Below are 72,089 nucleotides of genomic sequence, written 5' to 3' on the forward strand. Positions count from 1 at the left end.
TTAAATTTATGATGTAAATAATCAGTAATTTAGATTAATAACGTTATCCATATAAATTATTTTGAATGATTTTATATGATGCTTTTAACACTGTATTCATTATTTCATTTTTTTTATTTTGATAGAAAGGTTATTTCTTTAATTGACAAAAAAATGTGTAATCGTTCCTCTTGCACCAGTCATTATGCCAAAAACTGATATAGAATTTAGATTATATTTTTTTATTAATTAATTTTTACATTTACTATACATTTTTCTCTTTTCTTCATCTATTTCTAACGGTTGATTTTTTTACATTTCAAACATTATAGTTGGATCAATTATAATACCACTTTTAGATTTTGTGCAATCAATTGTCCAATCTTCTGTTTGATCCACCATCTTCAATGCAATGTATTTCTTCTACAACTACTTGCCAGCTTTTTTCATAGTTCTGCAATCATTGATCGTACAGCAAGTCTTGCACTACGCAGTAAGGCACCAAAGGGACAAGAGCCAACAACATGCGGAAGGGGCTCCTTTCAGTGTCTCTGCGTACTGGTACAACACCAGATATAATTTTTAATGAATTAATCCATTCTCCTGTAATAAGACAATTTTTTAAATATATCCATGTGTTGCTACTAGGCACTTCTTTGAATAATTATGTTTTATACCTTTACATGGTAATTTAGACCAAAGTTCAAATTCTTTCAACTGTAATTTTGATCTCAAATTTAAACCAATTCTTTCTTCTCTTTAAATTCTAATAATCATTTGTAAAAATATCATTAATTTATTTTGGAAGTTTTTTAAGTGACACGGTAATTCTTTGTGGGATGTTTATTAGTTCGTTTACATGGATGTTTTTTAAGTTTTTTTTTTTTTTTTTTTTTTTTTTTTTTTTAGAATTACACACATGTTTAAATATGATGTTCGGAACTTTCCCATTTTGCTCGAATTATTCCCAGACCTTTGAATATTTTAGGGGAATGTAAGAAATAATTGGGTGTGTCACTTGGTAGAGTGAGAATTTCTTTTACTGTACTTTATCTATGTCCTCAAGAAATGTAATACTTATTAATTCGTTTGGTGTTACTTGCAAAATAGTTTTTTAATCTAGTTGTCTAGTTAGTCTAGGCCAGAGATACTGATTAATGATATTAAACTTCTGATTTGGACCAAAAAAAATTGTTCCAACTAATCTTTCTAGATCTTTTCGAAAGTTTTGTATAACTTCACAACTATCAAACACTATTTAATTTTCAAAATTTACACCAAGATATTAAATTTTTCACCAAGCTTTAGAGTATTGAATTTAATTTCATTTTGTTAATTTTTAATGTAGATCTTCAACAAGTTATCCTTTTAAGTGGATTTCCCATATAGGGAGTAAGCTTTTTTAAATATTAGTTTAATATAAATGTTTCAACGTGAACGCATGTTTTGCTGTTTGGCGCTAGGACAACCACTGTTTAGCCTGGCGTCTGACGGTCAACAACAATGCAAAATTATTGACTCCTGCCGATTCTTAATACACATGTTTTGGTTGATTCACAATTCGACTGATATCATTCGTTTAACAAAAACGGCTTTTTATGGATAAAATTTCATACTATTTGAATACTCTATACTTTTCTTCTAGGTACAGATACCTTGGCATTCTTTATGATTAAAATGTAGCATTCTTTATGAACCAAGCTTACAGAACCTGGATAGGTCCTTCGTGGCCGAAAAATATCCACACAATTCTTGCACGTGGCTTGGTTATTGTCACAGTGGAAAAGGTAAGGAAAAGATACTGAAATGTTGAAATAGGTTTTATTTTGAAACATACATGGGTTCGACGTATATTATTAGTATTACTTAAAATTAACAAAGTCTTGATAAAAATTGCCAAAGAAAGATATAAATACTACTGTATATAAGATTGCATTAGCTAAATCTAATGAAGAAATTACTACTAAGAATATGTTCATATATACTCAACTAGAATATTCAACTACTAAGATCCCGCTTTGATTCCTTGTGTTTGTTAAAGGTTCGATAAAAATGAATCAAGATGTAAGTAAACTGAAGTGAAAGTTAAACTAGAACTTATGAAACGAACGAGTTGGGTGTCCAAATACTATAGAGGTGTTAAAAGACTTGGTAGAGGATTAAGGATTGCAGTCGGTTAATGAAGATGGCAAGAGAGTTTTACTTTTAAAGAGAAGACATTCTACCTCACATTAACTTAACTAGTTGTCTTAAGTATCATTGTCTTAACGGGATCAAGTCGCCTTGGTAAAGCTAGAAAACTTTGTGTGCCTCATCACTGTGAACTTCAAACCATTTTGCCTTTCATACAAACGATTCCAAGTTTTATTCATTGCCAGACGGATATATTATACCGTATTTGTATTTTTGTGGTTGTGTGCTTGGTAAAATTGTTATTTTTCACTCGCAAGAACCATTATAAAGTTACACGGGGACAGAAAACTTTCTACTGCATAAGATGAGCTTTACCAAAGCCTAGGAATAGGCCACAAAATATCACTGAAAAATGGCTTTAATAGCTTATTTTGTACAACGTAATATAATTTACTAGTTGAAACCCGTCGAAATCGACATCCACTTTCAAGGCTTAACTTAATTAAGGAATTAGTCAAACTTAATTGATTAATTCATCAAACTGCGATAAATAGGATGAAATTATACAAATTTTGATCATTTAGCATTATTTAATTAGTAATAAGTGTAAAAACAATAATGAATATTGGCATTATTGCTTTAGTTACAAAATATGGTTGATCATTAAATGAATAAAATATTTCCATTACCGTACGTCGTCGGAGATATTATTACTACGTTAACTGGTTTCCCGCCTTTTGTAGGAACCCTTAAATAGTATTAGGCCCTAAACCCATATTGTTGGATCTTTTGTGGTAAACACTTCTGCAATCTCATCATTGTAATACAGATTAAATCTATAGTTTAAATTATGGTCCATCCTTAATGACTTTCTAAATCATGCACATATTATTTCTACATCTATATACTGATAGGCAAGCATGTTTCTTTAAAACCTTTTTTCTCAGCTCATGTGCATTGTAGGGAAAATCTACGCATACTGTTAGAAAGATATTTCCCTAAAGGTGTGTAGAATCCATTTATAAATTAAAATAGGCTCAAAAATAAGTGGAAAAAATGAATTTAAAAATTTAAAAAATAAACATGGGTCTTATGGGTTGCCCTGGTGACGAAATAACAACGAAATATAAACATAAAATCAATACAACGGGAAGAAATTTCAATCACATGTTTTATTTACAGTGTGAGGTGAAAAAAGAGAATTCTGTACGTTAGATATTTTTGGTTGAGTTTTCGACCGTTGGACGACCTCTAGTACAAATTATTACAAACTTAATCCAGTTGTTGTAAACAACTATTAATTTAACAAAATATGGACACGGCTCATAAGGGCATCGTGCACTTCTGCGCTTGTATATTTTGTATTGTATTGAAAAAAAAACTAAAATTTTCCCAATTATTGAAAACATGTATGACAGTATTCTCATAAACATATGATAATCTGTATTGAATAATATGATAAAATATAGGCAAAAGTGGTAAAAAAAGGCAGACACCAACCTGTATATAGATATAGATAATAAAGATAATAATATATAGATATAAAGTAATTCAATAAGAAATAATTTCTTTTTTCATGTACTGTGATTCTTATAAAGATGTGCTGTGATATTAAGTTTTTTTACTGATTTGCTAATGGAATGTTATATTGCAAAATATGACATGATGCAGAAGAAAACCAGTTTTAAAATCTGAAAATAACATTGCAAACACTTCTTTTTGACTAAATCAGTAATTCCCTAGTAATGTGTTGTTTAATACACAGCTATTTCACAAAAGTAGTGAAAATTATCCATATGTCTATAATTAAACAAAATCTGAGGAGAGAACTTTAAAGGCCACTGGGGCAGAGCTCCAAGGGAATTTACTTAGGTTTTCTTTTGATGGCTCATCTAGAGACCTATACCTTTCTTTAGACACCTCTACCAAATTACTACCCCCTGCTGTTCTCTCAAATTAGTGGAGACAAAGTTGCTAATTAAATAAATAGATTCCTCTATGTTAACCTTAAGGGGAAACCCCTAACTTTAATGAAAGATCCTTCCCACACTAATAAAGATTTCAAAAAATGATAACCACTTTGCAAAACTACAGATCAGGGCCTTTTTTTACAAAAACGCGCTTTTTTTTTGTGCGCTTGAAACGGCTGAAACACTATTTGATGAAGCTAAGGCATGGTTCTCAGCCAACAGATTTAAGCTGAACGAGGAAGAGACCCAAAAAATCGTATGCACCCTAACTCGATATCCCCAAATCGAAACCAAAGTCCATCTGCTAGGTTTCACCATCGACCCCAAACTGACGTGGGCAGATCATATCGAAGTTGTTTGTAGAAGGCTGTCTAGAGTCGTGTGCCTGTTACGCAAGCTTACCAAGCTAGTAACTCCACAATATTTAAAGGTGGTCTACCACGCTCTTTTCCATAGCGTGCTGAGTTACGGCCTACTGCTCTGGGGGCATGCGCCTAATTGTAAAGATGTACTCTTGCAGCAGAAGAAGGCTGTTAGGACTATAACTTCCAGCAAAAGACTGGACCACTGCCAGCCTCTTTTTATAGAAACAAACATATTAACAGTCTTTAGCCACTTTATTCTACTAAGTGCAACATATGTTAAAAGCAATATCCATAAGTTTCCAGCCAGAGATACCGTTCACAAACACCAGACAAGACGAAACCATGAAATTGACATCCCCTTCTGTAGACTTGCTAAGACGAAGAATGCCTTCCCGACCATAGCAATTAGGATCTACAACAACTTGCCCCAAGATATAAAAAACCTGGAAATAAAGAAATTTAGCACTGCCCTTAGGTCCTGGCTAGTAACCAAACCTTTTTATAGCCTTGACGAATACTTTGAAACAGTGAATAAATAGGGTTGATCCACCGCCATAAGTGATTGAATGTATATAATGTAAATAGATTTTATTAAATAGTATGGTAATTCTGAGCAATTACTTGGTCAACCCCAATTTTTTTCATACTTTACTACGGTCATCGGGAGGTTCTCAGAAAGCAAGAAACATATAATTCAAGGCCCGCAAGGCCATATTACAGGTTGCCGAGCGATAAGAAGGTTCAAAGTTTAAGCGATAACAGTGGCTTGCGGGAGACGCGCGGAAGGCCAGTTGTGACAGTACCGTTATGGCTATGGCTAGTGGTTCCTCCGACAATCCTCCCGGCGATTACTGAGTTAATTAATAACCTAACTTAACCTAACCTAACTTATTATGTTTTTTTTAGTCTCAAATACATCTCTAAGGCCAATTGTAACAGTACCGTTACGTTACGTTAGGTTACGTTAGGTTAGGTTAATTAATAACCTAACTTAACCTAACCTAACTTAACCTTGCGGGGCTTAAATTATATGTTTCTTGCTTTCTGAGAACCTCCTGATGACCGTAGTAAAATATGAAAAAAATTGGGGTTGACCAAGTAATTGCTCAGAATTACCAATAGTATTTTACTTTTATTTTATCATGACACAACCTATCCGGCAAAGCTGGTCTTGGTGAAGAGGAAGGTAATCAGGTAATCAGGTACACCAGAATCATCAAAATCGGTCTAAAAATGAGGGAGAAGTTCTGTTCACAAAAGCTTGGCTTAGCGTATTATATATATATATACTAGTAGTACGCTTATTATGCGCGTAACAGGATGAGTGAACATGAGCGCAATAATGAAAGAGTCCAACCACACCTAGCCTACTTACCACTTACCGGTGTCACTGGTGAACACAATAATGTTATTTGTATGGGCAAATCAACCAAATCTCAGTCAACAACAGTCCTAACTTCTCGTCCATTAATTAACCAAAGTCATTAGTAATATACGGAAAGTAAATAAAAGAAACGTCTTATAACACTTAAAACATATATTGACGCTTATACTGTTACTCACAAGACGGTAAATATACAAAAACGATGGTAAGTGGTGATCGATTTCGATTGGACACTCCAATCATCATCAGACCCAATAGGCGAATGACAAGAATCTTGAATGGCGTCCCTACTTATACCCTATTGGCTACCGGAAGCACCGGCCAATACATTTTTATAAGTACAACTGGAATCAAAATGTATTTGTTCATTAATCAACTTATTTCTATCTTTACATTTTTCCTTATAAATATACAATTCCTCCCAAGCATTCATTACATATCCTTTCTTACAATTCTTTAAAATATCTAGACTATCCTCCATTTTTCCTAGTGAGTACCCATTTTGTAACAGGTGTTGTGCGACATTTGATCTTTCCGGTTTGTTGTTCCTCCACGCAGATATGTGGTTTTTGAAGCGGTTTACGAAGTTCACAGTCTGTCCAATGTAGAAGCTATCACAATCGTTACAATTGATTTTATAGATGCCCGAAGTGTCAAATTTGTTACAATCTTCTATTTTTGGATGCAGTATTTTACTCATGGTGTTCTAAGTCCTGTAGGCTATTGAAACTCCGTATTTCTTGAATCTGTTAGCAGTCCTTTGTGTTGTAGTCCCCGTGTAGCTAAATGTGATATATCTGGTGCTTTCCTCTTTTATCTCTTCTAATGTTGTTCTGCTGTTTAGTGTATTCTGTCTATCGATTTTTCTCCTCGTCTTCCTTGCGATGTCCTCTATCGTCTTAGTTCGAAATCCATTCACTTGGGCGATCTTCTTAATGGTGTCCAGTTCTTTTTTCCTATTGGCTTGGCTAAGTGGGATCTTATAGGCTCGGTACAGCATAGATCTAAAGGCTGCGGTCTTGTGGATTGTCGGATGGATAGACTTGTTGTTGATTGTAGTGTCCGTTTGCGTAGGTTTCCTGTAGATGTCAAACTCTATCTTGCTGTCTTTTCTCTCTAATGTGAGGTCCAGGAAGTTGATCTTTTTGTTTTCTTCAAACTCGTTGGTAAAGGTGAGGTTTGGGTGGTGGCTGTTTAGTGTCTGCATCATCGTTTCATGCTCCTGCTCCTGGGCTTGTCTGAAGATAACAAGAATGTCGTCTACATATCTAACATACAGTTTTACATCATGATTCTTTCTTAAATTCATTAACATTTCTTTTTCCTGGTGCTGTAAAAATATTTCTGACAAAATTGCCGAAAGTGGACTTCCCATAGCTAAACCATCTGTTTGTTCGTAAAATCTATTGTTAAATCTAAAATAATTTTGCTTCAAAACAGTCACAAGCAATTTTACAATCTGATTGACATATTCATCGTCTAAACTATTCTGCAAAAGCCTACATTTAACAAGATCTACAGTTTCTGATACAGGTATGTTTGTGTACAGATTAGATTTAACAATAGATTTTACGAACAAACAGATGGTTTAGCTATGGGAAGTCCACTTTCGGCAATTTTGTCAGAAATATTTTTACAGCACCAGGAAAAAGAAATGTTAATGAATTTAAGAAAGAATCATGATGTAAAACTGTATGTTAGATATGTAGACGACATTCGTGTTATCTTCAGACAAGCCCAGGAGCAGGAGCATGAAACGATGATGCAGACACTAAAAAGCCACCACCCAAACCTCACCTTTACCAACGAGTTTGAAGAAAACAAAAAGATCAACTTCCTGGACCTCAAATTAGAGAGAAAAGACAGCAAGATAGAGTTATGAATGAATGAATGAATGAATGAATTATGAATTTATTCCACCATATATATAAAAATTACACAACCAAATGTACAAAAGAAAAAAGTTCTTTATGCAAAACTAAACTAACTAACTATAACTAATTAACTATATACATGCGTAAAAGGTTGTTCCTATCTAATTAGTTCTGGAATTAGCAGACATAGGCTGTGCCTGTGCGTCTGCTAAGTTGCTATAAAGATTATGAAGTTAAAGTGGCGCAATTTAGTTTTATTATTTTGTATGAGTGAAAAATAAAATTGAATGAAAAGTAAAATTAAATGAAAAATTAAATGAATTTCAGCAGTTAAGTAATACTGACTGAGTTATGTAATAAGTGACAGTACTCTACACGAAAAGAACATGCAATAGTAAAGAACATGCAATAAATATCAATATAAGCGTCGGAGAGAGAGCGGCTAGGGTGTGCTGTCAATGTCGAGGTCAAAGTCAAGTCAATGGTCAAGTCAAGTCAATGGTCAAAAGCAAACTGGACGAGTCTTTCTCCGAAATCGACATTTCCCGTGACAGAACTCCAAAGGAAAGAGAACATCTGAAGTACCTCATAAGTGGACTGGAACGTAGGAAGAACGCTGGGGAGTCTGACTTAACTATTAAAAATATCGCAATGGCGTACCCAAGATCGTTAATAATTCCAAACCAAAAAACTAATCAAGCTACGTAATGGCCTTCATATATACTACCAGAACGCAAATGGATTACGTACAAAAATTCAATCACTCAGAAAGGCCATTGCAGCATGCGTTTATGACGTTATAGTAATTACAGAAACTAATCTTGTACCTGAAATAACAAATGCTGAACTGGGATTTACTAATTTCAATGTATTCCGTAAGGATAGATCGACAAAAACAAGTAGCAAAACCAGCGGAGGGGGCGTGCTGATTGCAACCGCTTCTGAACTGTGCCCAGCTGAGATCTTCCCATCGAACCAAGAAACCGAAAGTCTTTTTGTTTCACTAAAGATCTCACGTGATACACAACTGTTTATTGGTGGCACATATATCCCTCCTCTGCTGATCTATTCTCTAAGTTTACAGATGTGGTGGATGAGGTCTTGTCTTCGGGCTCAGGATTCAGTGATATTCTTATACTAGGTGACTTCAACTTGCCTGGTACAGATTGGAAGGATTGCGCACAAATTGCTCGTCCTAGAGCCGCACAACATATATGTGATATGGCGGCGACTCACCAACTAAAACAAATAAACTCAGTTTTGAATGCTCGAGGAGTCCTCCTTGACCTCGTTTTCAGCAATAAAACCCACACCGTACTTCAAGCCGTTGATCAGCTCCTTCCCTTGGAGGATGCCCATCCTGCAATATCTATCGATGTTTCGCTCACCGCTGCACCCACGGAAAGATCCTTCACTACAATACCAGACTTTAGAAGATGTAACTTAGACAACATTTATGAAAATCTTCGCCATACTTTGGATACAGTCTATTTTGATGTGCCTGATACGTTGTTGTTTTTCAATGACATTATTGAAAAAATTCAAGGTGTGGTTCTTACCAACACTCCGATCAAGAAAGTAAAGGCTTCCAAATTTCCCATCTGGTTCTCACCTAGGCTGAAAAGGTTAGTCATTGAGAAAAAGCGGCTCCATAAAGTTTATAAATCAACTTTACGACAGGAGAGTTATGATGAATTCCGTCGAGCTCGCACCTTGTGCAGTACCACGGCTTCACAATGCTATCAGACATACCTCAACCGTGTGAATGCTACTATTCCTAACAACTTGAAATCCTTTTGGAGCTTTGTCAATGAGCGTAAACAAGCCTTGCATACTAACGAAACTTTTCAACTTGGTGACCAGAAGAAATCCCTGCCTGTAGACGTGTGCAACCTTTTTGCTGACTTCTTTGCCTCGGTTTTTACGGATCAAAGCATCGACTTGGAACAGCTAGTCACCTATAATAGCAATGGAAGTCATGGCATATCAGCCTGTAAGTTGAGGTGTGAAGATGTGGAGCGCAAGATGGCCACCTTGGATCCTTATAAGGGAGCAGGACCCGACGGAATCCCTCCAAATGTACTAAAATATTGTCACTCTATTCTCGCTCCTCAGTTCACGGTTCTCTTTAACAAACTTTTAGAAAAGGGAATTTTCCCTGACGTTCTTAAGACTAGCTATGTCATACCTGTTTATAAATCTGACAGCAAGTCCAATGTTCAGAACTACAGGCCAATTGTGATTCAACCAACTTTGAGTAAAGTGTTTGAGAGTCTTGTTCTTGATCAGCTCGCATTTCCCTTCAAAAATGTATTCACAAAGGAACAGCATGGCTTTCTCGCCGGAAAATCCACGGTCACCAATCTTGTGTTATACGAAAACTTTATCACGAAGTCTTTTGCCCAAAAATATCAGGTTGACAGCATTTATATTGACTTCAAAAAAGCCTTCGACAGTGTTAATCACGAGCTCCTATTGCATAAACTCAACAATTGTGGTATACATGGCAATCTTCTCAACTGGTTTAATTCCTACATCTCCGATCGTACTCTCGTAGTGAAATTCAGAGGATCACTCTCTAGACCCTTTTTAGCAAGTTCAGGTGTACCGCAAGGATCCCATCTGGGACCTTTTTTATTCAACATCTTTATCAATGACCTTGTTAAATTAATAGATGTTGAATGCCTACTATTTGCTGACGACATTAAGGTCTATTCTGTGATACGAGATGAACACGATTGTGAAAACCTTCAACGCAGTTTACACAATATTGAGATGTGGTGCAAACATAATGCAATGACTATGAATGAAAGAAAATGTGCTACTATTACTTTCTCAAGGGGCATAAAACCAATCCTCTGGAATTACATGCTACATGACACTATCCTAGAGAGAAAAGTAACAATAAAGGATCTTGGAGTGATTTTGACATCCAACCTCAGTCCAGATCTGCACATAGACTCAGTTTGCACTAGATCATCAAAGCTTTTGGGTTTCATCATCCGTGCGTCCAGAGATGGTATCAACACCGAAGCTCTCAGGATTTTGTACACCTCACTTGTACGACCTGTGTTGGAATATGCTAGCGTAGTATGGTCCCCATATCAAACTGGACACAAAGATAGACTCGAAAAAATACAAAGAAGGTTCATTAAAATAATTGGTGTTAAATTGGGATTCAACTATTCTACCGTCCCTATCGATGATGTAGCAAACTACCTGAAGCTGACACCTCTAGAAAGATGATCGATGCCCTCTTCCTGAAAAGACTTCTCACCAATATGATCGACTGCCCTGAGTTACTTGATCTTATCACGTTTCGAATCCCCACGGCTACTCGGACCCAGGAGTTGTTCCACCGACATCAGTGTTCAACCAGCTACGGATTTCACAGTCCTGTTCCAAGACTTCATCGTCAGGGGAATACGCTAACTCAGCATCACGATTATGACTTCTTTAATGACAGTGATTCTGCACTGAAGAGGATCTTCTCCAATTGAAGATAGCTCCCTTTTCCCCATCTTGTTTCTGCGCTGTGTTGTGTGTGAGGGGGGTGAAAGCAGAGTATTGGGGTTAGTGTCGTGCTCTTCAACCACTTGTTTTCCTCCATTACCGCATGTTCTCCTAGTTTCATTATATAAGCCATCTTTTTATTGTAGTCCAATCTTTGTCAATCGATCACCTTTTTTTGCCTTCTTGTTATTGTTAAGTTTTCTTTAATAATTTATATTTGCACTGTTAAATTTTCAATTCATTTTTGATAACCTTTTATCTCGGTTCATGTTCCTACCAATGTTGTTACTTTCACCATTAGCACTTAAGTCACAATCAATCATTGTCACACTCTCATTGTTCACACTTGTTATTGTTAAGTTTTTGTATTTTATTGCACTGTCAAATATTCAAATTTTTATATTTTCCTTTTCGATCCTGTATTTAGTGTAGCAGGCTGTTAATGTTAGTTCAATTTTAAGACCATTGCATGTTTTTTTTTCTCTCTCTTGTTTGCCGATGTTGTATGTTCATAGAATATATATATTTGTTTTTCATTTTTCATTACTCAGTTGCGAATCATTAGTGTTAATGGTGTTAGCATGTACTCATAAAGCACAACCAAATAGCAAGATGTAAATCTTATAGCATGTTAATAGTATTTATTGATCCACAAATTGTTATTGCATGTAATTGATTGTACAAATGGCGATTTTGCCGTAAATAAATAAATAAACAAATAAATAAATAAATGGTCAAGTCAAAGGTCGCGGGCCGATCCCGTCGCGCCGGTAAGATGAAGTAATAATAAGATCAGCTTCGTCCGTATTTAAATTAAGTAGCCATTCTTTAACAAGACGTTTAAAAGAGACAATAGATGTGGCGTCAAATAAATTTAATTCAGAATAGTATTTACAAAAATTTCGAAACACTATGTGAGATATATAAAAAGAATTTGTTGTTGAAAAAGTGTTGTATACCTGAAGTGTAGTAATGTGGACTTGAGATGAGTATCTTGTGTTATGAGAATGTGAGGTTTCATTAAATATTCTAGTGCAATTCTTGAAAATGTTAATTAGTAAACATTTGATATATAGTTTGCGAACTGTAAGAATTGATGTTTCCTTAAATAGGGCGTCAGACGGAAATCGTTTAGATTTACCAAAACCAATCTTTAAAAGTGACCTATGAGCAATATTTAGAGGTTCCAGCAAACTTTTAAAACATCCTCCCCAGGCTATAATCCCAAATGAGAGCAAAGATTGGACGTAAGCAAAGTAGGCAATTTTAATTTCTTTTAAGGTTAGAATTCCATTCATTTGTCTAAAGGCAAACATGTATTTCCTGACCTTACTCCTTACACTTTGAATATGTTCAGCCCACTTCAGCCGACGGTCGAAAATTACACCCAAGTATTTATATGAAGCTACCTCTTCAATAGCTTCGCAATTACAAGACAAGTTAAGGAAATCACTACAAGAATGAATTGTTAGGTTTTGTAAATTATAATCTGTGGTTTTACTAATAGAAATAGGCATAAATTTTGTTTTTGATATGTTTAGGGAAAGAATATTTTGGTCTAACCATTTTTTTATAACCATTAGATCATGTTGCGCTTTTTCTCGCACCTCAGGCCACGACTTCCCCTCCAGGAAAATTAGTGTATCGTCAGCAAACAAAAATAACTTTCCAAAAATATTGATTCTCGATATATTATTAATATATATTAAGAAAAGAATAGGCCCTAAATTACTACCCTGGACCACCCCATAATCGACAGGCATAGGATCACTGTCTGTACCACAAATTGTAACAAATTGAGCTCTGTTTGAAAGATAACTCTTGAACCATTCCAAAGCACTGCCGCAAACTCCAATTGTTTTTAACTTGTTGAGAAGTTTTAAACGATCTACAGAATCAAATGCTTTTTTAAGGTCAAGAAATGTTAATATAGAACGTTTTTTGTTGGAAATGGTATCGTACAACTCTTTGTTTACATCAAAAAGAATATCTGAAATATTTTTGTCGTGACGGAAACCGTACTGATGCTCACTGAGAATGTTATTAGAATGAAGGTAAGCAACCAACTGATCTTTGACAGCCTTTTCAATTATCTTAGTAAAAATACTCAACAATGAGATTGGGCGAAAATTGTTTTTATTAGTGATTTCGTTGGATTTATATAATGGAAAGACTTTAGCCAATTTGTAACAATCCGGAAAAGTTCCTGAAGTTATGCTTAAATTAACAGCAGTTTGACATCTACAGGAAACCTACGCAAACGGACACTACAATCAACAACAAGTCTATCCATCCGACAATCCACAAGACCGCAGCCTTTAGATCTATGCTGTACCGAGCCTATAAGATCCCACTTAGCCAAGCCAATAGGAAAAAAGAACTGGACACCATTAAGAAGATCGCCCAAGTGAATGGATTTCGAACCAAGACGATAGAGGACATCGCAAGGAAGACGAGGAGAAAAATCGATAGACAGAATACACTAAACAGCAGAACAACATTAGAAGAGATAAAAGAGGAAAGCACCAGATATATCACATTTAGCTACACGGGGACTACAACACAAAGGACTGCTAACAGATTCAAGAAATACGGAGTTTCAATAGCCTACAGGACTCAGAACACCATGAGTAAAATACTGCATCCAAAAATAGAAGATTGTAACAAATTTGACACTTCGGGCATCTATAAAATCAATTGTAACGATTGTGATAGCTTCTACATTGGACAGACTGTGAACTTCGTAAACCGCTTCAAAAACCACATATCTGCGTGGAGGAACAACAAACCGGAAAGATCAAATGTCGCACAACACCTGTTACAAAATGGGCACTCACTAGGAAAAATGGAGGATAGTCTAGATATTTTAAAGAATTGTAAGAAAGGATATGTAATGAATGCTTGGGAGGAATTGTATATTTATAAGGAAAAATGTAAAGATAGAAATAAGTTGATTAATGAACAAATACATTTTGATTCCAGTTTTACTTATAAAAATGTATTGGCCGGTGCTTCCGGTAGCCAATAGGGTATAAGTAGGGACGCCATTCAAGATTCTTGTCATTCGCCTATTGGGTCTGATGATGATTGGAGTGTCCAATCGAAATCGATCACCACTTACCATCGTTTTTGTATATTTACCGTCTTGTGAGTAACAGTATAAGCGTAAATATATGTTTTAAGTGTTATAAGACGTTTCTTTTATTTACTTTCCGTAAATTTAATAACACGTACAATGCTGATCAAGAAGTTATTTAGTAATATACGTAATGGATTTCAAACAGTTATCGATAGACGGTAAATCCATCGTTCCTGTAAAAAAACGTCTTTTGATTAAATAACACCTATTTCCATATTTGTTATGAAGCCTATCATAAACAAAATTAAGCCAAACTGAACGAATCTAACTTAAATAAATTGCCAAAGCACAGTGTAAGGAATCTCCAAAAAATATCGTATGGCTTACAATGATGATTTATATCAACGATAGCGCTATTATATCATCTAAAAATGATTAAAAATCCAATAAATGTTCATCTAACTAATGAATCTAAATGCCATAAACGGTCCCCACACTCCGCACTGCTCGAATTTACCACTTCCATCGCCACTACCTACGTCGTGGACCTATTTCCCTCCCTTCCTATAGTATTTTAGTATTGCAGGTACATTAACCTAACTGTCACAAAGGGTTTCTACACTCCGGACGGCTCGCCTCGACTATTTCCTTCACCACTTCCTACGTCGTGGACCTGTTTCCCTCCCATCCTATAGCATTTTAGTATTGCAGGTACATTAATCTAACTGTCACAAAGGGTCTCTACACACCGGACGGCTCGCCTCGACTACTTCCTTCACCACTTCCTACATCGTAGGCCTGTTTCCCTCCCTTCCTATGGCATTTTAGAATTTCAAATAGATTAATTTAACTTTCACAAAAGGTTCCCACACTCCGGACTGCTCGCCTTGACTACATCCTTTACCGTTTCCTACGTCGTGGACCTGTTTCCCTCCCTTCCTATAGTATTTTAGTATTGCAGGTATATTAATCTAACTGTCACAAAGGGTTTCTACACTCCGGACGGCTCGCCTTGACTACTTCCTTCACCACTTCCTACGTCGTGGATCTGTTTCCCTCCCTTCCTATAGTATTTTAGTATTGCAGGTACATTAATCTAACTGTCACAAAGGGTTTCTACACTCCGGACGGCTCGCCTTGATTACTTCCTTCACCACTTCCTACGTGTCGTGGACCTGTTTCCCTCCCTTCCCATAGAATTTTTAGAATGGCAGATTCATTATTCTAATTGTCACAAAGGCTTCCCAAACTCCGCAGCGCTCGCCTTGACTACTTCCTTCACTACTTCACTACTTTCTACATCGTAGACCTATATTTACCTATATTTCCATAGCATTTAAGTATTACAGATAGATTAATTTAACAGTCATAAAGGGTTTCCGTACTCCTTTCTTTTCACTGCTCACCTTTCCGCTTCCTTTTGGCAGAGTTCTCGTGCCAAAACATTGTCTCATGGTGTACCGCAGGGCTCAATCCTGGGGCCTCTGCTTTTTTAATCATGGTCAATGATCTAAGTCATAACACTGACGCAACTGTCATTAGCTACGCAGATGACAATACTCTTGTGTGTACAGGTAAAGATGAAGCCATGCTAACAGGGGATATGTCACGTTCCTTGGAACAATCAGCTATCTGGTTCCGTGCAAACTATCTCTTTTTAAATAATGCCAAAACTCAAAGTCTGATTTTTTTCTCTAAGGCGGATAGGCGATAGGCCTATCAATGATTCCAATAATGTTAAATTACTTGGCTTAACCCTAGATAATAAGTTGTTATGGGGTGATCAAGTTGCAGTGACATGCAGCAAATTATCAAGAGTTGTACATTTATTAAGAAATTTGAAGGTAAATGTTCCCAAACAATACTTAAAAGTAGCCTATGTTGCATTTTTTCAAAGTATAATTTTATACGGCCTAAGCCTATGGGGCAGTGCAACTGATGTTAAAGGTATCTTAACTGTTCAAAAGAAGGCAATTAGGTTAATGGCTGATGCTTCTTATGACGCACACTACAAACCCTTATTTGTATCTGAGAAACTGATGACTGTTTACAGCTTGTATATTTTTGATATTTTAGTTAAGTTTAAGGAAAATAGTATTGGAAATGTAGTAACTAGAGCCGAGGTGCATGAGCATGACACAAGAAATAAACATCTAATAGATATACCTTATGTTAGACTTAGAAAAACTCAACTCAACTGTGATATCTTAGCAATAAATCTATTTAATGCATTGCCTTATTCAGCACGAAACCTGGAGATCCGCCAGTTTAAGCGGAAACTACAAGAGATGCTATTGGCGCATCCTTTGTATGCTTTAAAAGAATTTTTTGAAATTCCTACAGCTGTTGTAAGTAGATGCTTTTGATTGCTTTTGCTGTGCCTGAAGTTTGAAGTAGTTTGTGCATGGTGTGTTTTTTTTTGAAAGTAGATATGAGTAGTTTGTGCACTATTTATTCACTATTGTAGTTGCCATTATTTAACTATTTATTTATTTGCCTGTTTTTGTGCATGGTGTGATTTAAGCTTTAAGTCAACCCAGTTTACTAACTGGGACTGTTAGCCTAACTGATTGTTGCCAGATGATTATTATATGACTTGTCTGATTGCATGTAACTGCATGTTTAAAAGACCAAATAAAATTCTCATTCTCATTCTCATTCTCATTCTCATTTACCACCCTCTACGTCGTGGACCTGTCCCACCCCCCTCGCATAGCTTTTTAGTATAAAGATATACCAACATCTTTGACTATTTAATACTCAATGCCAACATTAAATTGAATAATGTAAAAAGCTGCTTTGTTTTAAATACATGCATATATATTTTTATTTGGCGAATTTTAATAATGAACATAAACGGTATATAACTGCCGACTAATATTGTTAAGTTCAATTTATTAATCTGAAAGTTGTGAAATTTAATTAGCTTAAATAACATTATTCTGAAAGCTGTGAAATTATAATGATATATATTCATAGACGCCAAACTGTTTACTCCATGAATGAAAGAGCTTAGAGTAAAAGTCGTTCTCTCTGTCTTAAGTAGACAACAAAATTGTTGGTCGCAAAACGTAAACAAATAAAAAGAAGAAGAAGGTAGCTCCTAATGTTATTCTTATGGGACAAATTTAAAAATGTTTTTTAAGTATTTTATAATTAATACTGAGCGGAATAGTCTAGAATTTTAATGGTGTCTTCCCACTGGTGTCATGATTATTTGTGCAAAATTTGAACGCTATAAGTGCGACGGTTCTTGAGTTTTTGGTGCGAACGAACACACACACACACACACACACACACACACACGCACGGACAAGCGGACAACTTTTCTCCGACTCCGCTATACACGATACATAGATTCGTTCACTTCGTTCACTCATCTACTAGAGGTCGTCCAGTGGTCGAAAACTCGACCAAAAATATGTAAATGGAATGAAATGAAATAAAATAAATAAAATGATAAATTCTTTATTTATTCAGGCAAAGTTAGGGTCACATGGTCGTTTCTTACACTATGTAATGTACAGTATTAACCCCACACTGTAAATAAAACATGTGAAATGAATTTGTTTTGATTTTCTGTTAATATTTTGTTGTTACTTCGTCACCATCATGGCAACCTATAACTCCCATATTATTTTTTTAAGTTTAAAAATTCATTTTTTGTGCTTATTTTTTTGCCTATTTTAATTTATAAAGGTATTCTGCACATCTACAGGAAAATATCTTTCCAACAGTATGCGTAGATTTTCCCTGCGATGCACACGAGCTGAGATAAAGGTTTTAAAGAAACATGCTTGCCTATTATAATATATAGATTCTATAAAACGTAAACTTTCTTTTTATTCTTTGTTTGGTTTTAAATTATATTCTTTTATATCAGATACAGGAAAATACTAGAGATAGCATTATTAAACAGGAAAATGTCAATATCAATGTTTGATTTATATGAGTGTTTAGTTCAAATTAACTTTTTGAACACGAATGAGCTTTCACAGATTGCAAATGAGATAAGCTGAGAGACAATAAAAAACACCGATGCCAACCGTCACAGTAAATATGAAAACCTTTCAAATTACCGAAGCAAAACAGAAGTAGGTTCACTATGTCAGTGATGACATTTTATAAGTTGTTAAGATTTAAGTAGGTAACGGGCATTAATTTACAACACATGTAGACTGATTACATATGTCAATTACATAATTAGGTAATGTAGTACACAGCCCAAACAACTTAATTGGATGTTAAAATACTTTGTACTCACTCTAAGAGATAATCTTTAATGAAACAGGTTAAATAAGCCTTTTAGCCTGGACTTTTAAGCCTGGAAGTATAGAAACAAACTAATAATTAATGTATAATTTATCTGCCTTAGAATAAATTAGTGTCTAAATTTGAATATATTTTCTAAATACAATTATAAAAAATAATAAACTATCCTACTATTAAAACTATAAATTAATCAATCGTTTCATAGCAATATAACACTGACATTTATAATGAAGCAGAAATAACGTTTCCAAACGTATTCAATGAACGAAAGCGATGTGAGGGAATCCCATCTTATTTCTTCAATTGAATCCTCTCTATGGATATCACATGCTCCTGATCCCATTTTAACTGGAAACGCAAGACAAATCATTTTATTAAACTTAGTAAAAAGTTGACCATAAAATGGAAAAATCTTTGTTTTTCTTATTCATTTTTTCTGCTATTTTGAAACAAAAGTGATGGTGTTTAAACATGGCCTCCTTTAGAGGAGGCTATAGTTAAAATGTTGCTTGTTAAAGCAAATCGTTGTTTTAAATTGTTCGAATTTCATAAAATAATAAAGACTTAGGGGTAAATTTTATAGGCCTAATTATTCATTATGTGTAAACGAAATACAAAAACAATGTTGAACGATAAAAGCTAAAAGGTACAAAGCCATTGACAGTAGCAGACGGATGTCCTGTGGTTGACAGCGAAACTGATTGATTTACTGTCTCTCTCAATAATGACACTTTGTAGTTTGAAGATTCTTTTAGTATTAATTGGGTAAGTCTAAAATTTGTTAAATTATTGGTAAACAATAGGCCTTAACATTTAAGGATACATCACATTTACTTGCAGAGTACAAATTGGTTCTGATACGTAACAATGTATACTAAAAAATCCTATTATGAGCTACACAGATAACGTACCAGAACATTGTAATATAAAAAATCATCAAGCCTTGAAAAACATTAGTTATTAAATAATTAACATGAAACTTAAATTACGTTCTAAATTTTTAATCAATTACTGTAATAGACCAAGGCTGTTGAAGTAGTGTATTTGTTTGTTAAGAGTCCAGAACCTCGATTGACTAGTGCATTTTATGAAGCACATGGTGGTCGATTGAGTTTATTTCCCCATAATACTGACTACATCTTAGACTCTCGATCTCTTTAATGTCATCACGGAATAACAAGTGAAAGACTCGTCGGTGTGACACTGATTTACTCGCTATACTGGGATCCCATAAATCCCAAGATGCAACTCGCAATACATAGTTGTCTAGCCTAACTGTCTGCGCGGCGCTGGCCGACGGACTTCGATGTGAAAACTACATGAGTTGTTTGTATCATTGTAAATTCATTCTAAAAACATTAAATCATTGTGTGTTTTGCAGAATAAATTAACAGTCTGTTAAGGCTAGTGGAGTGAATCGAAACATGTCTATATATTTTTTTTACAATATATGTTTTTTAGGTTACTTCGACATTTTATAATACTCCCGCCGCAACAAACTGCATACTAAGCGATTTTCAACTTGTCTGATTACATTTTTACTCAAATATTTCCAAAAATAAGACATATTTATTCCCCATCCATATAATATTATATTTGAAGAGTGCTTAGGTTAGCTGCTACAGGGAAGGTAAGAAATGTTTTTTGACCTAACGTTAATAGCATAGGATGAAATAAATACATTTGCCAATTTTTTTGATTATACAGGGTGGCGCAGATGGATCGGGTGGTTTTAAAATACTTGTCAAACTGTCAATTTTAAAGGTATTGTATTGAAATAAAGTGCAAAACGTGTAGTTACAATGGAAGTTTTTTGACAAAAAATTTGTTAAGTTAGTTTTTAAAAATTACATCCATCAAATGCCTTCCTTCTCGAGCGACGCATTCTTGGAGTCGGTCCTTGAGGTTCCGCATTGCTCGCTCAAGCACATCACCAGGAATTGATGTGATTTCGTTGTGAATTGCAGCCTTCACTCCTGAATGGTCCGGTGTTTGGTCATGTAGACCCTTGCTTCAGGAGTTGAAGGCTGCAATTCACAACGAAATCACATCAATTCCTGGTGATGTGCTTGAGCGAGCAATGTGGAACCTCAAGGACCGACTCCAAGAATGCGTCGCTCGAGAAGGAAGGCATTTGATGGATGTAATTTTTAAAAACTAACTTAACAATGTTTTTGTCAATAAACTTCCATTGTAACTACACGTTTTGCACTTTATTTCAATCCAATACCTTTAAAATTGACTGTTTGACAAGTATTTTAAAACCACCCGATCCATCTGCGCCACCCTGTATATCTAAATACAAGTAAACTACAACAGTTTTAATTTTCTTTAAAAAAATGACATGGGAATTATAAATTTAGACTTTTTTAAATTTTCTCTGTAACTTTAAGGCATACAACAGAGCTTCAAAATTTGTTTTCTTTGTTTAAGCTCTAAAATATAGCTCACATGGCGTCGTACAGCGCCTGCACTTGCTACTCAGTTATGGGGGATGTACAGTGACCACACAGTCAACTTTGAGCTTGCATCTGTCTAGGTACATTGCTGGAGATGAGTTATGTAGACTTAGTACTTGCGAGTGTGGTTCGCACTTGGTGGCAGGCTGCAATAGTGACTAGTGTACAGCTATGGAGGTACATTGGCAACCCCGTCGACTTAGAGCTTGCAACTGTGGATAGTTTACTTACTACCATGGATGTACATTGGCGTGCTCCTAAAATTTACCATGCAGCTGAGATTTGGGTAAGGTCAGTGTCGGAGCGGTCGTCAACCTGTTTTGGGCGGTCGAGGTCTCTGGTGAAAGTGTCCTCTCACACTTCAGTATTTCCTTTTTGGGAGCTTGCACTTCCGTCTTCCTTATAGTACTGGTTTTGGTGTTGGTCAGGGTTTGAATGAAAAAAGAGTACTTTGTTATATGGTTTGTTAAAAAACTATTGAAACATTTCAATTACCGGGGATCTGTTTGTGACTCCCGCATAATTTATTTTATATCCTCCTAACGCAATCTTTCCCACTTCTTTAGGGGATAGGTTGATCACAAAACGTTTGGGTAAAATTGTTATCACTTTCTTTTCTCCCGTGTCAACCTTGGTGATGAATGACTTTCCATATGTTTGGTGATCATGTATTCTCATTCCGAGAATGGGATACCCTGCTGGATTTGTGAGTTCCAGCGTTGCAACCCTGTCCAGCCCCTCAACAGCCTTAAGGTTTTCAAGTTTAGCTTGGAAGCTGACCATTACGTAAAAAGAAAAGTCCAGCTTAATCATAAAAGTAACAATTTTTTATTAGAGGGGAAGTCCAATGCTGCAGATCGGAGCTTTGACATTTCTAGATCTGTAATCAGATATTCTCAGTTGTCTCGTGTCAAACTAATCCTGAAGTCATTGTTCTGAGCTGAACACATTAAATATTAATCTTACTGTTCATCTTGTTGTAACCATTTAGATAACTGCATCAAGGTGCACACAAGGTGGACAGGGTGTGTACGGAACATCGCAGGTAACCTTGCTGGAAGCAGGAAATGGTACATGTATTTATATCCCGTCTGCCCGCCTAAAATGCAAGTCGCAATCATGGCACTGCAAGTAAACATCTCTCTGCTTCCCCGCTCACTTCAGGATATTCCAGACCTGATCAGTCGACTTCAGGAAAAATTCCCGGATACGACACTCGCAGGTATTTCGAATAATATTTATTAGCAATAATCATTATATTATAAAAAAAAATTATACAAACCAGAACTGCTAAAGTTACAGTACGTTTGTAATAACAAATTAAATTAAATAAGAAAACCAAAACAAAAATCTAGTAATACATATGTTTATGATTAGGATTCATGCAAACCTATGCATTTTGCATTCTGAAAAATCTATAATATGTTCAATGCAGTCAAATCCGCAAGCTAAATATGGTACTGATCTTTTCAAGATTTAGACTTGATATTTTTAAAAGAAAACCTCCATTCGATAGTTTGTTAGAATATTCATATTGGTTTAGTGAATAACAATTGTGAGATACTTTAATTTTTGTATTTAAAGCATAACAAACCAACACAGTGGTTGCACAGTTTTGTTGATGAGTTGTAATCAGATCTGTAAAGGTAATGGGAGGCTAATAACTTTTCACCATGTCTAGTTCTTGCTTACTTGGGAAGCTATCCAAAATAATCCTTTTGCATAATACTGCTAGAGTAGGGAGATTATGGAGGACATACTCTATGACAGAAAATGAAACCTCATTAAGAAAGTGAATTATCAATAAAACCACTGATAGTTAAAAGCCATCAAGTTTAAAAATAACCACGCCGCAGCAAACCTGCAGACTAAGCGAATTTCCATTTACCTGGCTGTATTTGTACTAAAATATTCCCTTAAAATTGTCAGATTTATTTCCTATTTAAATAACATTAATTTTAATGAGTTCTTAGGTTTGCTGCTACAGGGAATGTATTGAGGTGTTTTTTTATTGAAATATTTAAAGCTTAGTAAAAAATAAATAAAATGGAAAAAATATTAAAATATAAATCAGCAAACTACAACAGTTAATTTATTCTCCATAGGAATAACATGGGAATATCTCCGTAACCGTTAGGCATAAAACAATGACCCAATATACAAAACTATTTATTTTTTTAAGCTCATAACTCAAACCACATTTCATAAAAATCGGATCACTTTTGCTCGAGTTATCGCGCTAACGGACACACATATATATATAAATATATAATTATATATATATGAATTTGAACGGATGGTGTTTTTGGCCAGGTGCCTCAAAACGAAAAAGTAAATCGGTCCCGGGTCTAGGTCTTACCATGAGACCTACGGTAATAGATTATTCCCTATATGGGAAATTTGCTAAAAATTGTTATTGACAGAATTTTAATATATATATATATATATATTGCTGTTACTAGGTGGCGTTCGCAGAGGCATCCACAAAATTGAGCGGAGTCATCAAGGGTTCATATTATATTGTTTTTGTCATACTGCAGTAAAAACAGTCGTTTTTAATGCATGCGTTGCGGGTCTAAAGTAGCATTTTTACTCTTTAGGGAGTAAAAATCGTTTTTAACGTCTATAGAGTAAACATAGTTTTTAGCCTCTATGGAGTAAAAATCAGCTGTTGTCAACTCAGTTGTAAATGTCTATTGTAAACGGTTGCATGTATCGAAATATGTATCGATTCGTGCTTTGTAATCATTTTAACCAACAGTCTACAGTCTCTTCCTATAGTATTTTAGCATTGCAGATACATTAATCCATTCCCACACTCAACACTGCTCACCTTTACTACTTCCTTCACCACCCCCTACGTCGTGGACCTGTTTCCCTCTCTTCCCATAGCATTTTAGGATTGCAGATACATTAATGTAATTGCCAAAGACAGTTCCCACACTCTGCACTGCAAGCCTTACTACTTCCTTCACCATTTCCTACCTCATAGACCTGTTTCCTTCCCTTCTCATAGCATTCAAGTATTAGGTACATTTATCTAACTGCCCAAACGGTTCCCCCACTCTGCACTGCCAGCCTTTACTACTTCCTTCACCATTTCCTACGTCGTGGGGCCTGTTTCTCCCTTCTCGTAGCATTTTAGGATTGAAGATACATTAATATAACTCCTACAGACGGTTCTCACACTATGCTCATACTTTACTACTTCCTGAGCCACGTCCTACATCGTGGACCTGTTTTCATCACTTTCCATAGCATTTTAGTATTTTAGATACGTTAATCTAACTGCCACAAACATTGCCCACACTCCGCACTGCTAGCCTTTACTACTTCTTTTACCATTTTCTATGTCGTGGGCATGCTTCCATCCCTTCCCATAGCATTTCAGCATTGCAAATACATTAATCTAACTGCTACAAACGGTTTCCAGTTCCCACACTCCACACTGCTCACCTGACTACTTCCTTCACCTCTTCTTACGTCGCGGACCTCTTTCCCTCTCTTCCCGTAGAATTTTAAGATTGTAGATACCTTAATCTAATCGTCAAAAACAGTTCCCACACTCTGGACTGCTCGCCTTGACTACTTCCTTCACCACTTCCTACGTCTCGGACCTGTTTCCCTACCTTCCCTTAGCATTATTGGATTGCAAATACCTTAATCTATTGGTCATAAACAGATCTCACACTCCGAACAACTCGCCTTTACTACTTCCTTCACCACTTCCTACGTCACGGACCTGTTTCCCTCCCTTTCCATAGCATTTTAGGATTGCAGATACCTTAATCTAATCGTCATAAACAGTTCTCATAGTCCGGACATCTCGCCTTTACTACTTCCTTCACCACTTCCTACGTCACGGACCTGTTTCTCTCCCTTTCCATAGCATTTTAGGATTGCAGATACCTTAATCTAATTGTCAAAACAGTTCCCACACTCCGGACAGCTCGCCTTGACTATTTCCTTCACCACTTCCTACGTCGCGGACCCGTTTTCCTCCCTTATCTTAGAATTTTAGGAATGTGGATACCTAAATCTAATCGTCATAAACAGTTTCCACACTCCGGACAGCTCGCCTTGACTACTTCCTTCACCACTTCCTACGTCGCGGACCCGTTTTCCTCCCTTCCCATATCATTTTAGGAATGCAGATACCTTAATCTAATTGTCATAAACAGTTTCCACACTCCGGACATCTCGCCTTTACTACTTCCTTCACCACTTCCTACGTCACGGACCTGTTTCTCTCCCTTTCCATAGCATTTTAGGATTGCAGATACCTTAATTTAATCGTCATAAACAGTACCCACACTCCGGACAGCTCGCCTTGACTACTTCCTTCGCCACTTCCTACGTCGCGGACCAGTTTTCCTCCCTTCCCATATCATTTTATGAATGCTGATACCTAAATCTAATCGTCATAAACAGTTTCCACACTCCAGACTGCTCACCTTTACCACTACTTCCTTCACCACTTCCTACGTCACGGACCTCAAGCTAGTGTCGTCATTTGATTATATTTATGATCCATACCGTTTCTGTTCTAATATCTATGAATTAATGCTATCAGCTATTTCTTTATCTACTGCATTCAAAAGTCAACAGCTGATCATACGTGTGTTTTTGTTTATGTGTCAAATACTGCTTCCATAAGGATTACATTGAAACTTTGTGACCCAGTGGGGCGGATTCCTGAGAGACTTATTTAACGCCATATAGATGTTGGCACTCACCGATATGGTCTTTATCACTATGCAAAATTTGAAAACGATTGATTCAGCCGTCTAGGAGGAGTTTGCGTATTACGAAATGCATAAGAGTCGACGTATAAGAGCTTCGCTCGCTTCGCTCGCTCCGCTCAATAAAATAGCTTGCCTTATGTTTCAGAAACCGCATCTAACGATGGTGTAGTGCGAATAGTGGAGCGTCCGACTAGATCAAGCCTGCCTCATAGAAATTGTTTACGTCAGTTACTGCAGCCATACGTCCGTCCCGTAGCCAGGGTGGCACCTACACCCAAACCCTCGTAGGGCCGAGTTGCTCGCTTATTTACTAAACAAATATGTATATATATGTATATTGAATACAGAAGAAGTGTATTGCATTGACTTGTTTTATTGCGCTGCCTTGAAACTTATTATTTTCTCCTGATTCCTTAAAAAATATTTCTCTTCGCAACCTTACGGTTTAGTTGTGTTGACTATTAGAGTGCATTTATTGTTTATATTTTCTCAATTGTGTATAGTGTGGGGATAAATAGTGTTCTACCACGGGCTCAAATGGTTTTGCAGCTCTTGATCGCCAGCAAAACATCATTTTTTGCCCTATGTACGGAATATGATATTTTTCCACTCTACGATGTTTTAGCCATTTTACAAACGTTAATTGGAGACTGAAAGCTAAGTATTGCTGTCCAATTGTCCATCCCAGCTGTCATACTCATTTGGGGAAACGGCAGGTTTTTGCGGCCCTAGGGCCAAAAATCAGCCGTTCGCTCATTTACTTAAAACTTTTTTGTCCTAAGTCGCTAGGCACGAGCCCGGGCTTGTTTTTCACATTACTTCAGGCTAGACCTAGGGGTGTGCGGCATTATTATTTAGATAACATCCATTGATGATTTGAACCCGAGACCTCAAACACTGAGGTCCCGTGCTCTAACCACTTAAAACATTAATGTATACTAGGTGAAACCCGTCGAAATCGACGATTGCTTGAAGGCTAATTCATCAAACTTAGATGAATAGAGTGAAATAAAAAAAAATAGCATTTAACATTGTTTAATGACTAATAAATAATCGTAAAAACAATAATGTATATTGCGTTAGTTACAAAATATGGTTGATCATTCAATGAATAACATATTTCTTATACAGTACGTCATAGGAGTTATTGTTACTGTGTTAACTGGTTTCTCTTCTTTTGGAGGATTATATGAAGAACAAAAATCTGCTTAGCATATTATATATATATAGACCAGTGGAGTGTAGGGACATAAGTCCCCTGCCATGCACAGTTGCTTGAAAGATAATTCATTTTACCAAGTCATCTATGACACGCAGCAGCTCTAAAAATTGCAAGTTAATAATTTTTAGATCACTTAAGTGAAAGCTGAATTTATCTAAATTATATGTTGATTAGTTAACAAACCCCACACACTCTATCGACACAATTAACACAATTAAAAGTAGAATAACAATTCTAATACATTTGTAATCACGTGTTTAATGTAAGCAAAGCTGGCGTTTCTCTATCTCTATGAATTTTAAATGGAAGATATTTTTATTTATTTATAATTTGTTGGCTGATTTCGACATAATCTGCTATTTTTCCCGACCCTTGGGACCAAGACCTTTGATTTGAGCAATCTCCTATCATCCTGCGAGCTATCTAATTTTCACAATTTTGATTTAAAAAATCGCTTAAACAATTAATAATCTATTATATTAATAGGCAAGCATGTTTCTTGAAAACCTTTTTTCTCAGCTCGTGTGCATCGCAGGGAAAATCTACACACAGTGTTAGAAAAATATTTTCCAGTGGATGTGCATAGTCCCTTTATTAATTAAAATTGGTTTAAAAATAAGTACAAACAATGAATTTAAAATTACAAAAATTAACATGGGCCTCATGGGTTGCAATGCTGGAGACGAAATATCAATATAAAAAAGTAATTTCAATCACATGGTTTTATTTACATTGTGGGGTGAAGGCCTACTGCTACTGATTCCTATAAATATCTCTTCATATAATCTTAAAGTTGTAGTTGTGCTGAGTGTTAGTGTGTATATTGCATTATATTTTCTCAACTTTGTTAAGTGTGGTGAAAAAAAGCGTTCGTACCACGGGCCGAAAGGTTTTGCTGACTCGAGATCATTTTTGAAGTTCGAGACGAAGTCGAGACTTTAAAATCCATATTTTTAGCCCCTGAGCTGTGATGTAACTAAAAAAATTATATTTACCTTATGTATACAGCTCAATAAGTTGTAACTTCCGTTACGGCCGTTTCGGATACAAAAGTGTACCAAAAGAAATTTAGAAAACTCGTAAATAATAGTAAGATACTTTTTAGTGATGAGGAAATAAAGCGCCTGATGGTTACCAACCCCACTGCACCAGTGTTGCGAGGATTGCCTAAAGTACACAAGGAGGGCGTCCCAATAAGACCGTTGGTGGACCAAACCTCTGCACCACACACTCGCTAAAAAGCTCTACCAAATTTTAAGATATAAGATTCAATTCCTGAATAATTTTAGCTTAATAACTCATATGATTTTATTGGCAAAACTAAGAATTTAAACGTAAGAAAGCATGACTTACTGGTGTCATTTGACATCGTTAGTTTTACACTAATGTACCGGTTGAGAAAACTTTAGAATTAGTCCAAACTCACCTGACTTCTAACTCAAATATGTTGCTAGAGGCAATCAGTGAATTTTTAGCCCTTTTAAAAGAAGTACTACAGCAGAATTATTTTAAGTTTGAGGGAAAATACTACTCGCAGTCCGAGGGCCTAGCAATGGGCTCCCCTCTATCTTGCATACTTGCCGACATTTGCTTGAATTATATTGAAAATGAATTCATACTATCAGATCACAACAACAGAGACAAAAAATATTGCAGTACCACCGATACGTAGACGACACTATTCTTTTGTTTAATGGTAATGTCCGACAACTTGACGTATTACACAAATATTTGAACAGCATTTCCTCAAATTTGAAATTCACCATGGAAATAGAGGAATCCAACGAAATAGATTTTCTAGACTTGACGATAGAAAAATCTGATAATAAATTAGAGTTCAGCATTTATCGTAAGCCAACCACATCAAACCAAATTATCCACAACACATCTTACCATCCTCCATCACAGAAGTACGCCGCGTATAATAGTATGTTATATAGACTATTAAATGTTCCAATGTCAGACGAATATTATAATAAAGAACTAAATATCATCAAGCACATAGCATCATCAAATGGTTACGACAAAAATATGTTTGACAGATTATTAAGAAAGAAAACAAATAATAATGATAAAAAATCTGGAGATGTTCAACAACAAAAGAAGAAGTATGTGTGTGTAGAATACTCAAACTCAATTCAGTATACACTTACAATAGAGTTGAAGAAGCATGGTATTGAATTAGCGTTTAAGACAAACAACAAGACAATTAACAAATTAAATGTGTCGGATAGTATAATTGATAAAAGTGAGAAGTTGGGTGTGTACAAAATAAAATGTGCAAGTTGCCCAAGCTTTTACATAGGAAAAACTGGACGGACATTCGGAACTAGATACAGAGAACATCATCCATGCCCAAGAACCGACAAACAAAAATCCTCTTTTGCACAACACCTGGTTGACGAAAATCATAACATGTACGATCTGAACAATGGCCTAAAGATACTCCCTACAAGCAAGAAAGGAAATAAACTGGAAACACTCGAAGAAAATGAAATTTACAGAGCTTTTAAAGAAAATGGTTTAGATGACACAATTTTAAATGAGAAACTGCAATATAAATCGCACTTCATATTCAACAGTATTTTAAACCAGGACAATAATAGACCAAAGGCAGGTGTACAAAGGTCAGCTGATAACACCGCCACACCAACAACGATGCAGGATTAACCTCTAGTCGGCATCTAGCTCTGATCATGTCAACCGGTAACGTGTGTGCGACAGGCCTTAGTTTTATTTTTGTATATTTCTATTCGTAAAATGTGTTCGTATCCGTGTTATGTGTTTCTACTGTGACGACGCTACTTCAGCCGAAGACGTCTGATGATGTCATGTTAATGCCGAAACGGCCGTAACGGAAGTTACAACTCATTGAGCTGTAGAAAAAAGGTAAATACAATTTTTTAGAAGTCGAGACTACCTAATTTTTGGTCCTAGGTACGAAATATGCAATTTCGTTACACTGCAGCACAAACAGCCGTTTTTAATTCATGCGTTGCGGGTATAAAGTAGCATTTTTACTTTCTAGGGAGTAAAAATCGTAACAGCTGTTATAATTTCAGTTGTAAATTTAGATTGTAAACAGTTGCATGTATCAAAAGTACGTATCGATTGTTTAATCGATAGTAAACAATTGTTGCCTTATTGTAAATATTTCGACATATGGATAGTATAATGTACACTAACACAATCGCAATAGACGAAACGATTGAATCGCTTACTAAAACAGCTGCTTGTTTCAATTAGCAAATTCAATTGAAAGAAGTAGTTTTGAGAGATTATATTTAAATGAAAACCATTTCAGTTTTCTAACATAGTTTGTTCAAATAATGGTGTAATATGACTAAGAATTTAGTTCATCACACGGGCAAGAGTTTCTTTTCACCACACTACGATGTTTAGCCGTTTCACAAACGTTTATTAGAAGCCGAAAGCTACGTATCGCTGTCCATCCCAGCTGTCATCGTCATTTGGGGGCCGAGCAGGTTTTCACATCCCTAAGGCCAAAAATCATCTGTTTGCTTATTTTCTTAAAACATTAATGCATTTTAAATACTCAATAAGTATCCATAGCATTGCAATAGAGTTGTTTTGTTGTCACTGCTGCCTAGCAACTATTTATATTTTTTTTTGCTGATTCTTTAAATTATTTCTTCACATAACCTTCAAGGTGTGGGTAGTTATGTTAACTGTTGTTGTGCATTATTATTGTGGTGAATAGTTGTTATAGGGTATAGTGTGGTGAAAAATAGAATTTGTACCACGGACAGAAATGGTTTTGCAGCTCTCGATCGTTTTTCTCAAGACAGCAAAACCTCATTTTTGGCACTAGATACGGAATATTATACAGGGCTAGTAAAAAGTGTGGAGACCCCCTATTATTTTTTTAACGGCCCTTACTAGAAAAACTAAACTCGGCACACCTTTATGACATCTTATGAAGTACTTTTTGGGCATAACCGTCACTTGGTGTACATCCCCAAAATGGGGGATTTTGGGGGAAACTTAAAAATTTCAAAAACAAAGACCCATTGAGTGACCCCTCATTTTGAAGGTCCTGATAAAAGAAGACCAACAACGCAAACTAGAGGTCTTTATCTCAATCCAGTAAAAGATGGCAGCCAATTGAAATTCTCAGAAGTTAAATTTAACTTACAGCTTTCCAAGTCTGGAGACCCCTATAAATTTTGTAGCGGCTCGCACTAGGAAAGCTAAACTCTAGACACTTTTTTGGCATGTTATGAAGTACTTTTTAAGCCTAATAGACACTTGCTTACCAAACCCAAAATGGGGGATTTTGGGGGAAACTCAAAAGTTTTAAATGATAAGCCCCATCAAGTGACCCCTCATTTTGAAGGTCCTGGTAAAAGAAAACTAACAACGCAAACTAGAGGTTTCTATCTCAATCCAGTAAAAAATGGAAGCTGATTGAAATCTTTAGAAATCGGTAGTAACTTGCAATTTTACATTCAATTGGCTGCCATATTTTACTGTGTCTAGATAGAGACCTATATTTTTCGTTGTTAGTTTTCTTTTATAATGACCTTTAAAATGAGGGGTCACTCGATGGGGATTATCATTAAAAATTTTTGAGTTTCCCCTAAAATCACCCATTTTGGGTTTGGGAACTTATGAGAATTTCAATTGGCTGCCATTTTTTACTGAACTGAGATAGAGACCTCTAATATGCGTTGTTGATTTTCTTTTACCAGGACCTTCAAAAGGAGGGGTCACTCGATGGGTCTTTGTATTTGAAATATTTGAGTTGAGATGAACACCAAGTGGCGGTTATGCCCAAAAAGTACTTCATAACATGCCATAATGGTGTGCCGAGTTTAGTTTTTCTAGTATGGGCTGTTAAAAAAATAACAAGGGGTCTCCACACTTTTTACTAACCCTGTATTTCAACCCTCGCTCATTTTTCTCCTATACCTGAGCTAGGGTCAAAAAGAGTAACTTTATCCCTAGTGATAAAATACTATTACAATAGCCTGCATTTTGTTTTAAAAGAGCTTTTATTGACAGAATGGTTAATTCCAGATTATAATTAATAATTAATTGATTGGATCAAATAAACCACTCTAAAAGTATTAAAATCTATTTTTTAATTCACTTCGTTTTGAAATAACTTCTGGAAGTCTTAACAATTGACCGATTTCTAGTAACGGGTACACTAGTGAGTAATCATCAAGGTACAGTGTACATTCACCTTCTAAACAGTGGCACAATCTTTAAATTTTTGAAAATGAAAAATCCATGTTGCATAAAAGCTTCAGGCTGTGTATAGAATGCCTAGTCTTGCCCACACTACATAATTTGGCAGTAAAATATACGATTACAGTATTTCTTAGAAATATAAAAATTATCGCTCTTAGCTGTAAGTCGGTAGATACGTGGATAAAACGATCAGACATAATTCGAATCTACTGTAGGCCTAGATCAACCACCTCAGAACTGTTTGTGGCAAATCCGTAGTCAATAGGCCTTACAAAAAGTGAATATAAACATTATTCTTATTTTAGTTTAACAAGGTTTAAATATTTTCTGAAAAAACTCTAACAATGTTTTATTGAAACTGTCTGAGAGCAACAGGTTGAAGCCATAATAATTTGTGGATTGTTATTACCACGAACATGTAGGTACCTAAGAAGTAAAATATTTAATTGAAGTAAAATATTCAGACGTAATTGTTTATAAAATGCAGTAGTTCAAAAATAGCCTACAAATTATTGAAATAAAATTAATATTAACTAAGATAAATAAACTAAAATAATTGCTAAAAAACCAAGCACGCATTCGGTAGGTTGTGATAATGAAGGCATCATTAGATAGAACGTATGCTGCCTGTCGGTAAAAGTTAAATTAGACTTTCAAAGGAACCGGGTAATTAAATCCTGTGTTACTGTCAAATATGTATTGCCCTTTGTCTGTTCTCAGAACCAAGGTAATGTCTCCTTAAACACCACAGTGTGTTCAAGTGACTAAAAAGTAGAATTATCTCTAGTTTATATTATGATTAAATTAGTGTTCAGTGCAATTAACATTTATTTTGACTAAAATAGTCCTTTGAGGGGATTAGACGAATTGATATTCAGATTAATTAATTAATCTGTATAATTAATACGCGAACACGAAGTTTGTCGGTTGAACTCCTCCACCATTTCTTCTGGTAGAAACCATGATTGGTGTCAATAAAACCACCTTGTGTCAAATCGATTTTTAATGAAATTGTCATAAAAAAGGTATTCTGGTAAAATTTTTGTTAAATCAACGGTTTTCGAGTTATTTAAGAAACAAAATTTTAAATGGCCGCCATTTTGTTTTATGAATTTTAAAAATCTTCATAATTTTTTGGTAGCTTTGTCTAGTTGTCATAAATGTTTGTGCAAAGTTTCAACTTCGTATGTTTAACCATTCCTTAGAAAAAAATAACTTAAAAAACAAAATGGCAGCTGTGTGAGTAACTAAGGACTTCCGGACAATTTAAATATGATATTTAGGTATGTTAACTACCCAGGAACAATGCCCTAAAATATTGGTAGAGAGTTCCGGGACACCCTGTAGAAGTTGTGTGTTCATCTGTAGATTTGTTCGGAAAAAAATTGCTGCAACAATGCTCTTATCTCTAAATATACCTTTTCTACATCAGCCCTGTAATCTTCTTCTTGTTCAAAATCATCTTCATCTTCTATTTGTAAAATATCTTCGTGTAGGGAGATGAATTTATGCCAAGCTTCCTCTGCAACAGTTAATCTGCCAGGAGCATCATAGACTGATGAACCCTTGCTTTTTAATAGGTTCTTGTAATCTGGCCTTTTAGTGCTCCTCTTTTATGTTTCAGTCTTCTGATATTATTTTTTCATCACGCGTCGCCATTTGTTGTGTTTAAATAAAGAATAGATTATAATAATTTAAGTAACTTATTTTACTAAAGGTGTAAACAGAAACTAAACTGTAAAATACAAACATAAACAAACATTAGAAAATAAACACCAGCTGATCAGCTGGTATAGCAGTAACTCTAACCGTGTAAACACTCACTAGTGCCTATAGCCTGGTTTACACGGGTAGAGTTGTGGGTAGAGTAGAGTTTCTAGTATAGTAACTCTACCCGTGTAAACACCCACTAGCGCCTAGTAGCTAGTATAGTAGATAGTAGGTGGTAGAGTAGAGTTACTAGCAACATGTGGCATAGTAGCTCTACTCTACTTCCCCCACCACTAGCAAATTGTCACTCTCCTGCACACTATACTTGTGTAAATGAGATCCGCGGCAGTAGAGTAGAGTTTCTGGTAGAGTGACACTATCCTGTAACTGGTTTATAACACTTATTTTGGGAATGGAGGTGGAACAAACAGTTCACAAACTATCATCAACACTCTACTATGTGTGAACAGTCGCTTGCTTAAAATCGGTAGAGTGGACAAGAAAGTAGCTCTACTATAAACTCTACACTACCAACAACTCTACCCGTGTAAACCAGGCTTATTAGCTAGTATAGTAGATAGTAGGTGGTAGAGTAGAGTTACTTGAAACATGTGGCATAGTAGCTCTACTCTACTTCCCCCACTACCGCCCAAATTTTCACTTTCCTGCAAACTATACCCGTGTAAACGTGATTAAGTCAGTAGTAGAGTAGAGTTTCCAGTAGAGTGAAGCTGTCTTGAGCTGTATTTGAGACTTGTATCGTTGACTTTCGTGTGTCCAGGCGTGTTCTGTGTGAATATTATTGTATTTGTATTTGTATTTTCTTCACAACAATGCTCATTTTGAAGAATTTAAAAACCTATCACCAACAGGAACAGTGAGGCACACTATCATCAACACTCTACTGTGAGTGAACGGTCGGTTTCTGTAAACCGGTAGAGTGAACAAGAAAGTGGCTCTACTAGTAACTCTACCCGTGTAAACCAGGCTTTATACTCAAGCTTTGCGTTTACAATGGGGGAGGATACAGTTTAATAAAATTTGCTTCTTTAAATTCACGGTATATTTATAGTATTACACATCTACCATAGCCATAATGTTCTACCACTTCACCTAAACAAAAGTGAAAGTAAAATTTTTAAAAATTCGCAGAATATCACAAATTATTCATGAAGTCAAGAATATTAATATACTTAACTGTAAACAAACCTACATTGACAGGTCTCAATGTGTATCACAGTTTTTTGTTACTGCTTGGTTCAAATTAGCTTTTTTCATAAATGCAAAAATAATAGTGCTATCTGCTAATAGTGCTATTACATTTTATAGTGCTATCTATAAAGCTATTGGTAAATCTTATAACTTTAATGCTTTTGTATATGATAGAACAAAAACTTTTAGTTGAAACAGCTGACTAAATTCTTTAATTCCCTTTAAAATATGAATACTCATAAGGTTAACATGGGGAACTAAAGAGCCACTGGGGCGGAGCCCGAAAGTGTTTTTTAAATAATAATATATCTATATGTTAATCGGGAATGTGAGCTATCATCATGCCAAATTTCAGCCCAATCCGTCCAGTAGTTAATGCGTGATTGAACTTCAAACAAACAAACAATCAAACACACAAACTTTCACATTTATAATATTAGTAAGATAAATAGCTGGTAAAGTTAACCAGCTGTTTTAAAAGCATGCTCATATTACTGTGTTATAATTTTGTACTGTAAATACAGTTGATAATTTTTACTTAAATTGTGATTGAACGATTATCCATATATAAATCCCAAAGTACCCATGAACTTTTGAGAAAAATAAAAGTCACACCCCCATAAACCATATACTTGAAATGTTCGTCATGACGTGAAACCTTGCTCAAAACTATCCATTATTTCATAAGTTGCCCTTTAAGGTCGTAATTACTTTCTAAAGGGAGCTTTCCATATACTATATAGTAATATTATATGTAGATGATACAGATATTAAGAGGAGCCAGGTAAACAGTGTAAGTGTGGAGTTAATGGTGTATCATTTATAATTAATTTATATTAACTCTTACTTTCATATTATTTTGCAAAGGAAACTTTAAAGATAAATTTTAACATTCATTATACTTCTTTAAAATTGTAAGTAAATGTACTGAATTAAATTAACCCATTATCTCAGCTCACAAACCAGAAGTTATACGAATTAGGTTCAAAAGGTATTGAACATTTTCTGAACTATGATGTTTATTTATATGGGTTGTTGACAACCTATTGGGAGACATTATCATTATTGGGAGATATTGCTAATACAGTAATATTTTTTTGCATTGTGAAATGTATTTAATTTGTGGAAAAATACCTTTTCCTACATTACAATGTACATGTTTTCTCACTGATTTGAGAAAGCAAAGTGGCCAATTCGCTCATCAGTGAGACAATGTTAACATTGTCTCACTCTAATTACTTTGTCTCACTCCAGATTTGCAACGTGAAGGCACGAAATAGGGAGCGCGTAACATGCAGACAAAGCTGTATGCGCGCGAAATACGTTGGCAGCACTGGCTGTAAATCAGCTGGTCAGCTGTTGTACTGTTGTCTCATTAAATGTCGTATTAAAAGTTCATTTCTGTGTAAAAATATGTTACGTTTCTTTACCAATTTATTTGTTTTATGGTATCTGTAGGAAAAATATAATGTGCAACTCGAGTGCAAAGTGCAATTGCCTCACTCGAGAAACCATTCCTCACTCGCCTACGGATCGTGAGTAAGTATTACTCTCGAGTGAGTCAATTGCTCACAAGTTGCACAAATAACTATCGAGTCGAGTTAGGTCTTTTCCAATATAGTCAAATGACTTGAATAAACTAAACCAAATAAACATATATGATTACGCCGATGCCTTATTGCCAAGTAATACAATGTTAATAATGTTATTTTCAAATGTTAAGGCATTATTAGCTCAAAATATAATTGAATGTACAGATGGATTAGTTAGAAGGTGGCTTGTTTTACTGTTATTCCTTCAAAAAGAAGTTACTGTCTAATAAAGTCACCTATATTATGTAGTAAATTTTATAAGTACAAAAGATAAGTCAATGAGAAAACTTAGATTTTATTATATACGTAAGTATAGGCTATTTATTTAGTCAATTCCAGGGATTGTTTCTGCAATATTGGCCTGAGGTGTGCAGGGATCACTGTCACCCTGGCAACCTCATACTGAGACAAACAAACAAATGTAACTTGATATACTGTATTTGTATGTAGCCTCAAAATAAATCATGCAATTAGAGTTAAACAGTGCTATTCAATCCACTGTCATTCAAGTAGTAGAAAAACTGTATAACGAGTACAATTTGTATTACCATACTAAACGAATAATAAGCGTGATAAACTAAAACTTATATTTTCAAACACGAATCATGTTAAAAGGATAAAGTTAAATGAATCTAAATTAACAAAACGTGAACCACACTTAATATTAATTATAATTTAATAGCTAAACTGCAATTGTTTTTCCAATAATCACACACGGTTGAATACATGAAGTGTTCCGATTTAGTTGAATTAATGTTTTATTACAAGAACAGAACAGGCTGGCATGATTAATGATGTTGACATTCTGTTAAGTGGTTTACACAGCCTTCATACAAACTACAAATTAGAACATCTTGCACGCGTATTGTCTATATTGAAGTCTAAAACTGTTAATTTACCAGTTCAAAACCACATGAAAACGGTACATAATTAGGATTTGGACATGGTAATCATATAGTTAACTGTTTAAGTATACTTAAATAGTAATATACTCAGGATTTTTATGTTTTAAATTAATATTTATTGTATATAAAACTGATTTCTGCAGCTTTCTCGCTGGTTACATTGTGTGAGGATTGTTGACTAACTCCTCTGATTTCATTTGTGCTTCAACTCAATTAAACTGTTGATTTAGTGTTTATTCAGATATCGAACCACCCCTTTTTGCAATTTACACAGTATAGCTTGTTTAAAGTGACAAACGTTTTATAAAAATACAGATAAACCTCTACGCCCTTACTTTCCCGCTCACGTTAAATTTCATAACAACCTCGTTTGCTATTTTTTACCAGACAAACTAGTCTAAAAAAATATACGAGATGTTTTATTCTGATCTCATCAATAAACATACGATCTTATAACAGACCATACGAGTTCATTTTCAGAACTTACTGTCATAATAACCTGTAAAATATCTTTAACTAAATTTAAAATGTCATTGAGTCCAGTTTTATAAAATTCGATAGCACTACTTTTTGTAACTTTCTGTAAGACAAGTTATTATGTATACTTGTTTTATGCACAAGTATAAATCCAAACGAAGAATCATGTGTTGTAAAATATTTACTGTCGACAAACTATGTTAATGCCTTATGCACAACATTTGAATATTTATCGATTTGTTGTTACTGCACAATCAACCGACAGTTGTGTTTTATAGTACTTAGGAAGGTACTGAACTATAAATCACTTAAGGTAAAATCTGTTCTGATTCAGTAACCTATCGTTCTTCGCCCTGATCCTGTAATCCGTCAGTCACGGATGGATGGCGAGTGCTGAGGACATGATATGTGATTTATTGGACAATATCGCAAGATCCGATAACTGATCGACAATATTTTCATGATGAAACATGTTCAAGAGACTATAACTGATAGTAAACAATACATCCCTTCATTCATCGCTTTACTGTTTTATATACTAATAATAATTTTAAAACTACATATTATTGTGCGTAGTATTGGCAATAATAGTATTGTAAAGTGCATATTGACGTATGTATCCGACATTGATGATAAATAAGCTTCTGCTTGGTGGTGATGGTTTTATATACAGGGTGTCCGGTCATATGTGTTAAATAAAATTTTGCATCAAACTACATGGTAATGGCGACATAATGACGCACATTTGAGGTTCCCAACCTCAACCGTTAGGGAATAACAAATTAATTAAGGTTTTCCAAAAAATATTGTAGTTGTTATAAAAAAGGTAATATTACTCTGTTAAAAATTCACTAATTGTTCATTTAAATGTCATTTTCATAATCCTCACAACATTTTAAATAGATATAACACATAATCGTTGGGGTACGGAAAAATATTTTATTTACATTTCTTCATTAAAGATTTATTTTTAATATCGACGAAAATTTAAATAACATTCAGCAATTTATTTCTCGGTTGCCGAGTTCCGCTGGGTTAAACAAATATTACTAAAAACTTCCTTATTTAAAGGGCTTTACAATGATGTATAACTACATTTATCTACTGTCAAATCTATGGTGAAATTTTTCGAACTATTGTGAAAAATCACGGTTAAACAAAAACAGATATTGTAAAAATTAATTAATTTTACTTACTATTTTATGTGCCGGCCACTGATGATGAGGGTTTGTGTAATTTATGATTGACCAGACTACACTTTCATCAAACTAAAGAGTTTTTGTTTGGACTTAACCCCACAATACGTTAGTAAAAACACACAATAAAAATCAAATCAATGACATACTTCGTCTGAAGCACAACTTTTACTAAGGTGGAATCACAGTTTGGGTGTAAAGTGCCCTCCGTTTTCCCGCAAGCAGGCCCTAGCTCGCTTGCGGATTGCGCCAACTGTGACCTCATACGTCAATTTTTCCCTTACTTTCCCTAGCAGCCTCAAAGATTCTCTCCCGTAACTCAACTTCAGAGTTTACAAAAGTTGAGTAAACTAGACCTGTCATGCAACCCCAGACAAAAAAATCTAACGGGCTCAAGTCTGGAGATCGAGGAGGCCATGTCACACTTCCTCCACGTCGACCACGTCCAATCCATTTCGGGTAGTTTTGGTATAGCCACAACCGAACTTCCGGGAGTTAATTGAAATCTTATCTGAAATATGAAAAATATACGATAACCGTAACTTTATCACAAACACATTTTACAACTATATGTTTCTTTTCTTAGCTTAATAGTTATAAAAAAAACGTTGCATGCGAGAAAAAAAACCAAATTATTCTTTGCCTGCACTTAATGTATTATTCTTCACAATATCTTTTCTTTGCCCTACCATCTTGGTTGGGAACCTCAAATGTGCGTCATTATGTCACCATTACCATGTAGTTTGATGCAAAATTTTATTGTTTAACACTTATGACCGGACACCCTGTATATATATATATTATATAACCAACGGAAGAGGACAAAGTCCACTTGTCTACATGCTAAAGGTAAAGCCAGCCACTACTACTTTTTGCTCAAGTTGTGTCTCTAACCACTTTTCATTTTGCCTTTTACAAGTTATCATATTAGTCATTAAAGTTATAAAACACATGCTATTTTGTTTTCTTATACCATTCTCCCGCACAAAAATGGATATCAGCTTGCTATGCCATTGGTAGATGACTCAACTTTGCAATCGGTCTTTTTAATATTCCAGTAGCAGTTTTAATTAAGGTTGCTAACAACTTGTTCGATTTAGTACTAACACCAAAATCTGCTAAAACTTACAATTCAGATTAACATAAAATGTTCAACGTGCATGTTTGGTTGTCGTCTGACAGCAAAAGCAACATATTTTTTCGTTCAAATCAAGTATAGTGACTATCTGGTTAACCAATAGAGTAATTGAGGTAAACCTCTGATCAAGCAATTAGGCTTAATACCAGGATTAGGGAAGACAAGAGTTTGACAATGTCTCTAAAGTTTATCGGTCAAGAAAGTTCATCATAAAGCTGCCCTCAAGACTAATTTATTATAGTATTTCATATAACATTGACAAATTATCACTTCCTTTTGAACAAAAAGCTTTGCATTCTTTACTGGGATAAATTTTATATATAGATCACACAGATAGATCACAGGATAGATGTTATAGGTGTTATAGTTGCAGCTTTAGATATTAAAAAAAATTTAATTTTCAAAATTATTGTTAGCAAATTATAATAATATTAATCTGAATGGATTCATATGCCATACGTGTAGTAGATTCTGAATCTCCAATCTGGAAGTACTTGAAAGTACAAAAATACGTCAAACCACACTTATAAATAATATATGTACACTTAGAGAATCTTCAATCTAAATTCCGATAAAAGTAGGCCTAATCGTAAATCTTAAAATGTATTTTTAATTTTTATTGAGGCCAGATAAATGTTTGATGAGAAGGTTACCTAAAATTGTTGAACGTAAGACATGTTTTGAGACTAATATTTTTATTTATGATTCACGTTAGCAGTTTGGAACTTATCAACTAAACTACACAGCCTACAATTATTCTAAAAATATATTAAGGTAAATAATTTTTTTCCCTACAGTCACCCGACAAAGTTGGCTTCCTTGTACTGTTTATAGTACAGAAAGCTGTTAATTGCTGCATATTTATACTTTGCCATACGGTTTATACTTTGTCGTATGGTTTATACTTTGCCGCACATCAGGATTCCAACGAAACAACACAAAACAGCGTGGTTCTATTATGCACGTAATCCGTGTACGCTTGGAAATAGGTTTGCAACACTTAAAGATAATAATACTATGAGCAGCTGATTGACTATTATAAGTACGATTTAACCTGTCATTTCGTGTTTATAGTTTCGGTATTTCTGAACTTTCAGGACTTTTCTTTTAAACGTTTTTAATACATTCCTACGATCTTAATAAACAATAAAATACCTTTAAAGCATTTTTTTAGGCGCGGAAACCACTTCAAATTACAAAAACATACGGAACTATATTCTCAAAACGCGGAGCAAATTTCTTGCGGAGGTAAAATAGCGGAGTGATACGGACCGGGTACTACTTTCTCTAGGGCACCTATTTGTGTTGCCAGCTGAATAGTTATTTGTGTAACTAGTGTGAAAAGTGGCACTTTGCTGCATACGAGAGCAATGTTTACGCACGAGCCGCAGGCGAGTGCGGAATGATCTCGAGTGCAGCAAATGCCTTATGCACTCGTGTTACACATTATATTTTTCCTTCAGTTACTATAAAGCATATAAATAATTAGTCTTTCAAACACTATACAACACGTTTTTAGGTTCAGTTGGCAACACAAATAGGTGCCCTAGAGAAAGTAGTACCCGGTCCGTATCACTCCGCTATATTTCCTCGGCAAGAAATGTGCTCCGCGTTTTGAGAATATAGTTCCGTATGTTTTTGTAATTTCAAGTGGTTTCCGAGCCTAAAAAAATGCTTTAAAGTTATTTTCTGGTTTATTAAGATCGTAGGAATGTTTTAAAAACGTGTAAAAGGTAAGTTCAGAAATACCGAAAAGAGAACATAAACTATAAACACGAAATGACAGGTTAAATCGTAGTTATAATAGTCAATCAGCTGCTCATAGTATTATTATCTTTAAGTGTTGCCAACCTATTTCCAAGCGTACACGGATTATGTGCATAATAGAACCACGCTGTTTTGTGTTGTTTCGTTGGAATACTGATGTGCGGCAAAGTATAAACCGTACGACAAAGTATAAACCGTACGGCATAGTATAAATATGCAGCAATTAGCAGCTTTCTGTACTATAAACAGTACAAGGAAGCAAACTTTGTCGAGTGACCGTAGGAAAATAACTATTTCCTACAGTTTTCGGACAAAGTGGGCTTACTTAAAAAAATATATTTCAAATATATAACAAAAAATTGTATTTCAAATGCATTTCAAATATATTGTGGCACATATATTTTAAATATATTTGAAATATAGCATTTATGGGACAGAGAAATATATTGCAATATATTTTGTAATATATAACTAATATATTTGAAATATATTAAAGTGGATAGTCAAATATATAATTAGTATAGTTGTAATATATTCCAAATATATTAGAAAAATTTTAGTTATACTCTTAAAATAAACTATTAATTTATATGAAATACATTAAAAATGCATTATTAATGTAACTAAAATGTATTTTAAATATTTGCCTAGTATATTTTTAATATATATTTGAAATATATCTCAAATATATTCTTAATAAAGTTCAAATATATTTTTATATATTTCAAATTATATTTCAAATATATTTGGTATGTATTTAAACTCTTTTTGGTATACATTTAAAATATTTTTAAAATATATTACAATTATACTATTTATGTATTCAACTACGACTTTAATATATTTCAAATATATTACTTATATATTACAAAATATATTGCAATATATTTCTCTGTCCCATAAATGCTATATTTGAAATATATTTCAAATATATATGTCACTATATATTTAATATCTAATTGTAATAGATTCCGAAAATATTTAAAATGTATTCCTAATATATGTTGAATATAATCTGTGTGGGTGTGTGTGTGTGTTGTCTTTACGTTACCAGTGTTGTATTTGAAATATATTATTACTATATTTTTTATATAAATAATTTATTCAACGATTATGTGTTGAATGTATTAATTATATATTTCAAATATATTTTTTATATAACCACAAATTTATTTTAATATATTTTTAATAAATTATTTTTACATTTCCAATTATGCATTTGAAATATATTATAACTATGATGCTAATATAAATCTTTTATGTATGGATTATATGTCACTACAGCTCTAAAAACTAAATTGATGTATGTTAACTTTATCATTTTTTTGTCTATGTTACTGTTGAACCTTCAATGGTAAGGTCCAATACTGATCTTTTAAAACTAACCTAGAACTTTACAGTAGCCTAGGCTTAGTCTGTTAACAGGTTATTGCCAATACTTGCCACTGACTAGTTACAGGAAAACTTGTAGAGTTTTGAGGAAAATAGCCTACTACATACATTGAAATTTGTATGCTAACACATCACACGAGTAATAATAGGCTATTGAATGATTAAAACTTGTTTTAGTTTTAACCTATATGTTTTAAACACATTGAAAAGGGTCTCTGGTAAAGTGTCTAAGGTTATGTACCTCCCGTTTTACGCCCTAAGTTCCAATTTTTACACAAGACTAGGTTATAATTTTATATTTTCACATCAGAAATAAACAACTGTTTTCAGACACTCCATAAATTTCTTAGAGCAACTTAATAAACAAATCAATGATCAACTTACCTCAAAGTAGCCCTGACCTCATGGTGGAGTATGGACTTTTCAACCGTTACTGTAAAGAATTCGAACTGAGTCTGACTGAGTGAGACTGAGATTGGAATTGGTTTGGATGGAATATACGTTCTTCTTCTCCTCGCTGTCAAAGAAATTGACTCGCAATAGTCAATGCTTCGCAGTAATACTTCTTTTAATCTATGGTAATACCATGTAGCCGCGTAAATAACTGTTTTAACTAATTTATTGGATGATTCTACTTTATTTTATGTTAGTGAATTATGGATGGATTTAGAAAACAACACTAATAAAACAATACGGAGAGCTGAAACAGGTCGGTCTGCTGCGAAACGAACGATAACTTAACGAAACTAAACGCTAAAACTACGCTAACTAAACAAAAAAAAATTAATTTTATACTACCATAATATAACTAACACAAGTATACGGCTCATTCTATCTAGGTCTATATATCTGCTGTGGCTTGCTTTTCATGTCTAGTTCATGTTGGTGACACTTCGTGCTAGTGTCAACGCAATTATTTCTATTAGTTTTGGGTTAATTTTATGATTCATGCTTCCCCGAATCGTTAAAATGACTAGGGGATGAGTCATCGATTATGATCAGATCGCTTTAAGTATTTGGATTATGACAAAAAGCCCCCCTTGGGGCGTTATTTCCCATAAAAATAACGCGGGGATCATTTTTAGCCACCACTTTTTCAAAAACCCTGATTTTTGTCTATACATCCCTATACAAAGTTCAACTCCATAAACAATTTAAATCCACATCCAACCAACTCTTTTTGCATCACTCAACTACAAACCGATATAAAATAAAGTTAAAATTTTGAGGTGTGAAAATATGTTAACAGTCTGGACATTGAACGTTTTCGTGATAACTTTTATTTGTACCCATATAAAATAATGTTAAATTTTTTTGGACTTTTTGATCTTTTTATGTTGTAATATTGTTTATCACCAAAAGTTGACACCCACTATGTGTGCCAGAATTTCAACCATTTTGCCGTATCTCAAACCGTTTTCGAGATATAAGCATTTTTAAACAGTTTTGTGGACTTCGAGGTGTGCAAATTAGACCATTGTGTATCACAGATGGAAATCGTGATACACAAAGAAGTTGAATTTTGTTGCTGCATAGTTCAAACAATGAATACAAACCCTTTAAGAAGCGAGTCGCTTATGGAGAATAGCCAGACTGGAATTTTCCCGCAGAAATCGAAATCAGCTTCGCGTGGCGGCCGGGCTACGGCCTCTCTCTCAATCTCTCTCCCCCCTCTCTCTCATCCCTCCTCTCACCACTCTCACTCACTCTCTCTCTCTCTCTCTCTCTCTCAATTCAAAATTCCGGCCTGGCGAGTTGGCGAACGCATGGCCCGGCTCCTAGGAGTCGCAATAGCCCAAACCTTTTCTCCCCTAAGGAGATTAGGCTGTATTTTACAAGCCAAGTTTAAGGGACGTTGGATGGATTTGTACTATCAACCATAGATTGTTGATAGCTAGGCTGACATCCCGGGTCTTGACCTAAAAATCCTAGGTCTTGACCTGACGTGTGAAACGAAAAAAAAAAACAAAAAAAAACAAATCAAAAACAAAAGCTCACAAAACGTTTCACACGAGTCCCGACCTTCACTGCCAGAATGTGCCTGCCTACCCCTGGCACAATCAAGGGAAATCAAGTGGCGGTCTGTTGAACAGAGGCGGTGTGTAAGGGGTCTTTAAAAGACACAAAGGCGGATTGGGTGTCCGGGGGCGTCATGGCTTGCCCATGGCAAACGGCCCTAAATCTGAGCTGGTCACCATTGTGAACCAGACCTCCCCTTGCATTCTGGTCGGGGTAATGGGGGACGCTAGTGGGGATACCTTCACATGCCAACTCCAGACCTAAGCTTGATGGCAGCCACTGCTGTGAAATTGACAACAGTGGGGGCCACCGTTAGTAAGCAGCCTCGCCACGCTGAAAGCGGTGCTTCAAAATTGTCAGAAATCGGCTCAAGAACCATGGGCATATGCGGGTGCCTGCGACTGTGATAGGTGGGCATCGGTGTCCGAGGAGGTTTGGCCTGATTGGTGAAATGTAGGGCCTCGGTCGATGGACGGCGCAGGAGTGATTGGCAATACTCCTATGAACCGGGGAACACAAAAAAACCATCACTAATGAATTGTATGTAGTTTTTCAGGTTACAGTTTGACCTACACCAAAGAGAAGCTTTTGAAAAGATTTTTATATTTTACATTAATTGCAAATCAAGATGTCGGCTGATCAATTGAGAACATTGAAGGAGGATGAGGCTAGGAGAGAAGAAGCCAGAAAGGCTGAAGAGGACAGGATAGCGGCGGAAAAGGAGTTCCTGGAAAAACACGAGAAGGAGAGGAGGTTGAGTAGCTCCAGGGGGTCCGCGTCTGCGTTGGGAGGAGGCTATCGATCGGGGACCAGCAGTATGGCGGAGTCGGAGTCCGAGGCGGAGAAGCAAAAGAAGAGGAATAGAAGCCCTGAGGAAAAGGAGAAAGAGAAAAGGAGGAAAGCCAGGAAGACTGAGGATTTGGAATCGGATGAGGAAGAAAAGGTCAAGGATGAAGACGACCCGTTAGTTTGCTTGAGTTTGGTACTGGATAAGATGAAGGGATGGTTCAAACAGCCAACCATCATAAAAATGGTGACAAAGCCTCAGACAGAGAAGTTTGGAAGGTACTTGAACCGGTTCCAGGAAGAGCTGATTAGGGCAAGAGAGGATAGAGTCCGGATTGAAACGAGGTTGGAAGAACGAAGAGAGTTTTTAAAGATCGTGAGCTCCACCGTGCGACATGAAATGGACAATCTGAAGGACAAGGTTGTTCCAGGCGCGGCTGGAGTGAGCTACTTAGCAGTGCTGAAAACAAAATCCCCAATGGTTCCAAGGGTAACTGGAATGAAAGGACCCGTAGTCCAAGCACCGAAACAAATTATAGTGCGGCATGACACCTTGGAGACTGAAGAAGTGACTAAAACCTTGAAAAAGTTAGTACGGCCTTCTGAAATCGGCTTGAAAGTTAAGAGGCTAATAAATATCAAGAATGGTGTGATTATTGAAGCAGAAAATGAGGATGGAGTGCAAAATCTCATGAAGCAAGAGACGTTGAAAGAGGCAGGGTTGAAAGTAGAGCGTCCGGAGAAGATAAAACCTTTCATCATGATTTATGATGTTAGTGCTAAACTGACGGAAGATGAGGTCAAGGAGGAGATTTTCTCCCGAAACATGGGGGAGAGCCAAATTGTTGAGGCGGATTTCAAGCAGGAGTTTGCTGTAAGACATAGGTATAAAGATTTAAGATCGACAGGGAAAAGGTGTCATGTTGTGGTGGAATGTTCTGTACGGGTGAGGAACTGGCTTAGAAGGAAAGAGCGGATCTTCGTAGAATGGCAAAGTTGTCGGGTGAAAGACTATGTGGATGTTGCTAGGTGTTTTAAGTGTCAGAAGTTTGGACATGTGGCAAAGCACTGTAAGAGTAAAACCCCTGCTTGCTCCCACTGTGCTGGGGAGCACGACTATAAGGACTGCCCCAACAAGGGTAAGAAGGAAAAGGTTAGATGTATAAACTGCGTAAGAGATAAGAAGGAAAATAGCAAGCATGAAGCTGGGTCAAGGAAGTATCCGGCCTATGAGAAGGCAGTCAGACGGCAAAATGAAAAAATAGATTATGGATTGTAGAATTGGGCAATGGAATCTAGGGAGAGGTAAAGTTGCTACAGATGAAGCACTCAGAAGATGTATAGAAGAAAAATTAGATGTCCTTCTTGTCCAAGAGCCATACGCGGTAGGGAGAAAGGTGAAGATAGCTGGTTGCAGAGTATTTCATGACAGGAGCGGAAGAGAAGATATTTGGAGTGCAGTTATTGTGATGAATGATACCATTGGCGCCATAATGGTTGCTCAGGAAACAAGTGGAACGTGTGTTAGTGTTAGGTTAGAGCAGAATGGAAAGTCAATGCACGTGATCAGTCTTTATTGTAGGCCGTCGGAACCCATTGAAGGTCACTTGGCATGGTTAGCTGATATAATAAGGAAGAAAGGAAATAAAGAAGTTGTTTGCGGAGGGGATTTAAATGCAAAATCGGGACTGTGGCTCAGTGGTTCAACGGATGAGAGAGGGTCGAAGGTGGAAGATGTTGTAATTGCTTGGGATCTGCACGTGGTGAACAAATTTAGTAGATGGACGACTTTTGAGAACACGCAGGGAGGAAAATCGAACATTGACGTGACGATTACGACGAGGGATCTTACAGAAAGAATAGAGGATTGGGTGGTTCATGAAGAGACGCTAAGTGATCATAGGCTTATAACAATGAAATTGTGAAGGGATCAAACTAATCGGAGACATGAGAATGAACAGAGAGAAGGGTCATACTGCTTAAGGAATGTAAATTGGGCAAGATTTGATGAAGCCTTACAAAGAGGTATACAAGCGATGGATATTGAAATGGCTACAGCGGAAGTTCAAGCGGAAAAGATTACGGAAATGACGTGCAATCTGATGGAGGAGCAGTTTCCAAAAGCGAAAGTAGGAACAAAGAAGCTGGTGGACAGAGGAGCTAAATGAATTACGAGTGAAGATGAGAAGGAAAAGTAGGATCTGGAATAGGACAGGAAGGGAAGATGATAGGAGAGCGTTTGATAGGTCAAGAACAGATTACGTTTGGGGAATCAGGAAGCAAAAGAAGAATATGTGGGAAAAGCTAATTGCGGAGGAAGATGGTGACCCGTGGGGAAAGGTCTATAAGATTGCTGCAGAGAAGCTGAAAAAGGATACTGTGCTGGTTAGCCTGGAAAAAGAAGACGGCACAATGACGGAGACAGTGCAAGAGATCCTAGAGAGAATGATACAAGGATTGCTGCCAGATGATAGGGAAGAGGAGGATACAGAGGAACAATCAAGAATCAGAAGTAGGATGACTGATGAAAGCACTGGAACAGATGAGGAAGATTTCACTGAAGGAGAGCTAAATGCATGCGTTGCACTGCTGAAGGATAGGAAAGCGCCGGGAATGGATGGAATAAAGAACGAAGTAGTAAAGAGAATGTTTGGAAGGATCAAGGGGACGCTGTTGAACCTGTACAACAAGATGCTGAGAGAAGGCAGGTATCCTGATGTGTGGAAAAAAGGAATCGTCAAAGTTTTTCTAAAGAGCGAGGAAAAGGACCCAAGTAAGGTAAAATCGTACAGGCCAGTTACCCTCTTACCTGTCTTAGGAAAGTTAGGCGAAAGATTCATAGTGAAAAGGATGAAAGAATGGATGGATAGGGAAAATAGGGCAAATCCACTGCAATATGGATTTACGGAAAGTGTTGGAACTGTAGACGCACTTCTGGATATGAGAAGAGAAGTAGAAGAGACAGATGAAAAGTACGTAGTAGGCTTGTTCCTGGATATTTCTGGAGCCTTCGATTCCGCCTGGTGGCCAGAGATTCTGAGAGTTTTGAGGAGATGGAGATGTCCGAACAACATCTACCGATTGGTAAGGGACTACTTCCGAGGCAGAACCGTGACACTAAGAGCTGGCAACGGAGAGGTGAACAAGAACATCACTAAAGGATGCCCCCAAGGGTCTGTGGTGGGCCCTCTGTTGTGGAACATTCTGTTCGATGGGTTTTTGCGGCTGCCTTTCGAGGAAGGTATCTCCGCGAGAGCCTATGTGGATGACGGACAGCTTTTGGTGAAGTCGAACACAAGCCCTGATCTCATGAGGAAGGCATCAAGAGCCTTGGAACTGGTCACTAGGTGGGGGGGAAGACAGGAAGATGACTTTTTCGAGGGAAAAGACAGTGATGGTGCTCCTGAAAGGAAGGTTGGTTGAAAGATTCATCCGTGTCGACATGGGAGACGTGACAATTCGGTGTTCAAATGAGACAAAGTACTTAGGAGTCGCATTTATTATTATTATTATTATTATTATTATTATTATTTCTTTGTCATGAGAGCCGAAGCCCCCTGACTACGTACCCGGTACCTATCGTGAGACATACCCGGGCCCCATGATGTAGGCCGAAGCTTACGCATCAACCTTTAGCACATCATGGGCGGATGACTTAAGGTCATCAGGCTCGCCGGCTGCCGAAGCAGACCCTTCGGAAAGAGGGTTGCCCCTCAATCCTAACCAGGGATTCCGGCTGCTTGTTTAAGCGTCACTCCACCTGGGTTCCACCAGGTACAAGCCCTAGAGGACCATAATGGAGCGCCCCGACGCATTTAGTGCAAGCAACACTCGGGACCTATCTAATCCCTGACAGGCAGAACCCGCCATCATAGCCAGAAGTAAGGGGACCGTCAGCACGCTGACGGGGGGAACCCCAACCTCCCATTTACACCACTACCCGATCGAGGCCTTACCCAGTTGCTGGGAAACCAGAGATAACCAGAGCGATAGATCCCCAGATACCCCTGGCGGGCTCGGACCCAGCACCCGATCTACTTCGTTTGCCCGTCAGACCCAACATCACTGCCAGGCCATCAGGGTTTCCCAAAAGGAGGCAGGTATAGAAGTGGGACCCACCCGGATGAACCTATCCACCAGAGGTGGCGACCTACTTGACTCAATTGAGGTTCCGGGAAGAACCCCCCACACTCAAGATAACCATACCGCCCGTGCTCAGAGACAGGGATTGGTTTGCATAAGTGCCTACAAACCGTTACCCTCACACTGCGGAAAGTTACGTTGCCCTTGAGTGTCCCCGTGAGCTACGGGTACTTGCCCGTTTTCACCTCCAGGAAAGGTTACTTCCAAAGTCGAGGATTTGCCACACTGAATGCTGGTCGCACACAACAAGCAGGGCGAAACCCAAAGAACCACAGACACAGGTAGGTTAGAGAATATGATGCACTTCCATCTCTCCTAGAGCTAAACACCCCTCCATCCTGGATAAAGGAATGTCACTGGGACCCAATGCCCAGTCGTCCATGTCTGTGGCCTACTTGAAAATGCCGATACCAACACCGAGCAGTTACCTCCCCTTTGGGAGCTAGGTTTTTCACCTCCCAGGACGAGGCTACTTCCAAAGTCGAGGATATGCCTCACAAAATGTCAGTCAAACACAACAGGTAGGACGAGCCCGAAGAACTCAAGTCACAACCACAGTTACAGGTAGGTGAGGAGAGGCGGAATTAACGGCGTCACTGAGAGCTAAACACCCCCCCCCCACCCTGAATGGAGGGAGTGTCACTGGAGGCTCCCCCTAAGGGGCTGGCGCTTACCAGTCGTCCATAACTGTGGCCTACCTGAAGTGCCGGGTCTGACACCGGGCAATTACCTCCCCTCTGGGAGAGCTAGGGTCCGCGTGGTCGCCAGGCCACGTACCCACGCAAGCATGGGCCCCCTGCGGGTCTTAGGAGTCGCAGTAAGAAGTGGATTGAAATTTGCAGGACATTATGAGCAAGTAATCGACAAGACTATGAAGGCATTCGGAAAGTTAAAAGGACTGGCCAAGGCAAACAACGGCATGAGATGCGAGAACTTGAGAAGATTGTACATCGGTGCGCTTGAACCAATGATGCTGTACGGCTGTGAGATGTGGGGCCAACGAATGAGGGGACGAGGTGAGAAGTCTAAGTTGATGAGTCTGCAGAGAAAACTGTTGTTGGGTGTGATCAAGGGCTACAGCACGATATCCCACGAAGCTGTCCGAGTGATTGCCGGGGTCATCCCGCTTGACTTGATGGTTGAAGAAAGGATTAAGAGAAGAAGGGACAAAGAAGAATGTATCGACATCAAGGATAGCATGAGGATCCGAAGATAAGAAACACTCGTTGACTGGCAGAGACGGTGGGAGTCTAGCACAAAAGGAAGGGAAACCTTTGCGTTCGTTCCGGATGTGAGGTTCAGAAAGAAAGTCCATTGGGAAACCGATCACTACACGACACAGTTCGTCAGCGGGCACGGCAACTTCAAGGCAAAGCTGAAAAGTTTCAACCTCGTCGATGATGATCATTGCACTCATTGCGGAGAGCTGGAGACATCGCAGCACGTACTGATGGAGTGTCCATTCTATGAAGAAGAAAGAAGCGACATGAGGGAATTCCTCCAACAAAAGACATGGGATTGGGAGAAGATCAACTTCTTGAGAACAAAAGAATCTGCGCTGGAGTTTGCCAGAATGTGCCGAAGGATAGGGAAGAAAAAGCATGAATTTGAAAATGCAGGAAGACAAGCTGGAATTTGAAAAGAAAAGTGTTAGGAAAGAAAGATAAATTTAAGAAGATTGGAAAGAAAGAAAGAAAATACGATGACCCTAGTACATAGGGTACTAGGTGAGGGGAGAGGTGTTGGTTAGGCACAGAATGTGCCTGGAAGGACATGGATTGAAGCTGACAGCAGGAAGAGGAATCCGAAGATATTTCAGGAAAGCGGCCTGGTGAATAAGTCTCTGACTTAAACCAGGGGTGGTGGAGGGACCGCTGGGCTTCGGCCAAACACCTCTCTCAATTCAAATCTTTGTCTCACTCTAGTTGACTGCCACTCGCGATAGTCTACCTAGTGGACGAAGCGGAAACTAACCAAAATTCTAATATTGCAATTCTTTACAATGGTATTACGCTTTTTAAATGGGTTTATATTGATTAGTTCAAATTAGCTGTTGTCTTAAATGCAATAGCATAAATAGCGCTGCAGCCTGTTGGTAAACCTTACAACTTTTTAATGCTATTGAATGTCATAGAACCAACTTGTTTAGATGAAACACCTTACATTTTTTTAATTCAATTATTTTATATTATCATAAACATATGCCTTTACATTTCCAGTAATGCATTTGAAATATATTGTAACTATATTTCTAATATAAATATTCGATATAACGATTATATGTTAAATGCATTTATATTATATTTAAAATGAATTTCTTTTGTATTACATCTAATATATTTTTATATATTATAAATATATGAGTTTTTATTTTAAATTATTTGCCTTTCCATTAAAGCGATGTATTTGAAATATATTATAACCACATTTTAAATTTAAATAAGTTATACACCCATTAGATGTTAAATGTATTAATTTTTTATTTTAAATATATTTCTAAAATAAAACCACAAACACATTTTTATATATTATAAATATATAAGTTTATTATTTAAAATATACTGTTTTGCCTTTACATTTCCAGTGATGTCTTTGAAGTATATTATTACTATATTTCTTATATAAATAATTTATACAACGATTATGCATTAAATGTATTAATTACATATTTCAAATCTATTTTTTTTTATAACAACAAATTTATTTTATATTTTTTATTAATTACCTACCTATACATTTCCAATTATGCATTTGAAATATATTATAACTATAATTCTAATATAAATCTTGTATATAATGATTATATGTCTAATCCATTCATTTTATATTTCAAATATGTTTCTTTTGTATTACCATAAATATATTTTTCATATATTATAAATATATGAGTTTGTTATTTGAAATATATTGCCTTTACATTTCCAGTGATGTATTTGAAATATATTATTACTATATTTCTTATATAAATATTTTATATAATGATTATAGGATAAATGTATTATTTATATATTTCAAATATATTTTTTATATTATCACAAATTTATTATGATACATTTTTAATAAATTACCTTTACATTTCCAATTATGCATATAAAATATATTAAAACTATAATTCTAATATAAATATATTATATAACGATTATATGTTAAATTCATTCATTTTATAATTTCATGTATGTTTCTTTTATATTATCATAAATGTATTTTTTTATATTATAAATACATGAGTTTAATATACAAAATATATTGCCTTTACATGTTGAGTGATTTATTTGAAATATATTATTACTACATTTCTAACATAAATATTTTATATAATGATTATGTGTTGAATGTATTCATTATAAATATTTAAAATGTATTTTTTTATATTACCTTAAATTTAGTTTGATATATTTAAAATAAATTATCTTTACATTTCCAATTATGCATTTGAAATATATTAAAAATATAATTCTAATATAAATATTTTATTTACGGATTTTATGTTGAATCAATTCATTTTACATTTAATATATATTTCTGTTATATTACCATTAATATTTTTTCCCTTTATTATAAATATATGAGTTTTATATTTTAAATATATTGCCTTTATATATACAGTACAACATTTAAAATCTATTTTGGTTATGTAATAAATATACATCGAATGTATTTATTTTGCATTTCAAATATATTTATTTTACATTCCCATAAATACAACTTTAATAGATTTACAATATAAAAGTTGTATATTTTGAATATCCTTCCTTTATATTTCCAGGGTTATTTTAAAAATATATTATAAATATAATTCAAATTTAATTTTAAAGTATAATGAATACATTTCAAATATAAAATAAATATATTAATCTCTATATATATTGGATAATATATTACAAATACACTTAAGATATTCTAAATATATTTGCTTTTAAGATATATAAATATATTGCTTTTCCATATGGGACTCGCAATGATTGGCGTGCAAAGTAGCTAATTGCTGCATTTACTTATTTTTGCCGCACTGCAGTATTCCAACCAAACAACACAAAACAAAGTGCTTTTATTATGCACGTAATACTTTTACACTGGAAAATAGGTTGGCAGCACCTAAAAGATACTACGACTACGATCAGCTGGTACAGCCTTTCCCATGATTTAACCTAATCTAAAAACGTGTCATATAGTGTTTGAAAGACTAATTATTTATACGCTTTATAACTGAATGGAAAATATAATGTGTAGCGCGAGTGCAAAGTGCCACTTCGCAAACAAGTTACACAAATAAATATTGACGTAAAAAATTTACACTTACATAGAAAACATCAACATATGAAAAAATATAAAAATAATAAAAAAATTAATATAAATATTAAATTGTTTTTGCATCACGTTATGACAAAATTAATAATTGTCCTTATTTCCGAAACTAGAAATAAAGTATACACTGTAATGAGAAAAATAGAAAAATATTGAATTAATGCAAAGTAATTTTATTTAGTGTAAGCTATTAACTTTCTTACTAGTCTACTTAATTATATTATTTTTGTTTGCTTTCAAGAGATGAAGCAGATGGTTTAATTTTAACTTCCAATTATTCCCTTTGTAGTAATAACACAAACAATAAGGTTGGCAACACACTGTAGTTACTGCAGGCGTGACTAAAATAATAACACTTGATTTGTTGACCACGATCTAATAACCGTAATGGCCATGGTACTGGTGATTGTCTATGTTGATAGAGTTTTTTCTAAAACAAAATCGAAACAGTCTTACAAGATTGATCCAGCAAAGGAAATACGGTAGCTGTGAGATAAATTTAGTTTCTGTTGTATATTAAACGTAACTGAAAACGACTTTCACTGCAGGTAATCTCTTCATGATTTGTTAACCTATCAAATCAAATCAAATCAAAGCTTTATTTTCCAATAGACATTACAAATGTATGTGGAATGGTCAATGAAGGTATTATGTTGGTAAACATGTTTTAAGGGTCCCCCCCCGTTAAGTCCTTGGATGGTTTCTTATGTTAACGTAAATAAAATCGACCTTTTTATGAGGATTCTTATTCATTGTAATTTCACTCATTACAATAGCCATAGGGCGATGTTAAATCTGAATCGATATATCAATTTGAAAATAAACTTAGTGAGGGTTAGACATTTTCAGAATGCTGTTTTTTTTTAAGATTGTGACCCAGTGAGAGGCATTGTTGTTACAAAATTCTTTGAGAAATTTGACTATTGCACTTGCTTGAGAAAAGTCTGAATAGTTTATGCGTTTTGATTCAAATAATATATAGAGATTTGAATTAATTTTACGTAAGATCATAATCCATAGGAAAGAGTTGTCTTCCAGGACACTATAGTCAATCACATTCAGCTTGTTTATTTTAATTGAAATTAATTATTTTAAAATGATCTGAGGTTGTTGACATATGTGTCAGTACCTATTGGGTATATCAACAATTTTACTGAGGTGAACAGATATTAGCTCACGCTTAGAGTGGTGTGTTTCACGTAAAGCTTTACAGACAACTGTATAATTGCCAGCAAAGATAGGTTATGATTTTATTAAGTGTAAGGCTTCACCTTCAAGTGAACTTAGCAAGTACTAACAAGGGATAAGCCACTGTTGTCGAGGATAGTCACCGTTGAATGACTTCAGTTCCATCTTAATCAATTTTACAATGCTAGTAGTAGAGGTTGGGTTTGAGGTTATTGAGTTTTTTAAGTGTTCATTCTTAGAGTTCTGAACCAGAAGAGATATTTCAGTTTGAATATTTATTGAGCTAGTTATGATGTGTCGTTCTGGAAAAAGAAGAAAAAAAACATTAGTGTCATCATCAACAGTATTAATTTTACCAAGGTTATCTTTAAAATCTGCAGAGATTTTTTTGCTTCGTTTAAGGTTAACTTTAGCGGTTTGAGCTTTAGTTATTTCAGAGGGCAATGATTGAATATACAGTATAGTCAATGATCGTATTTAATTTATTTAACTGCACTTGGCATCGATTAGAAAATGTAGAAAATGTCTACTGTATTTCAATGAGTATCCAAGTAAGTAGATATTGCAAATGGTTATAGTGAGGGTGCATTAATTTTTCTTATATCTTTTTGTATATATTTATTTCGTAAACTAGATTGTTTTATTTTTATCTCTGTTGGTATATAAATTTCTGTGTGTACAATATATAGTATTTTCATTTTTAAGTTTAGCCTACATTCATTGTTTTACTGTGAGGAAGATGGACTCAATCCCTAACCACAGGCATTAGCCCATTTGGGGATTCTATTTCATAATTTGTTTTGTACTAATTATCTGTACTGAAAAAAATAAATAATTCAATTAAATTCTAAACCAAATAGTGCAACCAACCATGCTGTGACAATTACGGTTCAAAAGTCATCGCACTGCTGTGATATTCCCTATAGAATATCATAGGTACCCCCAACGCCAACCATGATAAACCATAGGTAAACATGATAAAGGTTGTTGACATGCTTATGGGAGAAAGTATGTGTCTGATTGCTGATACCGTTTATTTTTTAGTATGGTGCAAATACTCGTCTTTTGTCAGAAACATGTATATAAATCAGAGAGAAACGTCATCAAAATAGGCATTTACCAGGAATTATGAATGAGACAGAGAAAGAAGAATCTACCTACCAAACACAAGGCTAACAAAACTGGATGTACTTTATCGACCGAACGATGATTTATGCAGATGGAGGTAGAAAGACTTGACGAATTGAATAAAGTATAAAAATTACAATATCAATTAGAAAAACTGCACCTTAGGAACATTGAGTGAATAGAAAAAGAAAAGAAATATCATCAGAGACAGAACATGGAACGCCAGAGACAAGAACTGGAGTTGGAGAAGAAGAGAGAAAACTGATAGCGAAGGAACTAGAACTAAAGAAACAACTACTACTGGCTCTAGGCAACTCAAATCGGCATCTACTACCCGTCAACATTCCTGAGGAGTGTTTCAAATCACTCACTGAACTTACTGAATTTACTGTAACATTTAATATTGGGTTATTATTATGAATTTGTTAAATTGTTAGTTACGTAGATGTTGTTTACATAGCATATAAGGTAGGTTTACCTTTCTTTAGACACATCTACCAAGTTGCTACGCCCAGCTGTTCTATCTAAATTAGGGGAGACAAACAAAAAAGGCATGTTAAATAATTGAGATTTTTTTATTATTTAATAAAACTTTCAAGTTAATGTGACGTCTAAAGTGAACTTGTACGTTTTCAAAGCAATCTTTGATACGAAGAAAAATATTTGTAAACTATTAGATTTGGTATATATAGCCTACTTGTGTATGCCAAATTGCGTTTGAAACTAGTCTGGTTACATAGATATTGCTTACATAGTTTGAATATTCGTTTGAGACGAGAGAAGTAAATACGAAATGAGTAGGAAAGTTAAGGAAACGTAAATAGCAACAGTCATCATTGTCGATGCTGTTTTTCAAGATCTTCGTCGTTTTGACAGAGTAAACTGGCTACAATGCATTTGTAAGAAGGGCCATTGTTGCAAAACGTCTTTCCTTTTTTTTTGGCAACAGTGTTATTCAATTATTTAAGCAGGCACTATCAATTCTAAGTGTTTGTTTGCTGCATACAAACAGTAGGCTTACTTCTTTTGTTCATGGGGGTAAAACCATAGCCTACAGAGTAACATTGTCTTATCACTGTAAGTGTATAAAATTATGAACATAGAGGTATTAAATTCATACCTCCTCGATGAATAATAGTAGTGCATAACATAATGAACGGATAAAAGTCTTATTTTTATGGTAAGTTGGCTAATAGATTCTTATAATGACAGAGTCACGACGATTATGATAGTGACAATAAACCTTTTTAAACGCAGTAAAAAGGTATAGGAGTAGCTGTCGGTTGATATTCGACATTAAAGTGTAATGGCTCTTTTTATCCTGCTTCAAGGCTGCAAAATGTATTCATAACTAGCAAATATATTATTTCCAAACAATACCTTTGCAACGTTTTACTTACAGAAACATGAATTTTACTACTTATATTAAACAGAATATTAAAAAAATTTTAACTTAATATCCTTGTTAGCGAATTTTATATATAGGGAATAAGCTATTACCGTAGGTCTCATGGTAAGACCTAGACCCGGGACCGATTAACTATTTCGTATTGAGGTCCCCAGAGGCCAAAACACTATCCGTTCGAATTCTTATATATGTGTGTGTCCGTTCGCACAATATCTTGAGCAAAAATGATCAGATTTTGATCAAATTTGGTACAAACAAGTAAACGTACAGTTATTCAAACGAGTTTGCGAACCAGCATATTCGGACTATGGGAACGGGGGTTTTATGGAGTAAAAATAGATTTTTCCCATTTTTGACCCTTAAAACACAAAATTTCATAGTTTTTCTCCAAACCAATTTGTAGAGCTTAAAAAAATAAATAAATTTTTATATACGAGTAGAAGCGTTGTTGTATGCCCAATGATTACGGAGATAGCTTAAAAACTTTTAAATTTAAAATTCCCGTGTTATTTTTTTAGAGAATAAATAAACTGTTGTAGTTTGATTGTTTATGGACATATTTTAATCAAATTTAGCAATTTTGTTTATTTCATACTAAGCTATCAACATTTCAACAACAAAAAAACACAACTCAATATTTTCTCCGTAGCAGCAAACCTAAGTACAGTACTCACAAAAATTAATGTTATTTAAATAGGAAATAAATCTGACAATTTTTAGGGAATATTTGAATATTGTAGAAATCAAGCCGGTTGAATGGAAATACGCTTAGTCTGGAGGATTGCTGTGACAGGGGTATTTTTAAATAATCAAACATTGGAAAAACGGGGGAAAAATAATTGTTATATTTTTATTACTCTGGTTGCAGTAATTGGATGAGGTCAGGGTGCTTGAAAGAAACCGATCGTCATTTGTTGTGGTAGTATGTTTTTAAAATGCTTTGCGAGACTACTATAAACACTTTTATATTAAAATAACATTTTTGTTGTAAAAATACGAGTATATGTTACAATAACAGATGTAATCCTCTGGTATTTACTCAACACAAGAATACATTTACATTCAGTTCGTATCAGTCTCAGTCCCTCAATACAAATGAATTGAAATTTTAATGCGTTTGATAACTTGTTATAAAGTAGTTTAGGTTAAATAGGTTAGCATTAAACGCAACGCATATATAGTTTATATTGTTTGTATAAGAATATATTATGAACGGTGTTAAAGGAGTTGGTGTTTGGCCACTAGTAGAGTGGCGACAAAGCTAATCAATGCATTGATTGCTGTTTTTTGAAGTGATTGACACTGATTGGACCTCAAACACGTCTCACCCAGCTTCCAATTATTTTGCTCAATACCAACTCAAACCTGGAACTCCTTTCAATATTGGCAATTGATTATTTTGTATCTAGTTAAGTACTTAACAAAGAGTAAAATGTCAAGGTAAAATATGAGCATTTTATATAACAAAACCACTAAGCTTTTAACTACAAGAGCAAAACTCACTTTTAACAAATAAGATTTATAGTGTTAAATAAAATTAAAACAGTGTATGAAAACAGCAATTCTAAAACTTAGGGTGTTTTTTATTTTATTTAATTGATTATAATAACGTTGAATCTGAAACGCAATGATGTATTTATGATTATTGTTTTTTAAGGGGGAGAAATATTATTGACAAAATTTCCAAATTTAATTAATAGCTTATTCCCAATACGGGAAATTCGCTGAAACACATCCATAAATGAGCAAATTACAACAGTTTATTTATTCTTTATTCTTAACATGAGAATTTTTAATTTACAATTTATAAATTATCTCTGTGACCATTAGGCATATAAAAGTGATTCAATGATTTATTTTTTTAAGCTCTAAAAAATTGTTTGGAAAGAAATAGTGAAATCTTATGTTTTTATGGTCTAAAATTAGAACATCCAATTTTTACCACATAAACTCATGTTTTCTTAGTCTGATCATCTGGGTTTGCAAACTCGATCAAATAATCATAGGTTTACACGTTTTTACCAAATTTCATCAAAATCGAATGAGATATAAGTCCATCAACTTCTTATATAATTCGGTATTTAATTTAACTTAGCCTAACCTTAAATATCCTATCAGAGACTTCACCTAAGCCAACTAGAGGTGAAAAAAATTAATAAAAGTAAAAACAATAGTGGTAGTGTATTAACGATAAATACCCCAATCCTGGAATCATCAGAATTGGCTCATACCTTGTCAACAATCCTTCCATATACTATTTATAGGGCGGAGTGAAGGATATTTCCCACAGTCATGCTTAATCATTTTGACTTTCACACTCTTTTACGCAGCAAATTGTACATTTGGCTAAGGATTTTTATAATGAATCCTGTCAATAGTGTACAAATAAAGGTTTGTGTTTGATTATTTGTATCCGTATTTTGTTATTATTAAAATCATTTTATTGATTTTCTTAGTAACGCATAGAAAACTATGCAAATTTAAAACCCATTCTAAAGTATTGTTTGTAAAGTACAGTTTATAAATTAATAAACTTGAACTTTTTTTGGGTACAGTTTTTACCCAAGGTTTTGAACAATTATTGATTTTAAAACTACGTAAACTGGATATCCTCTTGGAATGAAATATTAGATATTTGAATCAATGATTGAAATTCCAAATGGTTACAAATTAATTGTCACTGGCGACCTGGCTTTGGTTATAAGAGTGCCTATCGACTTTAAATGTCCTGTAAACTAGCGGTGTTTACATAGAATCTGCCGTCTTATTTCTTAGCTAGAATGAAAAGAGAATGCCATTTAGGAATATGCGTATATAAAGTTACTTATTAATTTCACAATGAATAATGGTATAGTTGAAACTAATTCGTGAATCAACTACACTCATTATAAGTGCTGTTTTATTGTGTTTTATTATGAGTATCATTAATGACATATTAAACACAACACGACTGAATAAATATTGGAAACCTTTGCTCCTGCCTTAGCTAATGTTATTTTATACATTTTAAATAAGACAGATCGGTCTATTAGCTACTCCACCTCAGTCACTCTATTTCTCAAGAGAAGCATGTCAGCATGTCTTGTTGTGGAAACTATTCACTATCCTTCATCGGACAGAATAAACACCTAATCTCTTGAAAAATAAATACACCAAATCTTATAAATAATCGCGTTTGACAGAAGCATTTTTTTTCTTTTAACTCACACATAATTTATATCAGCAAACTAAAACATTTAACAACGCTATGAAACAATACTATCATGATATTGACAATGAACAAAGAAACAACAATTAAACAAAAACAATGAAACAATGCGTTGATTTGATAAAAAATATGGCTATGGTGCTGGTTTTAGATATAAACATTATGTACTTTTAGAAAATGACAAATAGCGGCGTTACATATATAGAAAGTTAAGTTAGTTGATGTACCATAGTACACAAATGTTCCCACCACAAAATTTGTCACAACTTTCTACATAATAACACTAAACAAACAATATTGCTTACTTTGAAATTTTATTTACATACTTTTAGTGATTTTTGATTGTTAAATATTGCTCTTTTCCTGTATTTAGAGGTAGTCTAAATTTGGTAATTTTGGGGATATAAAATCCCAACGAACTAAGATTACAAAACAATTTCCTATAAATTCTTATTTTAATTAAAGTAATTGCAGATCCTCTATTCTAATTCAGGTTACATGGTGTTCTTGGAGGGCATGAACATTAACGTCCTTGTAGCAAAGAGCATGTCCATAGCGTGTAATAATAGTGATCTGGAGACGTTTGACGTATGTAAGTCCAAAGGTGATTATGATTATTGACAATTGACCAATGCGATTATGTGTTCAGTGAATAGACGTGGTGGTATCATCACCTTCCTCATGCAAATTAATATCTCCTTACCTCAATATCAACCTCTTTAATTTGTTAAATAATTCAACCAATAGCAAAAACAAAATAATTAGGTCAACTATTGCTGATAAATTAAGATAACCTATTTATGTATAAACTAGCTGAACCCGGCAGACGTTGTCTTGCTTTTGACTATTTATAATTTAAGTACCGTAACGTTTAATTGTCTTTGTATATGAAGTGCTTATAACTAAATTAAAATACGTACGACAACTAATGAAACACATAAAGTACAAAGGATAACCGATTCTTTATTATTGCTCTTTTAATGCTAGGTTATGCTAGCTTAATTATTAATGGTTATTTTCATTCACGGTTATTAATGACAGTATTTTCAAGATGATCTCGTTCGCATGGCTGAATCACGTCCTGTTTGAAGTTCGTTCGCTACGATCACTCACCTTTAGGTTGGAGCTCGTTCGCTGCGCTCACTTGCCTTCAGGTTAGCTCGTTCACTACGCTAACTCGCCTCCAGGTTGAAGTTCGTTCGCTATGCTCACTCACCTTTTGGTTGCAAATTAGCTGTTGTCATAAATGTAAAAGAAATAATAGTGCTGCACCCTGTTGGAAATCCTTGTAACTTTAATGCTATTGAACATCATAGAACAGAACCAACTTGTTTAATTGAAACAGCTGTTAAGATTCATTAATTCCATTTCTCATAAGGTTAACATGGGAAACTCTAGAGCCACTGGGGCGGAGCCGATTGGACGGATCACAAAATTGATGGTGTATAAACCTGTTCCATGAAATTCTACACGACGTATGTACCAAGTTTCGTGGCAATCGGTTCAGCGGTGTCTGAGTTTATCACTGCCAAATATATATATATACAAACATCCTCTTTTATACTTATAGATATAACTCCTTTGTAAATTATATTTTACCGTAATATACTTTCCCCAAACGAAAAGTTGGAAATGAGCAGATGAGGCTTTCGATTACCAATATTGACGCATAACCAAGACTAATCTGTTGAGATAAAATGTTTCGATCGAGGCCAATCAATCAACTTCCTAACTTTGCAAAAATGACATTATATCAGTTCACTATAAGAACATAAAATGTATCTGGCTTACTCAGGTTTGCATTATCGCTATACAGTATTTAACTGTATTATATAAACTCATTGTTGTTGTCCTGATTTACGTAGTCAAATAGTCCCTGTATTATTTTGTATGTCAAGTGTGAACACGATTTTGTCCCATTTCTGGATTGTTGAAAAAACTCCCAGCTATTTATAACGGGTTTCCTTGAAGACCGTTGCCTTAATATATACCATGCATTTATAGAACTGCCAGAACATTTTTATGGTTTTTAGAGTGCGTTTAGTTTGTGTAACACGTGATAAAATAAAAAACTATAGGTATTATATCCTGCTAATATTTAAAAGAAATTAACTGAAATGTTCCAAATTTTTTTCAAACCAGGTCAATGTTTGAATTTTAAATAATCCTGGTTCACGTAACTCGTTAACATATAAAGCCTTGAAACAAGTGACGAGCCCTTTAGAGCCAGATACGGAGATGATATGAGTTCTATAGAATATGGTTTAAATTTCAATTTAGTAAAAATATAAGCTTTGAATACGGTGAGTTGTAATTAAATTGCACTCATCTCTCGTTACTTGACGATGGATGGCTTACATTAACGTCAATCCCTCTGTTTACAAAACATCACAAGATTTGGAGCATTTAGTTTTTTTTTTTTATCATGCCAAATACAGTATAACAAACTTTGATTATTGTTCACTTTTAATATATAAATGTCATTCATTATAAATAATTTGTAAATATTTTGTAAACTGATTGTTCAAATGACGAGAATTTAACTACGGGTGGTTTGTCATTACAGTTTAGATGGGCTTTAGATCCATTCTTATGAACCTATTAGGTATTGCACTCAAATGCTTATTTTGTACTAAGCCATATGTATACTTTATCAAGATTCAACCAGAAACCCAGATGGATTACGTGATGGTCTATAACACTAACAAAAATATTTTCACTTAGCCCTTTTTGGCAATATTTTTATATAGGTTGAGTACACCAGTTAGTAACCCCCCCACAAAACCAGTTAGGTAATAACCAGTTAGATTATTACCCCCCAGTAAATGACAGTTTTGTATAAAAACATCATATTTAAGCTTTTTGTTTTAACAAGTCCACAAACTGTCTTAAAAGTAACTTTTGGTCTAATTGTAATCTACCCAATTATCGTTCACTATAGTGTCTCGTACAAGCAAGGTATTTTATGTTTACCATGGTTCCTAATTATTTGTGAAAACTGAAATATATTATATATAATTCACAGTAAAGATGTTAAGGTACAATTCTGTACCAGTTTTTGGAACCAAATCCTAATCAACAATTATTTAAACAGTCGGTCAGTTAATGAATCAAAGCTTCAGGTACAACCAAGGCTATTAATAGATATACTGTACATCGATCAACTACTGTTTCCGTCATTAAATATATCAATATGCTTGATAAATTTTGACGAAGATGTTTTCTGATGGATTAAGGGCTTATTAGGAACCACAAGATGTCATTAAAAATCATGTGGATGCACTATAGTTAGAATTTGACCAGGTGAAAGGCTACGGTAATTACCGTAGACTGCAGGACTGCAGACTGGACATTTGGCGCTTCGCGTAAATATCGTATTGAGTGTGTTGCCTGAAGTGAGGGAGTTTACATAACTTGACAGCCTCGACGGCAAATTTTTGTGATAATCATAATTATGGAGATGCTGTGAATTACCTAAATGTAAAGAATGTAACTAATACAATTACAATTGTATACAAACGTTGTGCTAATTCCAGGCATATACCTCACTCATGACTAACCTCACTAAACAAGAAGTAAACATAACCAAAAAACAAACAGCCAACAAATCCAACCAACCAATCACATTAATACACTGAGCGCGTTCTGGAAACATGTACCGGTGCACCGGTGCCGCACCGGTGCAAAAAAAAATGTGTCGTTCTGGGAGACCGGTGAGTTAACCTAGCAGACAGCTATTTCCTCTTTTTCCTCCATCGGTGCAAGATTTGTGCACCGGAGAAATTGTACGGTGCATAATACACCGGCAGCCTCTGATTGGTCAGTTTCTTGGACAACGACAACAGCATGCAGCTATGGCAAGATGGCGGGTCCATCGAATAAGTTCATCAGTTTTATAGGTTATGTTGCGTAACTTAATGAGTGAATAACTTATTCTATGAGGGGGTTATATTACGTATTAAAGTGAATAATTTATTCTGTGAGGACGAGTTTGTTTGGTTTAAATATTATAAAGTAAAAAATAGGTGAATGTGTAAATTATAATCCGATGTGTACCTTTAACCGGTGAATAACCGTTCTGGGATACCAAGACTCTTGCCCCGGGGCGGACCGGTACATGTTCCCATTGTCTTACGTCATACCAGCGGCGCTAGTACCAACCTCCCGCTAAAAGATTTTCAAGACCACAGCCTTTTTTATCAGGTTGTTTGTAACTATACAGTACTATAACAAATACTTTTCGAGAGAAGATGTCGGAAATATCTGCATGCCCGCTATGTGGTTTGGAAATACCAGAAACACAGTTTCCTGTATTTTGTGAAGGATATTGTCAAGCATGGTTACACACGGAATGTATGGGGATGTCCAGGGATCATTATATATATATATATATATATATATATATATATATATACAGGGTTAGTAAAAAGTGTGGAGACCCCTGTTATTTTTTTAACGGCCCATACTACAAAAACTAAACTCGGCACACCATTATGGCATGTTATGAAGTACTTTTTGGGCATAAGCGCCACTTGGTGTTCATCCCCAAAATGGGGGATTTTGGGGGAAACTAAAAATTTCAAATACAAAGACCCATCGAGTGACACCTCACTTTTAAGGTCCTGGTAAAAGAAAACCAACAACGCAAATTAGAGGTCTCTATCTCAGTTCAGTACAAAATGGCAGCCAATTGAAATTCTCATAAGTTCCCAAACCCAAAATGGGGGATTTTGGGGGAAACTCAAAGATTATAAATGATAAGCCCCATCAAGTGACCCCTCACTTTGAAGGTCATAATAAAATAAAACGAACAACGCAAACTATAGGTCTCTATCTAAACACAGTTAAATATGGCAGCCAATTGAGTATAAAATTGCAAGTTATTTCAGATTTTCAAAGATTTCAATCAGCTTCCATTTTTTACTGGATTGAGATAGAAACCTTAAAATCCCCCATTTTGGGTTTGGTAAGCAAGTGGTATTCTTAAAAAGTACTTCATAACATGCCAAAAAGGTGTGTAGAGTTTAGTTATCCTAGTGTGAGCCCTACAAAATTTACAACGGGTCTCCAGACTTGGAAAGCTGTAAGTTAAATTTAACTTCTTAGAATTTCAATTGGCTGCCATTTTTTACTGGATTGAGATAAAGACCTCTAGTTTGCGTTGTTGTTTTCTTTTACCAGGACCTTCAAAATGAGGGGTCACTCGATGGGTCTTTGTATTTGAAAGTTTATAGTTTCACCAAAATCCCCCATTTTGGGGATGTACACCAAGTAACGGTTATGCCCAAAAAGTACTTCATAACATGTCATAAAGGTGTGCCGAGTTTAGTTTTTCTAGTAGCCTATGGGCCGTTAAAAAAATAACAGGGGGTCTCCACACTTTTTACTAACCCTGTATGTATATATATATATATATATATATATATCCATCCAAGATCGCAAGAAAGAAAAATGGATGTATCCTGCATGCGAACCGGTACAATAAGAAGCTCCGAACAAGTCTACAAATGGCGAGGATAATTGTCTGTGACAAATTGTCTTGTGACACTGAAAGTCACTAATCTCTGTTCTAGGGATTGTGCCGTGACCGAGGTATACGGGAAGATGGGTGTCGGTGACGTCAGAATCCTGCTTGCATCAGTATACCTGTCATATGACTCTCAGGAACCACCACCGACCAGAGAAATGAGGATGGTCGTAGAATATGGAGCCAGTGAAAGGAGACACCTTGTGTTGGGCTGTGACGCCAATGCCCATCACGTGGCCTGGGGCATCAGCAACGTCAATGAGAGAGGAGAGTGCTTGTTAAGTTTTATAGCTGATTCTAATTTAGCTATACTCAACAAGGGATCCAAACCAACCTTTAGACAGAGGAGAGGGGTGGTTCTAAGGGAAGAGGTTTTGGACATAACCTTGGCCAGTAAATATGCAGCGACAAAGGTTGTAAAATAGGGGTTATCTGATTACCACTCAGCATCGGATCACAGTTACATTGAATTCACTATAGATTCGATCTGTACAAAAATACCTATAGGAACGTGAGAAGTGCAGACTGGAACCAGTATCGAGAGGTGCTAGGGGACAGACTATGGAGAGTATGGAGAATTATCTGAATGCGGCCATATTAAGCTCGTACCAAGAAACCTGCCAGAGAACATGCGCACGCAAGCCTGCTGGTAGAATAGTGGGTTAGAATCTCTGAGGAGGAAGGTTCGCAGACTGTATAATGTAGCAAAGCGTACGGGAAACTGGAACAACTACTTAAAGATGCTCACTTTTTACAATGGGGCAATTAAAAGAGCTAAGATAGAGTTATGGAGAGAATTCTGTCAGAACATGGAGAGTTTTTCTGAATGTGTAAAGCTTCATAGCTCGAGGTCAGGCCAATCCTTTAGGAACAATGCTTAAGTATGGATGGCACATATACGGACGGCCCAGGAGCAGTGCTGGAGAGCCTTTTGAGTGCTCACTTCCCAGGATCCTTGCAACCGCGTAGCACAGTGCAGGATGAGGTGGAAAGAGAGACTAGGGTGCGGACGGCAAGAGAGAATGGGCTTGCGCTACGGCTGTGATTACTATTAACTGTATAAAATGGGCTCTTAGGGTGTGGAAAAGAAGATATTTATAAAAACGAACGACTTCACAATTATTTATATGTATTACCATGGATAAAACATACTCCCTTAGTAGATTTCCCATCCTTATGGAACAGCTGAAGCCAATTTTACTCTTAATTCTGTCCGGTTTTCTGTAGATGTCGTGTTTTGTTTACAATTTGTTTTTATTATTTTGGGGTTAGTTTTTCATTATTTGTGTCTCACTTTTTATTTTTATAGCTATTGGACGAGTTATTGGGACTATGTTTTATCTGTGGTATTACTAGGTTGAAAATTTTATGTTTTGGCAAATAGGTAAAATAAGGTTGAATGTTAAAAGTTATTCCAACTGCTCATTCGGTTTTAATTATAAATGAACGGCGATCCTTATTAATGTTTCAGTTTTTACTTTGAGTTTACAGTATTCACGTATAGATAAAAGTTGTTGAGACCAAAGAGAAACCTTATACAACGATCCATAATATATTTAATACTTTAAACTACTCATGCAAATATATAGCCTACCTAGGCCATATCAATTTTACAAATTAATTTGTTTTCGAAATTAACAAAACGCTCATTAAAATGTAATATATTATTAGATACTTTTATTTGTAACTCATATTAATGTGTTGGATTAAAATATATCAACAAAATCTATTTAGTACATGCAAATTATAACTGCTACTGTATTTACATTAAGAAAGTCAACTACAATATTAATATTTTCCTGGTTAGAAATAGACTGCAAAAGAAGATAAAGATAAATGGCGTTGACCAAAGACTGTTTGCTCTCAGAGTATACGAATGAATTTTCCCATGAAAAGCTTGGGTCTAAGGCCTAATATGTAAATTATTGTTGGATAAACATCTTAATACAGCCTTTAATTTTCAAGTCTTGTTTGTTACTTGGATCGATCTGACATATTTATACATAATCCTTAAATTATTCTAAATATTGCATACTATGAAATCTGAAATGAATTTAAAATATATTTAACTATTTTTTTAAATATTAAATCATATGAATGATGTAGAGTAAGAATTAACATGTGCGTGGCAGAATCTAGACATCTCTGTGGTTTAGGCGATTCGTATCTTTTATTACGAGAGGAGGTCCTGGCGTTCCTCTTGAAAATCAAAAAGCTACATAGGAAAAAGCTACATAGGAAAAGCTACGTGTTCAAAAGTCCATTGTATTTGCTAATTTAGCTTGCTACAGAAACCAGATAAATGCCTACAATTAGGTAGAATCATCATTTTTCTTTTTTTATCATACGGATTGTTTTAGAAAACTTTTAACTGTAAACCTACGAGTATACGCTATATAATTTTACCCCCAAGATACACATCTTTGTTTTGTAATCTTTTAAATGTACAAAACACAAAAGAAGTTTTGACGACTATGCCTATATAGCAGATGGAGTTCCGGAATATGTTCTCAGTTATGCCATATGTATAATAATTCAACGGCGGAACCATCCATAAGCTTTTGATGTAAAAAGACAATTTAAAAGAATTACAATATCCTTTAAGCACATAAACAAAATCTTTAAATGTTACGATGTAAAAAATTAAATGCTCTGTATATAGGCCTAGTCATCAAATCTTCTGTGTTTTCAAGGTGAAATACGCGGAATCCTTTTTAACTGTTAGTGACGGGGTTCAACTTGTTAATTTGTTCCATTTGGAATTGTATACTTATAAACATTTCCTAAAAAAAACTATGGAATTCACTTTGGTAAAAACGACAATTTTCTTTTTGGAAATACAGCTACCCTAACGACTTAACGTTCTGACGTGACTTACAAGCTGGAACGAAAAGTTCTCAAGTTAGTCTGAACATATAAGCCTCTATTCAAGGCCTTTTAATCTGTTCTATCCTAGCCTTAAAGTGAAAGTGATGTAGCCTCGGAAGTAATTTGTTGCAGTTTTGTCATTTTAAACTTACGTTAAATACCCAACTGAACTTAGATAAGCCCCCTGGTACGTATTTTTATTTAAGCTTTTGAAATGTCATATTTCTTGTACCCTAAGACACGAACTCCAGGAATCACGGTTACCTTACTTTACAATATATAATAACATTTCCACTACTATTTTGGGGGTCTGAACATATCTCTTGGGGAAAATGTTGTAAAACGAACAATTTTACAGGAGGATTCATTATTGTTGCTTACTTTTTAGTGAATTTCCCATATAGGGAAAAAGCTATTACACAAAATGATAGCTATACAAGTACATATACAAGTACATACAATACAAGTACTAACTCATGGTAATACCTAGAGGCCTAGAGGCCAAAAACACCACCTGTCGTTCAAATTTATATATACGAGGCATGTTTTTAAGTAAGTACCGTTTTTAAACTTCTCCGTTCCAGCGCTGCGATTGGCATTTTGGACATTTGCGCTGTATATGTGCATCTATTGGCAAGCCCTAGTCGGAAATTCGTCAACAATCGGCCGTGTTTACATCCGGTATCGAGCATTCAAAATGGTGCCGCCAATTGAGACTGCCGCCGACTGTGAAGTGCGCGGTGTAATTAGATTTTTATGTTCTATAGGTGTGAAAGCCATTGAAATTTGTCAATAGATTAATGAGGTTTATGGCGAGAACATTTATGAGTGACGGAATGGTACACAAGTGGGTAAGGGCATCTAACGACGGTCCCACCAACGTTCATGATGAGCAACGCACTGCCCAGTCCGTTGCTCATGATGGACGTTAGTGGGGCCGTCTTTAGATGCCCTTCTGTGTTCGCTGACCCTTACCCACCTGCGTACCATTCCGTCACTCATAAATGTTCTCGCCATAAACCTCACTAATCTGTCGATAAATTTCAATGGCTTTCACACCTTTAGCACCTAAAACTCTAATTACAGTGCACACTTCACAGTCGGCGGCAGTCTCAATTGGCGGCACCATTTTGAATGCTCGATACCGGATGTAAACACGGCCGATTGTTGTCGAATTTCCGGCTAGGGCTTGCCAATAGATGCACATATACAGCGCAAATGTCCAAAATGCCAATCGCAGAGCTACCACGGAGAAATTTAAAAACGGTACTTTTTTAAAAAACATGCCTCGTATATATATATATCTGTATGTGTGTGTGTGTGTCCGTTAGCGCGATAACTCTAGCAAAAATAATCCGATTTTGATGGAATTTGGTACAAACGTGTAAACCTACGTTTACTCAAATGAGTTCGCGAACTAGCATGATCGGACTATGAGAACCGGGGTTTATGGGGGGTTTTATGGGGTAAAAGTTGGTTTTCCCATTTTTTACCCTAAAAACATAAAATTTAGCAACTTCATTTCAAACCATTGTGTAGAGCTTAAAAAACAAATTATTTAGTATATTGAAGCGTTATTATGCGTCTAATGGCAACGGAAAAAATTAAAAAAATTGTAAATTTAAAATTCAAATTTTATTGTAATGGAGAAAATTGTAAACTGTTTTAGTATGCTTGTTTATGAGCATATTTTGATCAAATTTGGAAAATGCACTCATTTAATACTAAACTATTAACATTTTACAAAAAAAAAAAAAACACCTTCTGACCCTCCCTGTTGCAGCAAACCTCAGTACTCGTTAAACTAAATTTATTTAAATAGGGAATAAATGTGATATTTTAAAGAAGATATTTTAGTGCAAATCCAATAAGGCAAATGGAAATTGGCTTAGTGTGCAGGTTTGCTGC

Source organism: Macrosteles quadrilineatus, unplaced genomic scaffold (genome assembly GCF_028750875.1).
Source record: "Macrosteles quadrilineatus isolate MER2022 unplaced genomic scaffold, UCM_ALF_1.0 Scaffold_1__1_contigs__length_201487025, whole genome shotgun sequence".
Classification (NCBI taxonomy): domain Eukaryota; kingdom Metazoa; phylum Arthropoda; class Insecta; order Hemiptera; family Cicadellidae; genus Macrosteles; species Macrosteles quadrilineatus.